Below are 72,089 nucleotides of genomic sequence, written 5' to 3'. Positions count from 1 at the left end.
TGGACAGAAGTAAATCTCCACTTCAGAATCACCCACAAGTGAAGGAAAAAATGCAGTAAAGCAAGGGGTAGGTGTTCAGGGGAGCTTTTCCCCTCAACCTCTGCAAAACACAGCCCAGGAATATCAGGATGGAGAAGGGGAGCAGCCAGGCTGCAATTTTTCCTAGCTCTTGGGCTCCACAATAAAACTGAATAACTTGAATTATTCAGCTGTGGGATCAGGAAAGGAGTTAAGGCTTCACATACCAGCCTGGTTCTTAGTACAATTCCTTCACCCCAGTTGTGTAGAAGCCAAAAGATGAATGGCTGGTGCTGAGGTTGCATATGATGGCAGAAGTTCCCAGTGTGTGCTTGAAGTCCTTCTATGGTGCCCCAGAGATCCTTCTTGGAATGAGGAGTCCTATTCTGCTCACTGTGGTCTGCTTGGTAAAACAGCTTTAATTTTTTGTGACTACAATGTGCTCAGTGAGTTTAATTACGTTTCATTTCACTGCTGCTTTCCCCAGGAGCAAGATTGTAAATCGAGCAATGAATACTAGAAATAAGATGCTTCATACTTAATGTTCCCTTCACAGCCTGCAGCCCCTTCCAGGTCTTGTGGCTGTCCAGTCTATGCCTCAGCTCCTCCCCAGGGCAGCCCTGGGCTCACCTGGCTGACCTGCCTTCCTCAGTGACACTCCAAAACCTTCAAGCTATACCGGGAAACCCAGCATCAGTCACTTTTCCAAACGCCCCATAGCACCAGGAGTACAGGAAAACTTCAGCAGCTCAACACTTCCACTTGTCTTTTTACCCTACAGGCATATCCTGCCTGCTGCCATCTCAGCAGGGTTACCCCCAGGGAGGGAGGCAATCTCTAGTTGGAGCCTTGTCAAGACCTCTGCCTGCAGTCAGGCACGGAGCTTCCCTCCATAGGCCACAGGGACACCTGGGCATGTCCTCCCATTGCAGCTGGGACAGGGAAGAGGAAATCACTCTCTGGAGAAGCTGCTCTCTCCTCAGTGGCTGTAGAAGGAGCCAAGAGCAACCAACTCACACAAAATGTTCAGTTTTTAGAGAGCCAATGTCAGACATGAAGCACTCTGGGCACGCTGGTTTGTGACCACTGCTCCTCCTGGATGGAGTGTCCACTGCTAAACTGTGCTAAAACTCAGCTGGGAGGCCGTGGAGAGCTGAGTGACGGGTTGGCTGGTGAGCAACTGGGAAATCATGGGCAGGGAAAAAAGACAGGGGGAGTGACAGGCTTGGACTGAAACAAAAAGAAAAAATTGTGATAAATGGAGAGGGGAAATATTTTTTTCTAAATCCAAAATCCACAGTTTCCTTTTGCTTTTATGTTCTTTAGCTCTGCAATTATGGCTTTTTATCATGCCTGTTTCTAAATGAAAAATCTCCTTTCAAAGTGAAAAGGCAAAAACCTCTAGTTTGCAACTATCCAGGGGAAAGGGTCTGGTGCATTAAAATCCCACTCTGTTGTTTGTCTTCCAAACTGCTTATCAAATTCTACATGATTCTGGAAATCAGTCCAACCACTCTGAAACTTCCTACTTCATTTATCTTCCCCGCCTTACCATGCTCCACATTTTTCTCACCCTTTTGTCCTGCTCTTCAGACATGCAGCTCCATTGGGCTGTGATTCACAGTCCCCAGGCATCCCCCACCAAGGGGGGCCCAACCTCAGCAATGTCTGTAGGTACTTCCTCATCCAAATGCTCTCCAATAACACACACACAATTATTTTGCAAGGTGCTGCTGGCAGCAGGAGTTGGCTTCAGTTATTAACCATTCCTTTTAAAATTAGCAGCCTCACAACCTTGAACCCTTACAGGGTTATGTACTCCTTCATGTCCTCCCAAGGCAGCATTTTTCTCCCACTGAATGGACGTGTAAAACTGCTATCATGGGTCGAAGCAACTGGCATTCATTTGAGGAAACACAAGAAACATGAATCTAAAGTATCAAAGCAGCAAATAAAACACCAAACTCACTGCATCTCAGGCAAAACTCCTGTTTCAATGTTTTTGCTCCCAGCTCTACAAGGGACAATGGGGATAAAACTGTCCTTAAAAACATGAGGTGAGAAAATGACATGTCTATCAGAGCTGTCATCTGAGTAAGTGTCCAAGCTCCTGCCTGCAACCAGAGGGGACATGAAAGGTTTGCAGGGAGTTAATGATAGCTGTGATGCTGCCTGACCCCATCACTCAGCCCCTCAGGAGAAAGGGCTCTGCACACATATGAAGGGCAGCAGCCTCATCACTCTCCTGCCCTGCTGGCCATTGGCTCCTTCTTCCTCAGCAAGAAGTACAATTTGGACACAGGAGCACAAGGAGAACGAGGCATTCAGCCAGGTCCTACAGGAATTAGGAGGAGCCCTGCAATGTGAGGGTAATTTTGCTCATCAAACAACAAACTTGTTTTCTTTCAAACCCCTTCCTGCAGAAGAGTGGGAACAACTGAAAGGCCAAAGATTTGTGCATATGAGCTGATGTTGCAAACTTCCAACTAAAGCTTAAAAGCCTTTACTTCACCACAGATGTCATTCCAGACACATAACCTGCCAGAAAACCAAAATACTAGTGAAATACTACATTTTAAAATTAAAAATATAATGTTATACTTTTGCCAGAGAGATAACCATTTTTGAGTGTTTTCCAGGAGTTACATGGCTCATGGAGCCATTGGAAACAAGCAGAAAATTATAACATAATTATGGCTAATGATTAAGGTTGGGAGAGGGGCGAGCAATTAATTTTTTATTATGTTTACCAACATCGTTGGTCACAATGTAACATTGAAATTGCTTCTTTTGTGACCCAGGGTATTGAAAAGGCATTTGTGGCAGCATGTGTGTGTAACATAAGTAATTACGTATTTGTACATGTTTTATTTGTTACAATTCTATTATTTCCTAGCATGTGACTTATACATTCCTGTAATTGTCATACTAGGCCAGTTTGAGTTTCCAATAGCACCTATATTGCAGTGTGTAAGATGTTTGCTTTGGAAGGAACTATGGGACACAAAAACATATAGATCACTTTATCATATATAGAAAGCATACAGTAAAAAGTTGGCTTTCATTACTACATTAGCACAGATCTAGATATGCACTAAGTGTTGACACTTGGTCATTCATAGGTTTATGATATTTAGAGCTGCTTTGTGTTACTGAGGATATACATTCACTTTACTGGACATATAACACCTCTCCACTGAATATTCCTACTGACAAATACTGTGAGACCCAGGATAACTGAAATCAGGCCTTTCTACTGATGAAACAGATATGGTTCTAGCCAGCTAGTTCTCCACTGTCTCTCCTCTTCATGTCTCTCCTCCATCCCACTGTTCTGCACTGTGGCAATGTTTTGATCCCTTGACTTTATGACTTTCCTAAGACAGTGAGATAAATCCACAGGGATGGCAAGGACAGAAAACCTTCTTGAAAGACTCCTGTTTTTCACTAATGAAAATGCTCCTGCACTGTGGATAGGATTTTTTTAGCACTAGCAAGTGTCTTCTCACATGCAAAGGACACGTGACACTGTTGGGTGCACAGTAGGAGTAAATGGAAACTCTGCATGGATGGAGTGCAGCCCGGTGTGGATGAAGATCATTTCTCCAATGATAGGGGCACCTTGCTGCAATGGAGAGCTAGTGAAATCATGCCTGATACACAAAACAGATAGTTGAACATTAAACAAAACACATGAACTTTGTCATCATTCCCTCTAGTGGTTAAATCCGGATGACACTGAAAAAGTTTGAGCATTAAGCTTCATCTCCTCTCTCAAGCAAGGCAGACTCATAGTCCTTTCTGCACGGTAGGTCATGGTCATGATCCCAATTCCACTGAGGGTTCAAATAGTGTCATTTACAGGATCACACTGCTCTACGAAATCTCTTGAGTACTTCTAGGACCCTGATAATATTTAGGAACTGAATGCCATACGTTGCATCACCCAGCCCTTGTGATGGCCTAGAAAGATGCTTTCTGGAATACTTTCAGAGAGCCATTGGATTTCGCAGAGGAGGCAAAAAGCCAGCAAGTGAGAGTTTATTTGGTGCTGAACACAACTCCATAGCCAGATTAGAGCAACAGTATTGCTGGACTCCAGCAACTCAAGGGAAGGCTGCTGAGACTTTGTGGTGAAGCACCACACTGGGCACCACACTTTCTGCTGCAAATGCTTTCACCAGGCTCACTACACCAAACACTCTGCTCAAAGGGCTGCAGCTGCCTCAATTTCCAAGCACATTTACATGAGGTGACAATAGCATACAGTCACCTCCACTGACAGCACCTCGAACCGGTGACTGCTGGCAGGGAGACACCACAGCTGGTGGCCTCAGTGTAAGCAAAGCAGTCAGGATGGAAAGGTGCTGAGCTCTGAATTTCTCCCTGGAGGCACAATGACTACACTTACCTGAGCAGCTGACATTACCCTTCCCATAGCTCTTTCACCCACAGCAAATAGATATAGTTGATGCTGAGTATAATTACAATTGTGTTTTTCCAAACAAGACATGTTGACAAGTTTCCATGAATCTGAAATTTTGAGAGTCGAGTATCTCTCCATCATTAGCAACGTCTGGGAAAAACAAAATTTGTAGGTACTACACACTTAGTGGAACCAGATTTTAATTACTTTCTTCTTATTAACTATTCAGCAGATTTACTTGTGAATTCTCAGGAAGAACATCTTTTGCCTGTAGGAATAATGCTAAATTTGCAGAGGATGTGCTATATTTCTCTAAGAGGCTCAGTTCATAATTTTAGGTACAAAGTAAAATTCCTTCTCCATGTGAATCCACAGCCAAGATCTTTTTGACACTCACGTTACCAATGGTGCATAGCAATAGTAAAAGGGACTTAGCCCTACTGATGGCACAGGCCACCAGCAGCGTCTCTAAAACACTTCTACAGTGATTACAAATATACTGTATTTGTCTTGTGCCTGACAGAAAATGTATGATAAAAAAACACAGCCATATTTATAAACCAAATTAATTCTATATAGACTCCAGTCAAGGAATGAGGACAATATTGCACTGAGTGGGTACCCCACAAACACAAATCAATGGTCCCTGATGGATTTGTGCCATTGGTAAGGCCAGGCTTCCTTTTCACCCAGTCAGTTGCTGTTTGGTTGATTTGGGCAGACAGTTTTTATTCCACAACAGAGCCTTTCTGGTGACAGCATACCTCCTCAGAGCACTTCAGTGTGCAGCTCTGCTTCCTTCTTGAATCACAATGTGAATTTCTTTTTGGAGAGCTTTAAAAGCGAGATAAAATGAGTTTACTGTCAGTCCCTTTGTAGCCTTGGGGAACTGCGTGGGACCATTTCTCCTGCGCAATTTCTAGCAACACCAGAGGTTGTGACCTCAGAAGAATCGTCTTCTTTCCTTACTTCTGTTGCCTTTATTGAAACAAAATTAAAAGCTTTAACCCCCTGATAATTCGGTGATTTCACACGCTTTGGCCCACTCTGATTTATACCTTTGTTAATGCAATAAGCATTTTTCCTGCTATATGACTCTATTGCCCTGATTTTCATCTCCCACTTAGCTGTCCCAGGGTAACCATCAATGACAAATGCTTTGAAAACTGGCCCCAAATTCCCCTCTGCCTCTTGCCTCAAGGGTAGAGTTGCTCTGTTTGGTAAAAGGAGAAAGACAAAAGGTGCAATTGGACTTGTAGAACTCTCCTGTGCCATTTGAACTAGTTCTGAGATGACTTTGCACACGAAGTCAGTGAATAACAGACTCTTAGTTCATTTTTTGTTCTAGTAGATAATTAACTACATTTTTTGAACATGATGTGGATCCACCTGATAAAAAATACTTTCATTTAATTTTTTAATGAGATGAAAATTATAAATAAAGAAAACATGTTGGGACTGACCCCAAACCACCTTTTGTTTAATTCTTGATGTATTTTTTAAAAAAATTATTTTAAAGTAAACTAAATTAAACATTTACATACAACATTTATAACGAGAGAACTAAAATATTTTTCTCAGAAAATGCCAAAAGGGGATGTTTTCCATTTTTTTAGAGGGGGAGGCACTTGAGCAAAACAATTTTGTAAATATGACACCAACTGATAGGTTTTGTTCACTCCAAGCCTACAGTTGCCAGTGAAAAACTGCAACTGCTTGAGAAGTTCACATAGCTCTGTTTACACATTCATTCTGGTGGCAATTTTACGCCCCCCATCTTGGGCTTCTGTTATTCAAAAGATCTTAGCCATGACAGAAGAAACAATGACCCTGAAGTTCACCACAAAGACCCACAGTCTTTACTAGTCTGAAATCTCCCCCCATTCATAATTTATCTTACCCTCAAGTCCACTAATTTGTAAACTGCAAAAACAAAGACGGTGCCCAAGAACTGTGCAAGAGATTCCAGCTCTCCAGCATGCAGGAGTTCACAGAGTCCCCTGAGATAGCCCGTGAACTCAGCAGCACAAGTTTAATGTTGCCCAATAGCTTTTACAACTTACTTTCATGATCTTTTTTCAATGACAATATAATAAATAATGTCAGTTTGGGATTTTTTTCCTTGCCTGTTTTTCTGTTGCAACAGACATAGAGAAAATCCCTGATAAGCATCTGTTGTGGAGAAAAATTAAGTACAATATGTATGCACAGGACACATATTAGTTTCCCAAATCATCTTAATGATGGGCTATAAATATTTTTTTGGCCTGCTTGCAGGCATATTACTTTCAGTCATGACCATGTGAGCTTCCATTAACAGAGATGGATTTTTAATGGACAAGTAACATAAATGTAGCCACAAAACAAGAGCTCTCTTTCCTGTGCACTAATCATAAGCTCCATCATATTTCATAAGGGTGTTGTATTACTGAAGAGTCACCTGTCTGATGGAGGTATAAAGCAGATGTCTTAATTGCACTGAGGATCTTGTGGCATTATCTTGCAAGTGCTACAAGAACATGATGTTCTACCCAAATTGTTACTCAAGATGTTAAATGTCTGTAGTCTGCCTCCTCAGAGTCTCTATTTATGGTTTGGTTAGATCCATATCCTGTATTTCCAATGACTGAGTGCCAAATAAATTTATGCAGCTGCTGTGCTTCTCACCAGGAGTGGCCACATTGCTGCACCACAGTGAATAACCTCTCACCCATCACAAAGTGGTGTTATGATGCTGATTACCTATAGGGTAATCAGATGAAATTTGACAGAGTAGGAATTATCTGCAATGGTTAGAGTTAATTATATCATTAAATATTTGACCACAGCTGAAATTAAGCAGTTGGACAACCTCTAGATAAAGGGGAACTCCAGAAGAGTGTTGTAAACATTTTGTTCCATCTACAGCATTTCATCAAATTCCCAGCTCCCAAGCAAGACTGAGTTGGCTGCACTTAATAGCACAAAATGTAGATGCTACCAATTCTTGAACGAAAGATGAACTACGGGGAGCAGCTCTGGAATTGCAAAGGGTTGAAGGTGGAAGAGGAATGAATTGTGGGGAGAGCCATAAAGTCCATACAGTAAGGCAGCACTGGAAATGAATGGATACCTTACAGCAAGAAGAGGAAGAGCAAATAAACAAAATGAGTTCTTCAGAGGAAATAAATAGGCAGAAACAAGAAATAAATTAAATATGTTAAATAATTGTTCACTTGACAAGATTTGTTTTGGATTTCAGTGTCAACAAATGTGTCTGAAGTACAGACCATACACCTTCAAGTCCCACTAACTTCAGTAGGACTATGCTTACACTTCAGTGTAGGTACCTAATTAATTAGTCTGCTGAGACAAAGGCACAGTGCACAGTCCTTGCCAATGGCAAACTTTTGCTATCTGTCACAAACCTGGTATTAGGCAAACAATTCCAGTTAAAGCAAAAATTCAATATTTGCAGAACGTTTGGATGATAAGAATCCAGGTTCACAGTTTATTAATAAACTTTGAAACTTTCGAAGACCTTTACCAAATACTAGTTAATTAAAAATCCTCTGATCGCAACATAGATAATTATGTGATGGTTTGGAGAAGGGAGAGGAAAAAGCAAGTTTGGGTTAACCAATCCCACCCAGTGACCTCAGCTGGAGGCACCTTCATCGCCTGCAGGGCCTGGATTAAGCTGACTTGAGCAAGGGTCCAAGTTCCCTTTTCCCACACTGAAGGGGAATCTGAAATATGTCAACAATATCTGAGGAAAGCAGGGGAAGAGAAATGAGAAGAACTGCCGATCTGGAGGAGCTGCCTGCAGGACTGGGGCAGAAAGGGTCAGGGGGCTGCTGATGTGCCCAGACCACTGCTGAGCCTGGGCTGCTCCATCCCTTCTCAGGCAGTTCTCTCTGCAGAAGGACACCCAAGAATGATTGCAACAAAATCCATCCAAATTCAGCTCAGCATCAGTGTGCTGGTATCAGCAAGGAAGTGCTTGTAAACAGAGCTAAGTCAAGAACAGTTTCACAGACAGACAGATTTAGCTTTGTCCATCCACAAATTTACTGAGAGAGAGTTGCAACTTCTACTAGGGCAGTCATAATTCCAGACAAATTGCCCCCCAGAAGCAGGATGTGGTAGTAACAGGCAAGGGCTGCTTCATCTGTACTCATGTGCCATATGCAGAATTTCCTCAAAAACAAATTTCAAAATTGCTGTTGCTGCTGGCAGTATGTGAAGCAGAAAAAGCCTTCAGAATTCTATTGTCCATTTTGGTGACAGACTCAAATAAAAGACTAAGTGCCCATCCTGGCTGTGAGACAGAGGTGAAGGAATGCATTTTTCAGTGCATTAGAGAAACAGGACTTTAATGTCCACATGCAGGTACAAGCTCTAGTAAGGAGCCTTGCAGGGGCATTAAACTGTAAAGAGGGGGAGAAAGGGAGCGAACAAATTGGCCGTGAGTGTTTGAATATAAAGCAGTGCCTTGGTCAGGGGGTAAATCATGTCTCCAGGATAGGGAGTCACCTTGATTTCTTGCAAGTACAGGCAGTGCCCACAGCAGCCGTGGGGGTGTGCAGACCCAGCACAGAGGTGTGAATGCCGGAGGCACGGAGAGCCAGCCCTGTCCCCAGAGCTTTGACTGGCATGGAGACAAGCACATAGAAGAAACCAGCTCCCTCACACCCTCAAAGTTCTGAATGGGTTGAAAGGGAGCAGGAAATCCTGCCTGATTCCTATGCTGGAAGGCTCTTGGGAAGGAAGAGGTGATGGGGGATGCCATGGCCACAACACAAGCAGGGGAGCACCATGGGCAGATACCAAGGACCATCCAGGAAAAAGGTGCCCACATTTGGAAACCACACAGAGGTCAAAGTGATAGAGACCCTAGAGGAATGTGAGATGTGCAGATGTGCAGTGGTTTTTTGAAAGGTGCTAACACAACTACATAGCAGGTAGTGTTTTGGTGCATAACATTTTGTAGGATTCTATGTCAACAGCATCCTTGTGCCCTGACAACTGGGACATGATATACTGATGTTCTGGGAACTAATATTGACAGCCAAGGGTATGGGAAACCCAGCCGGGCAAATATCTTGATCCTGGTGGCAAATGCTAAGTGCAGCAAAGATTTGGCCCTAGCTGGAATGACATAAAGTAAATCTGGCTCCACGTCAGTCTGGACCTGATAAATCGCTGACCTGACTATTGCTACAGATTGTGGATCTGAATTGATTTCCCAGTGAATTCTTGCCTCCTCCCCCCAAAAAAGAGACAGTATCCACACCAGGCTGAGGGGTAGGAGAGGGCTGCCAGCCCTGGCAGGAGAGGGCTCTCCTGGAAGGCCAGAGATTGCCATATTAGGATTAAAAAACACAGCTTTTATTCTTTCTTTTTCATTCTGGGAGTTTTCCCAATCACAGTAGGTGTGTAAATCCATCTCTATCCGGTCCCTGTTGCAGGAGCAACCCAGAGGACAAGCCCTGGAGGGGAGCCCAGAGAGGCCCCGAAATCACTATCCCTGGAGTTCTTCAGGACTCACCTGCTTTAGCATAGGGTTGGACTAGATGATGTCCAGAGATCTTTTCACTATTCTGGCAAATATCATATGAGCCTCCTCACTTAAGCCAAGCCCAAAGCCAACACACACTCTGGAGCACCAAAGTTTCTTCTATAACCTTGGACACTTGGGCTGAATAAAAAAGTGTTGAACTCCTGGAAGGGTGGAGGAGCCCAGCTAGAAGCCATGGCATGCTGTTGCTCAGCCTTCCCTCCCTTCCCGAGCAGCTGTTAATGACTCATTCACCTCAGAAACGCTGCCAAGAGCCATAGGAGCCATAGGGACTGGGGGAGAATTCCTTTCTCTTCTGAGTCCAATAATATTTATTGAATAACAATGCTACCAGCTCTGAATCACCGCTCCTGCCAGTAGGCAGGGGGTGTATGATTCTGGTACTAAAGGGCTTGATGATTGAACGCCTTTTGTCAAAAATCCATCCAAAGATTAAATCTAGAGCTGAGTGATGGTCTTATTTCAGATACTGAGCACATGAGGAACTTGGCTAGCTTGAGGCTTGAACAGAAGCAAAGCTGTCTGAACTCTGAAAAGAGTCCCTTTGTCAGAAGGCATTTTCCTGGGGCCTCGAACAGAAAAATGTTGTATGTGTGATGGTTTTTATGATAGACCCACACTACCAGCATAGGAAAACAATCATCTGTTTTTTTAAATGACTCCAAGATAAATCACAAGTAGTGTACTATTATTGATTTATTTATATCTCAATGGAATATTTGAGCTATATTTTATGGTTGGGTAAACACAAACTGTGCAGAATTTTGCACTGTTTGAACTTGTCAATGGCAGGCCTTTCTCGTGTTTTCATTTTAATGTAAATCAAACTGTGAAATGTATGGATGCAATTTATTTCCAGTTATGTTTATTGGACTTGGGAACGACTTATTAACCAGGGGCTTTACTCAAACTCTCGTTTGATTTCCGTGGATTTGCCTGCCCAGCCTCCGCGGAGCTTTCATGGCTTGAGCACTGCAGACCCTAAATCTGATGGAAAAGACAACAGTGGTTTTCTCACAGTGCCCTTGTGGAGTCCTGGAGTGAGGCTGTAATGGAAAGAGTACATCCTGCAGAGCAGAGCGCTCAGAAGAAAGGGCTGGTGTCTGGGTGAAATCCCTGCTTGGCTGCCAGGTCTTCCCTTCATTGCAACAGGGACAGGATTCAGTTTCTAATTTAACTCTGTGGGGAGAATCACCCTCCACAATATGCTGTAGATCCCTCTGGTGTCAAGGAAAAGACTGCAAGGATTCAAGAGAAGATAGTCTTTATGCAATTTTGAAATAAGGGAAAAAAACCCTAATAATGCTAACCAAATCCAGATCAGCAAGCACAAAAAAGGTCAAGTACCTGGTCTGTAAAAGCAGTGGAGGTGTTATCAGCCAAGGTAGCCCATGCCTGGTCATGCCACAGCTGACAAAATCCTCTTTCTGAACTGGAACAGATGGAGCAACAGAGGTGGAAAGGCAAGGACACAGGTTTTTCAGTATTCCTTTAAAACCAACTGAAAAATCCTGACCTGATGTCTTGACAGTAAATGCCCTGATGATTCCTCTCCAACTCAACACTTCCCCAAGTCCCCAGTGGACCCTGGGGAAATCCTGGTCATGGTGAAGTCAGTAAGAGTTTTACCCTCACCCTACAACAAATTACCCTTGGTGACTGAGGAAGTCTCTCATCACCATGTACCTCAGTTTCTCCAGAGAATATCATGATTTCCTGTTTGACTGAGGTGTCATGAGGACAAGTTCCTGCTGCCTGGGGACCACTAGCTGTGACGCTGATAACGGGCACAGGAAAATCTGCATGGGTCACTGGACACATTCCATTCTTATGATACGTGGATCCAAAAGAGCATTTAAATCAAAATATCACTGGTTATACTCAATCCTTAGTGAATGGCAGCCTGTAAATTTCTTAGTCTCAATTATTAAGAGAACATTGCATACTTTATAACTGCACGTTTGAATATACTCATGGGGTCAGGCTCTCCTTTTAGCCCCTGCAACATAAAGTTGGAGTCATTGCCTGACTCCGACGCAGTTACTCCAGATTTATTTCAGGGTAACTCTGAGCAGGATCCTGGGTTTTGTTTATGACTTTTCATTTGTATTTTGTGAAAACTTAATAAAAATCTTTTAAAACTAAAAAACATTGTTCCATAAACCCCACATATGGTATCTTTAAACTCAACCAACTTATGAACTTAACCCTGACTTGTCTTCCTCCTCTTGGCCTTTTCAGTAACTAGCACTCTTCAGCCATGTCTGTATTTACAGAGGTCAGACAAACCTCACACAGCCAACTCTTGCCTCTGCCTAAAACAATAACAGGAACGTATGACAAAACTGAACCACAATGTCCTAAAATGGAAATAAAAATGCTGAAAATGAGGATAGACAGCTGAGAGAATCCAACTTAATGCCTGCAAAGTGGAGCCTAACCAACGTAACGCTGGAACCTATTGAGAGGTGCTGGTACAACTAGCACCTTTTCTGAGGGGGTTTTATTAATATAGTGGAAAAATCAAATGTCCTGTCCTAGAGGTCTTTCACACAAAATTCTGGTTGTGACTAGCTCTATCCATGCTAGTGACTATTATCCAGAGAGGTTAAGGCATGGGATTTTATAATAGTCTATTCTGAAATGCTTGAAGCTGGCCATGGCTTTTTCCACAGGGATTTCCACATCGACTCACCAACACATGGCTGATGCAGGGTACATGTAATGCAAGGTATCTGGTTTAGAGTCAAATGCTTTGAAGACCTGAGAGTTCAAAAGTTCCTACATCACCTAGCAACGTTTTCCAAGATTTGTCAATCCTCCCTGTTAAAAGTCGTAGTGTTTTGGAACATCTCAGTGCAATTCCACTGATTTCCATGAAGTTCCTCCTGAGTAAAAGAACCTTTGAAGAAAGGGAGGGTAGAAAGATTGGTTTAGATTTAGCATTGGTATAAGATTCTCTGGTTTAGATTCAATATATCTGATTTGCCTCCTTGCTTTGCTCCTGAGGAAAAAAAAAGGGAAAAAAAAAGAAAAAAAAAAGGGAAAAAAAAAGTGTTTCAGGCTAAAATGTAAAAACTGCCTGAGAAAAAAATTAATTAATTGAGAAATGAGCAAACATCTCTCCAGAGGTTTTGAAAACCTTCACTTCAGCTGTAGAAGAGTTAAGAATGTAAGGATGAATTAAAGACCTGATCTACATCCCTGAAAGCCCAGTGGCAATCCATCCCAAGGAAATCAACATTAGACTTGGAAATTAAGGAGAACAAAGTAATATGAAAAAGAGTAACTAGAGATACTAGTTAAATGCAGAGATGATGTGCATTGAGGTATTACTCAGTCAGCATCAATAGAAAAGCATTGATCTAACCCACAGGGAAATCAACCACAAAAGCACTGTAAGCCACAGGAGAGCAGCACCTTGCTTGAATTCTGTGGGTGATCACAGGGATGGCCTGGGCTTCACCTTAGTGCTCCTGGGCAGGCTCCCAGAACACCACAATCCCCACCAGGGCTGGCAGCATTTCTGCTGCTGTTTTGGGGTGCTCCAAGTCATTCAGACTGGCCAGTGAAACTACTTATTTTTGACGGCTGCAGCCAAAGGTCAGACAAATAGCGGGAGTCATCTCCTCAATGTTGCAGATGGCGGTGTCTGCCTGGGAAACCAGGGTGTTGATCTCTCTGGGTAATGTAGGCAAGTGCTTTCCAAACTCTTTTACATCTCATTGTAAGCCCCTCAGGGACCAGCCTACCACTTAGATCTTCTTAAAGGAAGGTCTGACACAGTGGGACTCTCATTTACTTTAGCATCGCACAAGCACATACTAAACGACTGGAGAAATGGAGAACTGCCTCTTTTGGTAGTTAACATCTGAGAAACACCAGCCTGGGGCATGGCAGGAGGCAGCAGGTAGTAAGGTCAGCTGCCTCACTGATATTGGCCTGCACATTACTAAGCACCTTCCTTAATGATCTGAAAATAAAGACGTGAAAAGCTGGATCAGTTGTTAGGGTGGGACCATTTAAACAACACAGAACTGACTAGAGATAACAAAGATGTCTAGGTAAAATGTAATTATTTGAGAAATGACAGTTAGGCATTTCCTGAGACCTCAGAAATATTAGACTTATTCCATAGACTGGAAGAAAGCAGGCAAGCAGAGCAATGGAAAGGCAAGAGGAAAGACGATCTGTACAGCCAGAGCACATAAGCTCAGCCTAAACTTCAAGCATGCTCCTCTGGCAAAATATAGTAAATGCTATGGCTCAAGATGCAACTGGAGATGTGAGGCCAGAAAGAGATGATTTTCCCCATGTCTATAATAGTTGCATGTTGGCTCATTGCTATCAATTTGGGTATTTTTCAGAAAATGTTGCTGGATTTGGTAAGGAAACAGAAAGAAACCACTGAAATGGTTTAAGGGCTGAAAAAACTAGGTCTTTAGAGATGTCATGATAAGCAGAAGTCCACACACTGCAGTGCCCAACATTTCATCAGTAAATAGTGTCCTGTAGCAAGGCATCTAAAGAAGTTCACATACTCAGCTTCTCAAAAAGAAGATTCAATGGTGGTTTGGTTTTGGTGTCTAAGTATCCTCAGATAGAGAATATATTAGTCACTAACAGATTCTTTTAATCTAGAAAAGATAACCATAAAATATAGCTAAGAAGTCAAAGCCATAAAAATGTAGCCATACCCTTTTTTTTTTTTTTTTACTTTTTTTAGTCCATATCTGTCCTTAGACATGTTAGTCCATGTTGAAGAAAATTACTTACAAAATTGAAGGATGTCTCCATCTCTTGAAGTACTCAGATCATTGCTGAAGCCCACCCTGGAGGACACACTTTTTGCTAGCACACATTACTGAACTCCATCCAGGAGTAACTTTGCAAAATGGAGTAACCTGTGATATACAAGAAGTCAAACTCAGTGAATCCCTTGCAGGTTCAGCAGTATTGAAGTAATACCAGTGCGCTAAAGGCAACTGGTTTAGTCTTTGACAGGCAAGACCTGGCAGTCAAGCATGCCCATGCAGCCCAACTGGTGGGGCCAAGATTTCCCCAGAGGATAACCTTCCCAATAACCCAGCAACCCCAGTGCTACCATAACGCTCCTCTTCCAGGCCTTCTGGAAAGTCAGTTTTGAGCAACAGTTGACTGACTTTGAGAGACAAATAATTGCTTCTCTAGGCTATGGTCTGTGGTCTGGTTTTCCATCAATCAGTGCAGCACACAGGTGGGGCAGGGAAGCGTTCTAGCCCACAGCAGGGGGACTTGGTGAGTGCAGCCAAAACAAGCTTTTATGTCCCAGCTGACATCTGTGGGAATGGGCAGGTCTTTCACTGTGTGGAACATACACGATTTATACGAAGGGATCCCTAAACACTTTAGTATTCATTATTTTTAAAAGAGGTTGGATTCTGCAAAGGAGAGGGAATGTGTTTTCATACCTGGAGAACATTACTCCCTTGCATGACAAAAATGTTTTAATGACCTGTTTATTTTCTCCTGTCTAGTGGAACAGAAAAAAAGAAAGTGAAGCATTTATTTACCAGAAAATTCTTACTACTTTTCTAGGGAATCAGAGAAGAAAAACATTTTTACTGATGTTTCTTTTGTAAGATGCTCTGTGCATGCTATTTTTTAAGAAAATATATACATTTTTTTTTTTAATAAACAGTGGTTCATGGACATCAAATCTTCAGCTGAATATGTGATAGTTTCACGGAACTTTTGGGTGACATGGTCCAGACCTTGAGCACTCAGACCCATCGCTGATTGAATATCTCTAGCTGCAGTTTATTTTGTACATGCAAATTAGGAATACAAGGAAAACATTTAAAATTATGAGGCTGGAACACCATTTTTACAGATGGCTTTTTCTGCCAGCATGCAATTTGTTCTCCTCATATAAACATTGGGAAAATTTAAGCATCTGCTCCTAATTAGTTCTCTTGCACAAGTTACTGATGTGCATAACTCACACTAACCCATGTTCATTGCTAAGATCTCACATGATTAGTTTGTTTGCACATTGCTCCTTGGAATTAGACAAAGCTGAAGACCTGGAATCACAGCTGTTCTCTCTGCACCAGAAATCAAACCTAATTTTATTGGAATGATGAAAATTGCCAAAATCAGATGACCCCGGGAAGCAAACACAAGTTAATTGGGCCCCAGCTGACCTTAATGTCACCACATAAATTTGGGGGGAATCTGGCCAGTATTTGATTAATTTATTTATAGAATATGTTTGAATAATTTTTCTGTACTGGCCTAAATCTTCTTACCCAGAAAATTGTGTGTTTTATTCCTTAAGCCATTGTGGCTTCCTCACCAGCTCTGAGACAAAGCCATGGTACATCTTTCAGAGTATGTTCAGCCTTAACACTTCTCCGCCATTCAACACCTACAACACCTGAGCTTTAGACGCAGAGAAAATTAGGTTTTGGTTCTGGCCGTGGTATAAAACTCTACCACATTCCAGTGACACGGAGGATCAACAGAGCCATTCCATGACTCTTCCTCTACATCTGAATAGAGCACTGCAGGGTTTAAACCTTTCCAGAAACCCTCACTCAAACACATCTTTAATGTTTTTAGTGACGTCACCAAAGCTTTATGTGTTCCTTAAAAGCTCCCAGAAATATTAGCTCTGGAAAGAATTTTCCTCAAACTTTCTATTTAAACAAAAGAAATTATAAGACTGATTTGGAAAGACATAAAACATAGAGTTCCAAGCCTCCATATATTTTAGTATCTGACAGAAATATCTCTTATGCCTTGTGCCAATATGGATCCAGTTAGCAGAAGCGTAGCAAAGCTCAAAAACTCTCCTGTATATTCTTATATACATCCATATTCATCCACCTCATATAGATCAGCAAATATTCAAACTTTTCTTGTTTAAGAACTAAATCAAAATGTTTCCTATTTCTTGTATTGTATGCATGGTATCTTTTGACTTTATTGTTCATAAAGTACTAGAAAGGAGAACATTACGAGAAGCTCACTCTTTTTGTGACTATTCAGGTTTTAGCAACAATTAAAGTGGCCACTCTTGTATATATCAAGAAAAAGTGTAACTCCAAGATCTTACAGTCCAATACCATAGTAGTAAGAAACTAGATTTTGAAGTACATAGAGCTTTTAATTACACCTATCTTAGGGACTATTTCTTTACAGCAGTCAAAACACTTTCCAAACCACTTAAGTATCAATAACTCGTAATGATCAAAACTCATAATATCAAAATAACTCGTAATATCAAAAACTCGTAATGGCCCCAAGAATGGAAGAACAGATACTTACCCAATATCATGCAACATACTGTTATTGAATCCCAGTAATTCAGAACCTGCTTCAGCTCTCTGTTGACAGAAAACACTGTTCTTTTTAAAAGGATTCATACTCACTCATATGCTTAAGTTCTTTTGTTTTTTTTTTTCCAGAAAATGATGTTTTCTTATTCCTACACCAATACTTGAATGCAAATAAAACTATGCTGCAAAAATAAAAGCACCAGAATCAGTGAAATCAGTTTCCTTTAGCTTTGTGTCTCATGGATGAGTGAGTATATAAAAAATTTTATTGTGACTGAGACATCTGTAAGGGTTTTCCCCCCATATGGATTCCCTCATTTCTAATAAAGTGCACTCTTGTTCTGCTCTTTCCCCTACTGTCAGATCCTCCCAGCAAAATTTTCTTTCACCTAGCCATCTGCTTTCAGAGGCTTACTTATCTTAGACGTCTATACTCCTCTGACAAATCTGGTGGAAATCAGCCAACGAATTCAAAAGGTGTCAGGGACACACACAGTACGCACAATCCTCTTTTCTGCAAGAAATCAAGGCTCATTTCCCTAGACTCAACTGGAAAATCTAAAAAATTATACACAAATAAACTTGCCTTCTACAGTTATTAAATCACTGTAATAGCTGGCATTTCAATTTTAAAGACCCCAGAACCTTCTAAGTGTTTACCAGCATCTAGACTTGAGTCCATTAACACACCAATTTAATACTGATGTGAACTTCACTAACATCACAGCAGTCATATATGGTACATGAACACAAAATCAGTCCTATTTGCTTTAATTAATACAGACAGTAGGATAGTGACTGCAGTGTATAGAGATCTATTAAATATTTGGAATAGAAAAGAAAATGTACTATTCTTCCTCCTCAATATACCAGGGCAAAGACCACCGAGCTTGTTTTTCAAGAATCTAAATAATCTTGTGCTATTTATTTTCTCAGCAATGAGTTTCATCCCTTCTGTGTGGTCAAGTCTGCCTGGTTTCAAAAAGGAGAAACGGTTCTGAGAGAAACCTGGTTCTATGGCAGTTCTTTAAGTGTCCTTTGATTGTGAAATCCAGGGGACTGCAGTGCAAACACCCTCACAAAGGGCCAGAATTTCAAAGTTCACATTCAGCCTTGCACTATGTGGCAAGTAAAAGTGTTGGGATTCGATCTGTACTGTCTATTAGAGATTAGTGGATGCTTCTGTTACAACAGCTGAATTTAAAAACACATTAACTGAGCACAAAAAACTTTGTATTACGTATTTCCAGCTAAAAGACTTTTGCCCAAACATGCATTCTTAATGCATCTGGAGTCAGATTTCCACAGCTACTCAGTGAAATGGAGTCTCTTACCAGTTTCACAGCTAGATTGCCATCAAAAATAACAGAAGTTGTCAATTTGGCTGAGCAGATTCTCCAAAACAATGGAAATACCTTTGAATTTGAAATACTTTTGCATTTAAACTACCTTGAAATTCTAGTTTGATTCAGACTGAAATCACCTTAAAAAATATAAACATTTTGGCAAACTGGAGAACAGTTTTTGTTCAGCTCTAGTGCCCATTTCTACCATGGGCTGGCCAACCTTTTTCTTAAAAGTATCTCATCAGTGTACCCGTCTACCTCTTTCAGAGAAAATAAAATATTTGCTGCTGTAAGCTATTATTCTGCAGCCAAGAAATGCCCCCCACCTTCACACTTGGTTTTCACACAGTGCTTACTCAGGCAGAGGTCCCATTGACTTTCGGTGGGTGACTGGTACACAAGTAGGAACTTCAAGATTTGGCCGACATATGTTTTGCAAGTGAATGTTAAGGGAAAAGCAATTTGATCTCATTTCAAAGCCTGGCAGAACACAATATAGTATAATCACTAAAAAATCTAAGACAGAATTTCATCAAGCAAAAACAAACACTGTTCAGAAACTCAGCAGGAGACAGCCAGCCCTGAGCCTACAGTAATTGCAACATTGAGAATAGGAGTGAATTCCCTGAAGATGCTCCATACAGTAGCAAACCATCTGTCTAAACACTTGCAGAAAAGGTTCATGTTTGAAAACCCTGGATCTTGCCAAGGTCTTTGCCATTGGCTTTGGAAGTGTAATGACATGGGATATTTACAGATGTTCTTTCCAAATGTCCCCCACTCCCTGTAAGCAGATGGATCTTGGAGGCTGCAAAATGAACTACCAGGAAAGACAACAAAACCTTTTTCCGCCTTCTGTTGCCTTTCTCTACAGTAGGGACTGAGGCTTCAAAAATCAATTAGCATTTTTCTGCTGATGGGCAACAGTAAGGAAAATTCTTCCTTCAAAGACCAATCATTGCTGAAACTGACCCCTGTGGAGAATTTCACCAAGGCACCCTTTCACATGGCCCTGGACCACTAAACCTATCCTTCAGAACAAACATCTGTGACTCCAGAAAACATTTTCTAATGTATCTTGGGAAAGAATGACAGCTGTTGAGACCTAGAAAGCGGAGCTGTGTTTTTTTCCAGAACGAGCACAATTCGTCACTAATATACTCGAAAAATCCACTGCATGGTAGGGTCTTTAGTGAATGAGGTAAGTTTGTAAAGCAGAAAATAATTCATATTATAGTATAAAAGCAATGACATTTGAAGTTAAGGGTCAGCTGCCAATTCACTTATGAGCTCTATTTTTCAGGGCTTTAGAACTTGAATGAATACACACAACATCAAGTTGACAGTCTCAATGATTTTTTCAAACAATGGATTAACTTTCTTAAGCTGATTTCAACACTTAGTTTAAACACAGTAAGGTTTAATGGGAATTTTAAGAGTTGTGAAAAGAAAGCCCACTGAGAGGCATACAAATTGGAATCTGCTTCCCCCATACCCAGTGCAGTGTTCAGTACCAGATAGGGCTTCCTCTGCTGCTGCACCACTGGGCTTCACCCCAACAGAGAAAAAGCTAAGAGCCAGTTCATCCCTACAGAGTCCTTCAAGTGGCCTTCACAAACAGATAGATGAAGATTGACACTATGGGAATTTCATGCTGTGTAAAATCTAAACAGAATATTTCACTTGCATTCAGCTTTCTTCTCATCAGCATCTGGCAGAACTCTTTGAGTTGGGTCTTCAGACTCCACCCGCACCAGCCTTCCTCGGTGGCTGGACACATTGTCTACGCTATCCCTGTAGCTAGTTGCTAATCTTTGAGATACTCCATTCCATGTTTTGCTCCATCAACAAAACAAAGCTGTTGACAAACACAGAGGCCGTGGCTCAGCAAGAAATTCCAAACACATTTTTGCGCTTCATCCAAGGCATGCGAGGAAAGGAAGTACGGGCTCTGCCACTGGACTACCTCCCTTTGTCATCTGGCTACTGTCTGGCTAAACCTGCCCTGAAAGACTCATCTCAATCTCTGCTTGCTGTAATGTAGTTGTTTGGTTCAGGGCTGGCCATGTGGCACCTGTATGTCAGTGATTGGTGGAGACAAATGTTCCAAGCATCAACATCTGTATTTCATAACAGAACATGAGGATCTGATACACCCAGCCAGTGGGACCTCCCAGAAAACTGACAAGAACCATCTCAGCTCCCTGTGGGCTTCTAGGTAATGGCAGCACATTTTCCTCACCTTGACAACAGGGAGCTGTCATAGCTGCTTTATGGCCCTTCTCAACGCAGCATCTCACTGCCTCCCAGGTTTTATTTATTGTTTCTTCAAAATACTGCTTTGAGGCAAGGAAATCTTATGCCCCTATTCACACACCAGGACAGCAATGTTCAAGTCTGATGGAGTGAAAACACCAGGAGCCCAAAAGGTGCACCCACACATCTGTTAGTCAGCTGCCTGAGCCAGCACCAACTGTGACCTAAGAAGGAGCATCAGTCACATCAGTGCTATGTGGTGGACATAGGAAGACTGAAAGATATCTGACAAATGGTGGGAACCTTGGCCAACACACCATGGTCTCCCCTGAAGGCTGATTTGAGCTTCTTCCCAGTTGTACTCAGGAGCTCTCTTAAATCTATTTCCAGATAATTTGAGTCTGAATTTAAATGCATGTTCAAATTCGTGCTTAAAATCTAAGCCAGAGAATCATTCGATCAAGCTCCCTTGGAAGATGTGTAGCAGAGCAGGGATCTGGACCCAGGCTTCTCTCCTGTAACTGGTGTTCTCCCTATATATTTCTTTACTCTTAGAGGTCTTTTCCACCACTATTTGAGGTTTTCCAATCATGGGAAAAAAAAAAAGTGCAGGATGGAGGAGGAAAATTGAGTAGGGAAAGAAAGAAAAACAAAAATTTCAAGCCATATTATTTCTAGATAATGTTAACTGAAGAATTATAAAAGATCAAAAACTATAAAAATCTTGAAAAAAATAACACCAATACCCTAATATTTTCATTACAACCTGTGAGTTAAAAAAAAAAAAAAGTAGAAAAGAAAACTGTGACCAGCTCCCACCAAGAGCCTTTAAAAATTTCTCATGACAAGGATTACAGCACATTTATGAGGTGGCCATTCCACATGCAAGCAAGCCAATTGGATTTTTGTGTTCCTAATAACAAAAAAAGAGGTGATGCTACACTAGTGTAATATTACTGATGAGAGTGGTGAAATTAGTTTCCTTGCAGTCAGGTCCTTCTCAAATGAATTTTATAAGCTATGCTTGCCCCTTTTATACAAAACTGCATGATCTGCTTTATGTCTGCAGTGGAAAACATGGTTATAAAGAGTCTTCTTTACTCTTGTTTTTATTTAACATAATACCAGAATCAGTAGCGTGGAAACTAAGGATCCAGATTACATGCCAGGAGCCTTGGAACATAAAACCTTGCTGTGGGTCGATAATATCTGCCTGATTCTTACCAGTCTCCAAGACTCTGTCCACAACCCTTCTGCAAAATAAAACTTTATGAAATCAAAACTTGCACCCTTCTCAGAAGTCCAGTCCCTTCCTGTGGTGAACACCACTTTTGTGATAACCAAAGGAATTTTATATTTAGGGACAGCACTTGTTCTTGACCTTCAGAGAACTGTTTCCATTGACACATGCTGAAAAGAAAAGGGATAAAAATCCCCTTTGGGATTTCAGTTCAGATACTACAGTTCTAATATGAAATTTAAACTGCCCCAAGCTGCTAGTGTTATAATACCACCTGCTAAGTATAAAGCAGAAAGGGAAAAGTCCAGAAGACAGTACTTCATTACATGGAAATTCCTTGAATCCTAAAGCCATATGGAACATTAAAAGCTTTCCCCAAATCCCTCTCAGACCAGTGGAATTCAATTGTTGTACAAGACTGAAATTTAGAAGAAGAAAATTCTGATTTTCTGCATTTCTGGGAGCTGACTGAGATTCATCTGTGACTAGAAAATTAGTTGTAGTACAAGAGTCAGGAGTCAAAATCTCTTTTAATCATTTAATCAGCAGCTTTCTCAGTGAATCAGGCTCTGTGCCTCCTCCGGTTAAGAGAGAAATGCTTCCCATTGGTAAAAGATCCTTTAAAACCTTCCGCGAATCCTTCATTTTATGAGTAAAGTTTCACCAATAGGTCTGTTTTGTACATTCGTACATTAGTACATTATAGGAAGCCCTACTTGCAGTCATCTTGTGATTTTTGTCTTCTGAAGAAGAGTAGACGTAATGACCCCATCAAAAAAGTCTGTAACATACACAACACACCAGGTGTAAGGTGCAAATTCCTTCATGGACATACACAGGAGGTAGTTCATGCACAAATGAATTGGTCTAAGTTGTTAGTCAAGCCATTATGAGAAATTAACAAACCTACAAAGATGATGGCCTTGATCTTGGAACATTTGTGGCCAGAAAAAGAGCCTGTATTCGAGAAATGCACTGTCATTTTCCTACCACCTTGAGTGGTAGGAACCTCGAGTTTAAGAGGCTGTTCAACAGAGCAGGGAAAAGGATAAGACCCCAAGCTCCCAGATCAGCACCTGTTCCAGAAAAAACAGGACTCAGCTTTATGGCTCTCTTGCAAATCAAATTTGAAAAAGAATTTATTTTGTCCCATGCCATCCTCAGAAGCTGTTGGGGTTTTTACCTTACCTTTTGCAGAATACACAGGCTGTTTGTTTTCCACCCAGACAACAGAAGCCACGATTTGGTAAAATACCACAGTAATATAGTAACTTCCCTGGCAATGTGAGTGACCCATTCTTTAGCACAAAAGACGTTAAAATGGAACAACATCTTAATGAATCTTTCAGAGCACCTCTTGAGTAGTTCAGGGGAGAGCATGCTGCGATTTTTGCTTCCATTTAGCTGAAACAGCTCACTCAGAGGAATAGCATGCTGTGCTTGTTGGCCTCCTTCCACTCAAGGTTATGAATCAGAGCTGTGATAACGAACCCAGAGAAACCTTCTCTGTGCTGAGCGCAGCAGAAGGCCAACCAAGATTTAATTGTCCTTGCTGTTACTCTCCTTTGCTAGGCTCAACGTAGAGGCTTCAAGCCCTGGATGGCATAGCCATTCTCATGACACATTTCCCACTGCACAGAATCCATGTCCAGCACAAAGGCAGAATGGAGCACGGTGGAGCGTGAAGCAAGATCTCTGCTTGCCATCGCCTTGACTTTTCGATGTGCCGCAGAGAGATGTTATTCATCCGTTCTATTGCACCCGGTGGGTTTGCACACACCTACCATCGCTGTGCCATCTGGTAATGATTTTCTGCAAACAGCATCATATATTCATGATGGGAGTTTGTATGAACTACATGGCTCTTGCTGCTCCCCACACAGGAAATACCTTCTTTTTGGTGAGATCAGTGGGCCAAACCTTGATGTCAACATTCAGCTCTCTTTTGTTTTGCAGAACTTCCATGGTAAGCATCTGCCTCAGCCAAGAGAAAGTAAGATTCAAACACCAGACCCTCTCAGGTTGCATAATAAAGGACTCATATTTTATATCAAGCTTCTTTCTAGGAGTTTTTCATTCAAAATTGAAGGATGACGTGCAAATAGCTGTATGTGTGAAATGTTCCTTGTGCAAAACTGGGAATTTCAGGAGAGAAGACTGCATAAGTATGCTCCAGTTTTGTGTCCTTTCTCAATGGGGGGTACCAGGCTCAGTTTCCCATCATCTCTGGCTGGTCACTGAGAGAACAGGAAGCACCGTGGCTGTCCAAAGCTTTCATTCTGTTTTGATCACCTCTGATACAAAAGCAGCATTCACTTTGCAATAGCACAGCTGGCTATACAGCAAGTGAGGCTGAGGAGAGACAGGCACACCAAACCCACTTCCATGCCATGGGGGCAGAGGGCAATCACAAGGAGCAAAGAGCAGAATGATATATAGTCAGGCGGCTAGAGGTAATTAACCCTTGGCTAGTCCAACCAAAGAACTTGGTCTTCTGCCTCTTGAAGACTTTGAATCAACATATGATATCTCTCTTTTTTAAGAAATGAACTTTGACTCTGCCACAATGCAGACCTCACAGATGAATCACAGACAAAGAGTCCATACAGGGAACCACAAAAATCCCTATGGCCTTGAACACAATGAATCAGGCCTTGTTTAACCTACACCTGTGTTATTTCCATGGGTAAAGCCAAACCACTTCCATAGCTCCAATACATTTGAAAAGAGTTGTGCCTGCTAACATCATGGGCCTCCATCCCATGTCCACACAATATCTGCTGGGGTTTGAACTTTTTGCAAGCTTCTTAAAAACTTCAGGCACCATGAAGCTTCTCTTCTTCCAACTGAATCAGTGACTAAGGAATCCTGGTCAGAATCTCTCCACTAAACACCTTGATTGTACTGACCTATTTACACCCAAGAGTTTATTTTAACACAGGATTTTTTCCCTCCTTCTCAAATTTCCTTTTTAGCAGAATTTAAGAAAACGCAAGAAAGTCTTTGCTGATATTTGGTTACTCACCACATGCTGAGCCGAGTTTCCTGTTTAAAGAAGAGAGAGACTGTGTGTGTGTGTGTGTGTGTGTGTATGTGAGCATGTGTGTGAGCCAATAAGCTTAGAAGCACCAGTACCCAGTCATGAGATTTTTCTGAGCTATCTTGACCCAACTAGCACCAAACTCAGCTTGTGCAGTGCAAGCAGCACTGGGAGAGGTCCCAACAAATGCAAAACAATATTTTTAATTCATCTGGGGGATTTCCTGAAGCAAACCTTGGCATGGAAAGAGCAAATTGCATACAGCAAGAATGGTGATGTTTGAGAAGGATTTAGCTGGTGATAGGGGCCTTTAGCGGAGTGCAAGTTCTTCTCAAAGTTTGTCCCTGAAGCGGGGGTGCATGAGGTGCAATGAGAGAGCATGAGAGAGAGGCAATTGATAGCAGATGGGGGAATAAAGAACTGTTTTCAACAGGCCTCTGAAACAGTATGGAAAGTGGTGGGAAAGAAGGGCTACAGAGAAAGCTATCCTGCGTCTTGTAAGAGCTTCAGAAAAAGGGGCAGGGGAGAGTGGTGTGCCTTGAAAAACTAGATTTCCCAATATACAATATATACAATATATACATGACTCTGAAAAAGAGGGTCACATGGAAGGGAAGAAAAATACCCAAACTAAGAATCAACAGAGACAATCCTGAAAAAATGCTTTTTAATCTGAAGGGTCACCATCCCTCACAATGTGACTGTGGATATTGTGAAATCTGGTGATTTTTTAAAAGTCCAGATTGCGAAATCCCAGGATTTATGTGTGAGCCTCATCCAGCATTCTGTCAATGCTTCATGGAGACTTCTTGTCCCCATGCTTAGAAATGTAACTTGCAGGTTACCTAAAGGCTCAGAAATCAGCTGCAAGAAACAGAAATGTCCCCACTTATAAAATTTTTTTAAGCCAAGCTCAAGACTTTGCAAGGCTCATTTTTCAGCAGTAGTAGAAAATGGGAAGCTGAACTTTGCTCCCTTTTGACAGTCAGGGACTTACATATCACTTTGCCAGAACAAAACAAGCCTGCAAACAATATGATTAGGTAAAGCCTTTTCTATTAATGTCCTAGCAAGAAATCCTCTGCAGCAAAAACAATGTACTAATCTCTGATCTGCTTCTAACTCTATAATATCACTCCAAGCACTATATTAAGCCTTATTGTTCCCTTCAGTAAAAGGCAGTTCTTAGGCTGCGTTTTTGGGGACAGCTTCACACAATTAGAGATTGAATAGCTGTAAGCATGACTCCTACAACTGAAAGGAATGAGCATTTAGTATGGCCTTTCATAAAAGACAGAAGATATGAGGATAAAGGTCAAGTACTTTGAACCAAAGGCTGGGAAAGAAAACCAGCTTCTTGCTACTTTAGGCAATGGTACTGCCTGTCTGTTCCATTGATCTGCTAAGCTCTCTCGTGAGTGAATGCACAGGGCATGTGGTACCCTATGTACCATTTTCTTATGAGGTTCCATCTTACTTCATTTCTGTTGTACTTAAGATTACATCTGTAGTCCAGAAAGAGGGTCAGAGAACAACAGACCCTAAAGTGTCCTTCCACATTTTCGTATGTGCTTTTCTTGACAGGTAACTTGAGATTACAGTTAATTTCCTGGGTAGCAAGGGAATTTTTGTTCTATAGGAGTGACTAGAAGGGTGGCAAAAGAGCCTCGAAACTTGCTGGAATTAACTAGAATCAGGTACCATTGCAAAGTGCCTCAAGTTTTTAATTTCCATTGCAAATTGGTCCAGTGTTGCCCCTTCAGATAAAGGGATTTTCTATTTTTAATCAAAAGGGAAAATCCTGAACTAAAGCAGAGTAAAAGGTTGCCAATCCACATCTGCCTTTTTTCCCCCTTTAGATTCATCCAAATCTCCCATGGAGTAATAGAAATATCACTATATAATGAAACTTATAAAACTTTAACATAGGATTTATACTTTTTCGTGTCTATTATTTCCAAAGCTTGCCTCCATACTCTGTCAATAGGCTTCCTCAAGGGTATGGGTAAGGATCTCAGCTGTATCTGATTTGATTACATCCTAATGAAAATGGTGAGTTGATAAGTATCGGATATATCTGAACATTCTCCCAAAATTACATCTGACATTTACAAGAAATAATACTGTAAATTCAGCCTTAGGATCTAGTAGTTGCTTGTAAAGCAAAAATTGGCATTGGCAGGCTCATGTTGATCTAGAAATTTCAGGGAACATAAGAATTCCTCCAGCAGAAAAAAAATCTGTGCCTGTATTGAAAGTAAATTTTAAGCGTCCAATATCAATCAGAAATGAAACGCAATGTAATTCAATATCCCTCCTTGAGACCTGGCCAAAAAGGAGAACTTTCACAAGCTGAAGAGTAGATAGTGACCCATCCTCCCATATTGCATAATGCAACCTTGCTCACATATGGTTCTGCTCAGTGTTTATTAGACAACATAGACACTTCCACAAGCAGGAAAGAAAGTCCTAGGGACAGATTGGGGCAGTAAAAGGGAGATCTGTGACAAGCTGCATTGCCTCAAGATGAACTCTTGGAAGTACAGGGCTGAGCACCATCCATTTTCAGAGATAGCTGCTGGGCAGAGAGAATCAGGTTTTTTTCAGGGTTTCATAATGCAGTGCCATTCCATTATAACTGTTTTTCTCCCTGGGAAAGAGTTTTTTCTTGTGAAGTTTCCAGTTTGAAGTTTTTCCTCTTCTAAATTGCTCAGACCTCTATTTTTCAAAGTAGCTTTTAATTTCCAAATTTAAGGTAATTGTATGGCTAGAAACAATTTAGAAATATCCAGAACTAAAACAAAACATTTGAAAATTGTCTAAACAAAGTGCTGCACTTGACCCCTAACCTCACTGCTCTTTTCCAGACTTTCAGTTCACCAATATGGTTCAGATTTTGACTTTCTGGCCTCTGTCAGAACAAAAAAAGTTTTTCCAGCTCTTTGAAAATCCTCACAAACTAAGAAAATAACTTCCAGCCTAGATCTAGTGCCAGTCCTATGCTCTTCTATCTATATAATTCTTAGTTTTTCTCCAGTGGCACAGGATGTTAAAAAAGAAGAGTTTTGACATTCAAAAGTGTGCAAAGACTGTAGATGCAGTGGAGATAAAGGAGAGAGAAGAAGGGAGATGGTGTCAGACAGAGTGCATCTCCTGCGAACCTCAGTCTTGCCTGTTTCAGTTTTTTCTTCACCCTCAGTAAGTTTTTGCTAGAGCCAGTATAAGAAATCTCCCAAGGCACTGTTGCTCCAGCCCACACGAGGTCCTGGTAGCAATTCCCTTTTTCTTTTACATTTGACCTCACGTGGATCAGCCATGAAGTGCAGATCTCAGTTAGAGTCAGCCTCACCCACAGACTCATTACTTGCTCTGGATCAGATTCATAACTTTAATTCCAATTCTTACTCAGTCAAAACTCCCAACTGACTCCCAGAAGACTTGAGTGCAAAGTATGTCTCTGCCATCACTCATAACTCTTGCAAAACATCCATGACCTTAGAAAAATACTGGGTGCCCTTTTGGATTCAGAGAAATTCTTCTTCAGAAGAGAAGGATTCACATCACCCTTGCCTCTCCAGCTGTAGTAGAACACCACAGCCATCCTCTCCAGCTGTCCCAGGCCTGAGTGAGAGCAGGCAAGATCACACAGCCACAAAAATTTTAAGTACTTCTCAAATTAGTTGAGTGCTGTCTCTGCTCTCCTCTCACTTTGATGTACTGGTCAGTATAACAGGCTGGAGAGCCATCTTCCAGTAGAGACATACAAAGCAAGGAAATCCTGCAGAGGCTGCTATTCACACACTCTGCTCAGGGGACTACTGCCCCTTGAAAATGGTCATAGACAAAGCTGGCAGAGACAAGGATTCAACTGACCTGGCCACAGCCATTTAGAATAAAGCACATACCATAGGCTGTGTTTTCTCCCTCAGCACTCAAAAGAGGAGAGCAGAGACTTCATTTAAGAAATATCATTTTTTTATCCACATCTAGGCATGTCTGGGAGACCAATGGAGTCAGGGCTTTAGGCAACACCTTGACATCACAGTCTAGTGGGGAGGGAGATGATACCAAAAGTGTCTGTGGTGCAGAATCCCTGGGTTCCACTCCTTGTCCCTAGGCATACTAAGAGAAATCAGCCCATCAGGGGAAACAAACCCAACTCCAAACCAAGGTCACCCCTTGGCACAAAACCTACCAGATACAGAGGCAGGGATGGGCTGTCTGCATTCCACGAAGGCACATTAAGCACCCACACACACTACAAGCTGCGCAGCCGAGAGCAGAGTGGAGCCACCATGGCTTGGAGTGCTCTCAGCAGACTAGAGCTCATCTCTGAGCTGTCACAAGGAAGATCTGCCACATCTATCTCCCCACTGAGCATGATTTTTGCTTTCAAGCTTAGAGCTGAAAGCCCCAAGTGCAATGGGACAGTGTGCAGTGCAAAAAGCATGAGCTCTGGAAACCATCTTGTGTGAGCAGCTCCTCCGAGGCAGGACATACTGTTTCGGCAGCTAAATGGCGAGCAGGCTGTTCTGGCATCTCATGCACCTCATTAACCCTAGGAAGTAGCAGAAACTGGAAGTAACCTTAGCAGCCCCTGATGCCTCCATTTCTCATCTTCCCTAGTGCCTCCACTTCTCACCCCGGTATGTGTAGTGACTGGAGCTGAGTCTTGGCCAGACTGAATTTAAAGAGACTGATTTTCACCCCAGACTACAGCAGATCTCGAGGCAGTGAGTACCTGCAAGTGCTGTGAAGCACCTGTGTGAGGTTTAGAAGGAAAGAGTTCTATGAGACCTGAGTGTGGAGAAATATGTGTTTCTCACAAGTGCGGCCAACCATACCCTCCCAAAACCATACATGAGATCCCTGAAGAAGGCAGCTTAAAAATCACTGAATTCATCACCATAACAGTGATGTTTCTGGGATTATTTTTATTTGCCTTCTGGTTTGAAGGCATTTTAGATCATATTTATGTGTATTTTTTTTCTTCAACCATAAAACCTAAAAACCCTGTTGAGATTTTTATTGTTCCCATGAATCCAGGAGCTGGAAGTTCACAGAATGTTCATGGGACTTACAGTAAAACTCATGAGCTAAGAACGCATAGGCTTGCATACAAGAGGCTGTTGTGTAGTGCTAAGCAAATTTAGTCTGTATAACAATATGTAAAGGGAAGTATGTGAGGAGGATGTTGTAAGTTAGTATGACGTGTCTGTGGGAGAGATGATGGGTATATAGGGGATTGCTGCACTTTAGGGCCATAAGTACATCTCTGGCAATTGTGTTTTCTTAAGTGTGCCTGGTATTTAATTTTTTTTTCAGTGTGCAGAGGAGCATGAACATCGTTTGCTAGCGATTTGCTGGCTGCATACAGGAGGTGTTACAGAACACAGAAACATAGACAGGTATTTGAGGACTAGGCTGTGACCGAGAATAGTCACAGCTGGACTTGGCCTTTCTGTTAATCCAGAAATAGACTTTTCTCCCATGTGCTCACTGAATCCAAATCACAGAGAGGATTAAATCTAGTTGAATCACAAACTGCTGGCTAGTGGTAGATGAACTCTCAAGCTAGAAGGTAAAATATCAGAATCAGCTATTTTTGGCTATTCTGTACCTTTTCAGTCCTCAGTGCTGACACACTTGTGGATTGTTCTAGAAGGCCCACCTGCTAATAAGGACCCTCTGATGCAAATTCAAGGCACCTAGAGTTTTACGAGTCCAAGCACTCTCGATATGCAAGTCAGCCCTGTCCCCCACGCCCTCCCCATTTCAGGAGCTTGCATGTGCTGTGTACCACACAGGCATACCCCTCACAATAGCACAATTGCAGGGGCAAATCCTGTCACAGCCTCTCTGAGCTCCCAGAGCCACTGCTGCCAGAGCCAGCATTGTGCTGCTGGCAGGCAGCCACCATGTCAGGCTTCCCTGTGAGCTTCCCTGAGAGATACGACACTATTGAGGCAGTGTTGGAGTATCTGCTGCTCTGCATCCCTGCTGCCCCGCACAGCCCCACAGGCATCAGCAGCACTGTCACAAATGGAAACATTCAGCAGTCTTGATGGGTTGTAATCCTCTAAAGGCCACTCAATCTTTCAAGTGAGACTGCCCAAGTGTTCAAGCCGCAGAGCCAGGTATCTGGTTACACTTATCTCAGGGACATAACTGCCATGATATTATCAACTGTTAAATTGTCCGATCAGTTAATAGGCCTCCAACACAACTGACCTGGTGACACATCTGCTGCAGCAAATACCAGGAGTCCCTCAAGAAACCCAGCACACAGTGAATTGTCCCACTCTGGTTTTCTGGGCTGGCTCTACAGTTTAAACCACTCAGTTGTGTCAGGGCTTAGCTCTTCAGAAAACCTGTTCTCAGAAATGCCTGGCTCATCTTCCTGTTGAGACAGAATACTTGGTCTTTTATCATTTGTCTTCTCATAGTTTTCTGCCTGAGGCCCAGCAGCTCGCTTGGAAGTTAAGTCCTAATTGTTTTTCCTCTCAGGTTTCTCAGCGAGGTATCTTGGGGATTTTCACAGGAGCACATAGAAGTGACCAGTAGGAACATAAAATACTGCAGACTTTCACGTTACCCACCCAAGATTTAGTACTCTTCTAGGCTGCAATAAAAAGGACTCTGTTGCTAATTAATCACCTGATTAAGATTCTAGGCTTGCAGTTCTCATTTTTTTCTACTGAGATGTGCTTTCTTTCACTGCCTGTCAACATAGCTGAGAACTCCAACCCTTGCTCAGCGGAAGCACAATAAGGTTCTCTTTATGGGCGTGGCTGCAGTGGTCATCAGTGAAACAGTGGCTTCAGATCCTGCTGACCTAGAGGTTCACATGGAGATGGTACTTCCTCATGGTGAACTGATAGCAATAACTTAGGAATGTAACAGATACGGTATGATAAATATTAGAAGGAATTAGACTTTTTCATATGCACAACATTCCCAGAAGCTTCATCAAGACCTTACACAGAGCTTGCAGGGAAGGATGGGGAAAAATAACTATATTTTTTTCTTTAGTCCTAGTGTTCACTTCTGACCTTGCATCAGGAGCTGAAGCAGAAATGTCAGAAAGAGCTGGGGGTAGAGTTGTTCTGGTCCACTTTAGCTTAGCCCATCAGGTTCAGAGCTCAGTTTGCACTTCTTAATCACCACGGTGGTTGTGCCAAAGATAAGGTAGAAGAGCTACATGCAGAAGCAATTTTCCTGTGAGTTACTGTTTCAGTGATTCAATCATTTTACTGGTCAGTGTGGAGTGGCTCTCAAGCGATTCCCTTAAACTGATGGGCAGCTGTTTTTCAGCATGAAAAGAATTACAATTACAGCAGAATTCCAGGCATGACCCTTTCCACATGCATTTTAGCTCCTATATAAAACCTTTTGGCAGCATCAGATGGGAGGAAAAGGTTCTTTGGTCAAACAGTTTAAAACTTATTGTTTTTTTTTAAGTAAATACTTGATAACATCTATTTAACACAAGCTCTCTGTGAATACATGTATAAGGAAAAAAATCTGTGTGAGAGAGATATAAGACTATAACTAAAGCTGGTTTGCAAATTTCCGACTAAACAAAGTTTCATCAGTAAACACTGCTTCCTTGAACGTTTCATCTGAAGCATCTCACATTTGATCAAGTTTCACTGAAGTTGAGACAAAGCTAAGGTTTAACAGATTGACAATAAAATAGATTTGCATTGCTAAGCAGCTCAGATGACTTTCATTTTTCAGATTTGTTTTCAGAATTTCCAGTACACAACAGTAAAGAACAAATTGGAAACGCAAAAAAAAGTGCATCTCACAAAGCTTTCTCAAGTCAGCAATGCTGACTTTTTGGTCACATTTACTGATCTCATCTTCAGTTGTGCTTTGAGAAGTTCTCATCCTTGTTCTCAATCCCTTAGAAAGGGGAGAACAGATATTACTGAACAGACACCAATTATAATGTAATTGTAAATTATGCCAGAAAAAGTCAAAAAAGCAACTGGGGGGGGGGGGGAGAAGAGGAGGAGGAACAAAAAATTTCATGGGTAGTTTTAATCCTCACCTCTTCAGTATCTCTGTGCAGAACTAAGGCAGACTCTGGTGTATTAAACGGAAATAGCTGCAAGCTCTTTGTTTATTTGTGTTTCTTATTTTTGACCTCTGACAAAGCAGTCACCAAAGATCCCAAAGAAGACACTGTAGCCACTTTTTTTTTAGCAGTGACTGGGAATTTAAAGAGGCATGACATTTAAAACATATCCCAGGTACCAACTTTCAGAAAGCACTAAGAAGCAGTGCCCTGGAAATCAGCCTCCTTGAGGTTTTCCCATTCAGAAACTCAAACACCGAGGTATTCAAAATCACCACCACATGGACTCTTTATAGTCCTAAAAGCTCAGTCCCCAATTAGGTTGATGCATAAAAACATGGTAATTTTTTGCTATTTTTGGAAACCATTTTCTAAATACTAATTCAGTTAATTGCCTAACCAGATACTGGGAAATCACCTCCTTCTTAGTTAGCTGTCTCAAACACTGATAAAAACAACTTTGCAAGAACTTGCCTCAATCACTCTGGGAACTTTCAACACTATTTCATGGAAATCAGACCATATGCTATCATTGTCACCCTGCATCATATATGCAAGTGTATGTGTGTTCATATACACACATGGTGCTTGGAAGAGCCAAAATATGCCAGAGGCCATTCTGGCATTACAAAAAGTCTTAGAGGTTTATGGAATAACTGTGAAAAAAGATAATTTTTCCTCTCAATGTATCTCAGTATCTATATCTGCACTTCTTAAATACTATTTCAAACACTGACGATGCCTGTTTGTGTGTGCATATATTGTGCTTTGTTTTCTTTTCTATCTGGGTCATTAACTGGAAAAAGTCAGCTCATGTGCAAAACATCTGTTTTTTGGTAAAGTCCTGCTTTTCCTCAGCTTAGCAGCTGCATTGATTGAGGCATAAAGCTGTTGCCGAATTGTTCACAAGCAGTGTGACACGGGCAGAACAGCAACCTACACTCCTTTCCAACCTTGGTTGCTTTCTTTCTGGTGCCAAGTCAGAAAAATTATCATTATGAATGATTGATAGCATGCAATCAGCTGCTTTCAGGACTATTACCATCTCTAATTCAATGAGGGAGGAGGTGAATCAGTCTTGTTTATACTATTGAAATCTGGCTGGAGGGCTTTGGCTAGGCTGTGAAGGTTCAGTTCAGTTCATTTGGGGATTTATGTCAGCATTTCACACATTCTGGGAAACTTCACTCACTCTGTAGACAGTGCCTCTAGCTCTAGAAGTTAACCTGGGCCGTAGAGTATCTATAACAACCACATCATTATCCAAGGTGGTTTCCATCTAGTTTATGGTTAGTGTTTATTATTTCTAGGGCACCGTAGGTGTGCACAGCGTATTTTATGGCCATGTACAACATGGAATCTAGGGCTCAACTCCTGCAATCAGGTCCATTGCTAGGAGCTCTGGTGACCATGCTTTGTCTAGAAGGGCTCTGCTGGTGCATCAGCATCTGGGTCTCTAACTCTGGAGGCAGGATCAGGGAGAGCACTGGGCAATGCACAGATAAGTGTGTGTCAGGGTAGAAGGAGGCTGAGATGTGAAATCCTGGAGTGCAAAACATTTTGGCTACAGATAGTTTCAGGTATTAGTCTTCACTTAACTAGGTTTTAGCTACACTAGTGCCATTCGGGCTGACTAACTCACCTTGTTTATGCCTGTCTCTCACCATGAATGAAAAATGAGATGGAGGCAACAGAGATCCTAATATCAGTATCTCAGTCAAATGTCTTTGTTTGGGCTGAATGGATATGGGATGTGGTACTGAGGAGCCTGGAGAAGACCATATTCCTTTGAGAAAGATCAGTACAACTACAGATGATCCCAGTGTAAATAGAAAGATGGGGGGGAGACATAGACAGGGCACTCCCAGGAACTGTGAGTATGATAGGCAGAGATCTCAGCACACCAGTGTTTATTCTCATCAACCAATCAACTCACATCAACTAAAGCTGGCCACTGCAGTCCAGGGCATCTTGATGTATTATTGCAGAGGTTTTTTGCTCAAATGAGCCAGACTAACCAGCAGCCATATTTAGGTTGAATTTAAACCATACTGTTCCTCTCAATGCAAATATGAGCTAGATGTCCCCTGATAGCAGTGCCTTTAACCTCTCAGGAAGCATGAGGCAGCTGCCATCTGGCTGGCCATCTGTCTTTCAAAAGGCGCATGTATAGATGAGGAAGCAGGAAGACTAGGTGACGTGTGACAATGCTGAAGGCCGAAAGTATTGGTGACCTCAGTGCTTTTAAGGTCTGGGTTTGCCCCACATGTATTCTGTCACTCCCTTGCTTTTGGGGGTACCAGCCACATGCACAATTACCACTGGGCTGGAGGTTCTCCCCCTCTTCCTTTGACATTAATGAAGTTGCAAGAAGATAACAGCTGCACAAGTCACACTTGCTGCCCTGCTTTGGCAAAGTTTATCAAGCTGTCACCTTGTGAGCTCCCAGTTCAGTGCCAAGCGGAGGAAAAAGCTTTTGAGGTTTCATTTACTATTTTACCTTCTTGAATAATGTTATGTCTTCTGGCTGGGAGCTGGGATACTAGCGCAGACAGAACCAATTAACCAAGCCCTTTCACATCTGGCACCCAAGTATCTGCATGCTACCATAGCTAAATGGCATTTGACCTGGGAGCTTGATCTTCCACAGACAGCAACTTTATTAAGAACAGCTCAAGGAAATCCCCCATCCCCCTACCCTAGTCTGTAAGTTGCCCTCTGCTCAGTCACTCCTGACAAACACTGGATTGCTTACGAGACCCTGGGGCACACACACAGAGCCACTACAATGGATTTTACTGGCATACCCAGCCTTCTCTGCTGTTGCCTATTGCCATCTTTCAGCACAGTGTCATGGAATGATTGTGTAAAAGGCTTAAATATTCATTTCTCTGGAGATTCTTTTGCACTGTGACATCTCAGACTTGGACTCTACCATTTTTAATACATTCTGTGGGATTTGTAGTGTATAAACCAACACAGAGAGGTTTACGAGAACTTTTCTCCAGCAGCATGTACAGCCAAAATTTCTTGGAGCATGAGATCTTGTGTGGAGGGTGTGAGTTTTGCTTCTTGAAGTGTTTTTTGTTGTTCGTAGCCCGCTTAGCCCAGATGTACATGGCATTTTATATCTAAGTGAAAGCAGATGCCCAAAATAAAACAAGACACTTTCATGGGGGGAAGGAAAACCCAATTATGTAGTTTTGATATGATTGCTAAGTATCACATTAGCAGAAGGCTCAGGAGCTACACATCCAAGTCATGTTAAAAAAGACCTAAAGATGCATGACTGCACATATGGACTAATTACAGTCATCTTCTCAGTTGAGACACCTTTCCACATTACCTGACCATAAATGTCACAACAAAAAAGTAATCTATTAAGAGATGACCCATTCTAATTACTTATATAAGTGCACTGTTGTAACACATGGAAGTCTGTCTTGTTATTATTCTTAGTCTGTTCCGCTCAGATGACAAGTGCAAACTGGGACATATAGAAAGAAAAAAATGACACAGCCAAAGCTTCACAGACTGTTTAGGGCAGAAGATTGACATTGGAGGCTTAAAACACAGGTCTAGCCTTCTTTGCACTAGACTGGCTGCTGTCTCAAGAAACTTCATCTGCAGATAAGGACATGCACTCTCTCTCTGCATATACAGCAGATGATGAGTTTGCTGTACTACAACAGAGAACAAGAATAAAATCTGTGTAAAGTCACTTAAAGCTGGATGATAAAGGATTCAAGATCTGGTGCTAAATATCAATTACAAGGCCTGAAGTGAAACACCACCTGTATTTTAGATTTTGCTTGTTCTACTAGGCTGCTCCAATCCAACCCATCATTTCTAAGGACATCTTTGTCTACAAGTTCATGTCATTCTCTTTACAAAAAGCAAATTTATATCCTAAGAAGAGAGAAGAAGGTGTAGCACTCTTCAAGCAATACTGTTTCAGTGTTGTTTCCTGCTGTGGGTAGACTAGCTTAGAAATATGGCAGTAAGAACTATTCATTATGAACTGTCATTGCAGTTGTACTATAGATTCATGGTTTATATATCAAGTTCCTCAAAGTCTGTTAGCATTTTCAAGTGATGCCTGCCCCCTCCCACCCCACCTCAAACCAGAGCTGATTGAAACAGGGTCATTTATAACTCCAGGTCAGAACTAGAAGAAATTCTCATTTTTGACCTCAAAGCAGTTGATTTTGTGTATGCTTAGACCTCAGACCATGGATATGCAGATCAAAACCAAAGAAACAGAAACCCTTTCACTATGAACCTGCATGGCTTTCCCTGGGAACTGAAGGAAAAAAGCTGCTGTTCATTCATCTTTGAAGTAAGAACAGTGTTAGAGGAGTGGGATGATGCAGTGGTTTATTAATCACCCTGGGATCCCAGACATGTGTCTTCATTTTCCACTTCTAGAACCACATAATGTGATTTTCAACCAGTTCTTTAGATAGGAAAGAGTGTGGTGTACTCTGAATACCAAGCTAGCACTGGTGAAGGAGCATTTTAACCTTGCTTAAAATCTATAGGTGCTACAGGGGCAGTAGCACCTATAAATCATAAATCATAACAGTCAAAATGGGACAACACGGACTATGTGCAAGTGTCATAACCTGTCTTCATTCATTCTAATTTTTCAATTCAGAGTATTAAGTCTCTGAAAAACAGAAGGCGCAGAGGCAATAACTTTGCTGATAAAAAGACTAATTGACATATATCTAATGTTCAGAACAGAGAAAATCACAACAGACTTTTTTTCCCACATATTTAGATAAAAGTTTGATTCTGCCTTGTACTCTGCTTTCTGTTACTAATTGATTACAATATTTACATCATCTAGAAATTCAAAAAGTAGGTACATTTACTGAGATCACCTTTCAGGCAGATATAAAAACAACAAAACTAAACTGGCAGAGAAGCAGCAGTAACCAGAGAAATCCACCCTATGGTTACTCTAGTTTTACCTTGCATTGTCTACTCTGGTTCAGAGCAGAGCAAGAGGACAGAGAGGGGCTCAGGTATCATTGTGGCAAACATCAGTGAGGATTCAAGGATCACACGTGTCCCAGTTTTAATTTTCCAGAAGGACTTTAAAGTTCTTAGGACATTTAGGATCTAACATTTAAGACAATATGAGCCTAAGTCACTACAGAAAAACATCATTAGGAATGTTTTCTGCCTTTAGATCCAAGAGCCTCAACTTGATGAGGCAAAGATTCCCAGAACTTTTCAACAGCTCTCGGAAGCCTAGGAACAGAAGATATCTCTAACTACTGCCCCAGACAGAAAGATTTTCTTCTTTCAATACTACAGCTTCCATGTGAGAGAAAATGTTTAAAGTGAGACCCACAACTTGAGGAAACCTCAACCTTCAAGACAGCGCTCTTAGGTCAATAGTAACGTGGATGCAAGCAATGGGAACCTGACCCTGTGTCATGGGAGCATCCTGTTATCCCTGGTGATTTGAGTATAGAAATCAAGCTGCCCTGGGTATCCAACAGCTTACAGAGAGAGCCCATTTACTTTGTGGGCTGCCCAACTGGCTGTATCCTCTGAAACCTAATATCATTAGTCCTGAGAATCAGCCTCCCATTCAGACTCTGCCCTGTGGGAGAGGTCACCTCCAGATCTCATACTTCTGACAGACAAAACAAAGGGAGCTAGAAGACTCAATGGGTTTGAAGATATATATATAATAAAATTAAAAAAAAAAAAAGGAAAAGAAAAAAGAAACAAGACACAAAATTCAAATGTTGGATGTGAAAAGTAGCTAAACTCTATTTTACACGGTCCAAAATGCTGTGAAACCTCTGGCAGCTTCTTCCAAGGAAGGACATTCATTGGCGTTTCCTGCAATTTCTGCTCCTAGGAAAAAGAAAGAATCATTGGGCTTCCCTGGCTATCCAGCTGCCTTCACATTCTAAGAGAATTATACTCTAAGATCTAAACTTTCTCTTCCTGAAAACCATGTATTTATCCATGCTTTATAACTGATGCTGACTAAATGACTGGGAATGACGGAATCATTGAGTGGGCTAAATCTGTTTCTCCAGCTTGATTTAATGGGCATTATTTTAAATGTTAATGACTGCAAGGAAACAACCTGGCTTGATTAGCTGTGATTGGGCGTAGAGGTCATCTGGGTTTTCTTGCTGGTGGATACAAATTCTACATATGCTGATTATTCATGGAGAGCAATATATTCATTTGCAGGTGGTTTGCACAAGCTGATGCCAGTGAAAATTGTCCTATTAAAAGCTCCTTGAAAGCTGAAAGCACACAGCTGCTTTCAGATCATCAAACAGTATTAGCCAAGCCTTGTAAAATGACTGGTACAATCAACATCCCCATTGTCACAATTGCCTAAAAGCATCCAGCTTGGAGAGGATCCACTCATGCCAAGCATGCTCAATACTGTACAAAGAAAAAGTACAGTAGGTTCTTGACTAAGAAATCTTGTCTTTAGTGGTGCTTCCAGTCTTCTCTTGTTCTGCTGAGACTCTTAAATCTCCTTGATCAAAAGAGCTGATTGAATCTATTTCTCAATGAAAAATGTCTGGTATTGGAACATACACATTGGATGGAAATTTAATAGAGATTGCTTCTTCTCCCTCTTTTTGTATAAGAGCACACCATTCAGAATCACAGCGTTAGTATCTAAAGACTAAAACACTCAAACTCAGTGTGGTTTGTGTGGGAACACAATAATAACTGTGTGGGATATCCAATAAAAGGTTGCTTTAAAGTGCAAGCCAAAAACTGAGCTAAAAATCAGGCAAGCTGTACGGGAATGATGGCAAAAAATCCTCCTCCAAACCAATCTTTTCTCTTTGGCCACCCTGCCCCAGGGCTGGTCACTCCACAGCTCCCACAGTCCTGTAAAATCTGCCATTGGAGACAGAAGCTCAGTTCTCACTGAAGTCAGCAGGGTCTTCTACAGTCCTTCACAACCAGCACATGCCCATCACCCATCCCTCCCTCCCCTCCACTGGGTACACCATGCAGAACACCCCTTGAAGTGAACAGGAGTTTTGCCAAATTAAGATCTGTGGGTTCAAGCCCTGCACACTGTAAATAATTAGCCTTAAAAACATCCCCACAACAAAATTCACTGCCTGAGGACTTGTAAATGAGCACAGTAAAAATAATTCTCTTGCTGTCTGTAAAATGTGTTTCTTATTAGAGAATGCTCCTGACCCCAGGAGTGGCCACACTGTATTTCTCTCTCTGGTTCTCACTCTTACACACATGAGTGCATGTGCACATGCACTTTGTTGATTTCTAAAGCTGGCAGCTGTAACAGTAACAGCAGTTGTAGACATTTTGAGTATTTATTCATCCCCCATATGTTGGGAAAGTCTTTGGGGGTTCAAAATAAGATCCTTTGCCCTCATAGAAAGAAGAATAAATATGTTTAAAAGAATGTTACAAATTTGGCAAACATCACATCACAACATCAATCCAGACCCTCATCAGTGCGAAGCAAATAACAATGTGCAGATTTTATTAGAAGTACAAGAATGAAAAAACTGTTTCCCACAACTGAGGAACTTAAAGTCAAAAATAAGCAATCCTGAACTCTAGCTTTGCCTGTGGTAATGAGCTGTTCCTCCCCCAGCAGAGTGCGGATGACTGTTTGCTTCACCCTGCATTGCACTCCTTTCTCTGAGAGTTGTCAGTTAAAGAATAGATTGTGCTGAACAAAAAGAAAACATTTTCTTCAGTAGCCAATGGATCCTGATCCTCCCTCTGCCCCGGCTTTACATGTTGTCTAAAGCAAAAACAACGTTTTTATGGATGAATGCTTTTCCATGCAAGGTGCCTTCTGTTCAGTTTCCCAGCACACAATGGCTGCTCAGTTTCCACAAAGATGCAACATTACTTGATTGTAATGATTCCTGATCAGAACTAAAGACAATTTATCAGCACAATTGGACACATAACAAACATATGTAAGTGACCGTGTTCTGGGAGCAGTGAGAACCACAGCCATCAGCACCACAGCTCAAAGCATTTTTTGAGGAGAAAGAAAATTCTTTTCGGTGTCATTGGAATTGTAATCACTGAGATCAGGCATAAGAGGGAGACGTGGTCACATAACAGAGCAATTCAGAGTTTAATTCCATTCTTCCTACTCTTACTGATAGCATAGGATGAGAGTTTCCCCCAAATGAAAATATGGATAACTATTGGTTCCACAAAGGTTACTCTGATTTATGCTAAAGGAAACAAAACACTGTCTAGCCTTAGGGGTTTTAGCTTTTAAAAAGGGCTTATTAGAATGCAGCCACAGGAGATTAAAAAAGAATAGGGTCAAGTTCCCTGCTCTTGATAGTTACAAGCCAAACAAGAAGTTCTGGGATTGGTACTGAATACACAGCATGAACTTTAAGACATTTGCTTTGAAAAAGTCAGATTAGGTGATCAGTGATTCCTTCTGGCCTTAAAACATCAAACATATATGATGAAAGTAGAGAAACCAAGGGAAACATTTTATAAAAGATCCTGTGCTTGGTTCTTCTGTATTCCTTTCTATTTCCTATTGGTTCACTTTGTCACTGCTGTACTTTGATCGAAATGAAATGTTCTTCAGTTCATGAAAGAAATATCACTAAGGCATGGCTCTTGCTAATAATTCCCAGCAGAACCACTTGGTGGATAATGCTTGTTTATCAAATTTGACATTGATTTGCATTTTCAACACTCGAAGCAACCTGATCTCTGTAGAAACTGGCACCTCTATGTTGTCTTTGAAGCTGAAGGGTGTTTAGAATAATTCTTCAGACCCTGTAAACCAAGATCCTTATCCCATAAGGGGATTTCACACAGAACTTTGACTGCAAGTTTGAATCAGTTATATTAAACCTGAACATTTTTCAAGCAGTCAGACAAGTTTAAATTCCAGTGGAGCCAAAACATTTTCAGCCATATAACAACCAGGTTTTAGTGTTAATAAATGTCCTTTTCCTCCTGTCTACAGTATGTCACTGCAAAATGAAACTGCTCCTAAAGAATGTTAACAGAGACACACAATACATTTTACCTCCTTGGACTCCTACAGCTGTGCAGCAAGGGTAATTCACGGCTACATTCCAGTCCCTGGTGCTTATAAAGTAGTTTTCCTTTGTCCTCAAGACCACACTTGTCTCTGATGAGGTCAAAGACATGACTGGGATAAAGGGGCTTATGAGTGCAGATCTCATTTCCATCATAAATGGAACTGATAATTCTAGGCGGGCTTTGTCTCCTAAGGGCCAAAATCAAAGATGGAGTCTACAACATTGTAACATCTAAATCAATAGCTTCTTCCAGCTCCTTCTGTCATTCCAAGCACAGTTACTCCAACTTTGTTTAAACCTGAGCTCGCTTCCTACCATGGAAATAAATGGCTCACCTTTACAGAAGGTTGCATCCCTTCCCGTACACATGTATTAGGTCCCACATGCCAATAGATCACACCAAGCACAAAGTAAAAACAAAAATGATGTAGAAAGTGGCAAATTAGGAGACCTAATTCAGATGAATTTGCACCACAGTAGATTCTCAACTATATTGGCTGGGCATAAACAGATCTACACAAAGGAATCTAAACCAGAATGTATCACTACCCTACTGAATGTAGCCAAAATTTGTTTCCCTATTTACTGTCTGTAACCTGATGTAGTAAGGTCATATTAGCTCAAAGTGAATTAATTAATTTGTCTGAGCTTGAACCCATGGAACCTCTTGGTGAGCTGTCAAGAGTGTTGCCCCAGACATATTACCCTTTGTAACCTTGTAGGTGGAGAGTAAACAGAGAGTAAAATGTATTGTCTCACAACAGGGCTCTAAACATAGATGAAAAATACCCTTATGTCCACTAAATGCATGCAAGCAAGATTTACTGATAAGACTTTATAAGCTTCCAGGTGTAAACTCCCAGTAAAATATTCTACAATTTCTGAAACATTGATTTTAACAATTGAAATCTTCCAGGCTGTTATTTTCCCAAAATCATTCGGAAGTTTGACCAAAATGTTTAAGCAGCTTCTAGAGCACAAGGATAAAACTGTCTACGAAAGTATTTTTGTTATTAAAATAGGGGAAGAAAGGGAGATTTATTAATTATATTTTTTTATTAAATCCAAATGTAGTAAAAGTTTGCACCAAAATAACAAATGGAAATAATTAAAGCTCTTCCTTGGGCATGTGTATTACAGATCCTCATTTGTTGTCCTCTCCTCCAGTCAGGCCCTGAGACATATGGGAAAAACGAAGTTAAAACAGTTATATTAATAAAGCCATGAAGAATAATTGTTTATAAGCACACAGCCAGTATCCACCTGCCATAACCTGGAACTGCACTATGCTACCAGATAAGAATGTGACCCATGATAAAGTACAATGGAGGTCACAGACAGCTTTGGGGGAAAAGGAAATCCAGCATTTTTCCTCCTAGTTAAATCTTCAAATAAAATAACATGGTTACAAACTGGGAAGGTGGCTCTTTTCACTGGCAATTAGAGGCATGTCTAGGGTCACTGTGGAATTCAAGACCGTATGAAGGTAAGAGGTAGCATGAACAACCCCAGGACTCTGGCTGGATGCAGATTCATCCCTCGGCAGTGATTGTCCACAGAGTCTACAACCACCAGGGAAACAGAGGAAGCAATGCAAGTAGAATTATAAAGTACTTAAATATTCTAAGTAGTTAGTCTGAGAATGTGAGTTATATTGATCTTGATGTCATGAAGTTCTAATCAGCCATTTCACGTGTCACTGTGAGAGCTATGGATTCAGGCAAACACGTATTCTCAGCAATATTTTATTACACATCTCATGATTTTGCCCTGAGGGGGAAAGGAACTTGACTATAACTTCAGAACCACAGTGTACGCATCTAAAACACGAAGCTGCCCTTGTGTCATCTCCTGATCCTGTTGTATCACCTTACTACTGAGGGTAGGAAGCTCCTTTTCTGGAATCACAACAAGCACACTAAGACATAAGCAAGAGTTAAGATGAATATGTTCTGGGGCCTATTATACAGCACAGTCAAAAGTGGTTCTTAAAAGTGGTCCATGGGCCATTTTAGCCCTTGATCAAAATCTTCTAAGTAGGGAGAAATCTCAGACCCATCATTTCCTACTGAATTTATATATAACATTTCTCCAAGTGCTTTAATGATCTCCTTCCTGTTGGGACTGGAATAGGCAGAGGTTAAAATTCCAGCCCAGATTTATGACAAGTAAAATGTGAGTTTTGCGGCACAGACACAGACAGATATTCAGTTCAAGGGTTCTGCATCCTAGTTCTTTAAACTACTGCCATTTTCTTCTTGACATTCCCTTAGGTAAGAGAGCTGTAAACAAGTACAGCAAGACAGCTATTACTGTTGTTTATTTGTATCACAATTTTTTCTTTGGAAATTTGCAATTAGACAACATTTTTATAAAAGTCTCATGTTTTACTATTTTTTTCTTCAAAAGCTTGTAATTTAATGGATTTACAGTGTTTGCCAAAATTTATTGATTGAAGAAGTTCATAGAAAGTGGCAGGTATGAGGGATGCACATACTAATTCATAGTGTCTGGGGGAGGAGAGCTATTTTCTGCCAAAAACTGTTCAGCTTTCAGAAACAGATGTATTTTGGGTTTTCAGAGTTTGAAGGAGATTCCTGAAAGCAAAGTTTCCACAATGGGAAGGAGACACACTTTTTATACTAGCTGTACATGATTCATCAGTTCAGTTGTGTGTTAGATGAACCAGCAGCCTGAAGTTCACTGTGCTATTACTTAGCCAGACTAAGAGGGGAAAGCTGACCTGAACAAAACACCAATATGTATAACAATATATATGTGAAGGCAAGAATACTGTATATGAGCAGGGTATAATAGCAAAAGGAAAGGTCATTGAGAAATGATCTTCAGTTTGGAAGAACAATAAGGTGTTATCAGGCAGGTCTCACGGCAGTGGATAGTGTAGAAAGATAACTTGCATCCAGAAGCTTGTGCAGCATCCACACAAGCCAGTAAATCCTGCCAACACTTTGTATAACCGTTAGTTCAGGGGCAGTCCCAGAAGGGTCTGTAGTGGAACATATTCTAAGAGGAGATGGAGTCCAGAATCTGAATCTGAATCTCTGAGATCCTACAAACAAAATTCTATTCTCTAGGAGAAAGATAATTTCCAAGAAAACTTCATTCCAAATTTCCCCATCAAGCAATAATGGCTTCCCTGTAGGAAAATTAGAAAAAAATCGGGCACAGGCAGGGGGAAGGGTGAGAAAACAAAGACTCGCTTTGTTCCCCATCCTATGACTCTCCTTAAGCTCTTGTCAGTTGAAAACCAGATAATTTTTTTTATTATTATTATTCTAACTTTTCCAGCTGGAACAGTGCAGTGGAGCTATGTGCAAGCATTACCTTCCGAGCAGAAGTAACACTTCCACATGGAAATGAAATTATTTTTTAAAAAGTTGTTCAAGAGAAAAAAAGCCTGCAATTACACCCTATTTCATTCTGGTGAAAAACCTTCATTTTTGACAGAAAGCTTTAACTTTCATTTAAAACGTTTTTTAACCAACTCTGCTTACAGAAGATATTTTAAAGATCTGTTTCACAAATCAGCATGAGCCTTTCTAGGGCTCATCAGTGAGGCACGCATTATTTTGTCCAAAGCTATTACCCTTGTCCAAAGCTATTACCCTTATCCAGAGCTTTCTGCCTCAGCTCTCAAGCTGATCAGCCTGCAACTACCTCATTTTATACTTGAATGCCTCATTTACACCAATGAAAACATGTGAGAGCCATTTGTGTTGGCTCACATCATATTCTGCTCAGCACAAAAGAACTGAGGGCAATTTCACTGCAGGCTCGACAATGGCCACTGTGCCTTTGAGCCCTCCAGCCTGCCTTATTTACAGCCCCACACACGCTCCACCGCTGCTCCAGCCGGGAACACCAGCCTTCCCGTTGGGACTGTTTGCTCTCAATGTTTTGGTCTCTCCAGCAGGAGATCAGAGGCAGATCAAACACACAGGATCCTCCTGCTGAAGAAAGAAAAGGCAGGAATCACCTCAAAGTCACTCTTCTGTTATAATCCAGATGGGAAATAGACTCTGAGTATTTTCTCTGCAGTTATAAAAAGTTGTAAGCACAAAATATAAGGATATAAATGGAATAGTTCATGTGACAACAGACAGAATTTAAGTGACAAATTCCCAGTGCAGCAAAAATGTCAGTTTTTAACTGCCCCAGCCTAAGACCAGATGCCACCCAAAGAAATTCATGCCAGTGCTCTAGCAGCATAAGGCTGGCCCCGAAGTGTTACGTCTAAGTGTTCACATCTAGAACTCAGTAGCAGGGCTGGGAGGTCTGGCCTGGGATCCCTGAATTAATCCACCTATACCCACTGGTTAAGCAAAAATCTTAGCTTTAAAGATCTCAGTTTCTAATCATGTTGAAGAGCCATGGGCTTGAAGCAGAGGATAGGAAGAACATGAACTCAGCTGGAGCTCTCTTAAGAATAGCTACTCTCTGTACCTCTGGTTGAATGGACAGATCAGTATCTTTTTTTTTGTCTACTGAAAAACATTCATTCCTCAGCCAAGATAGGGATTGCAAACTTTGTCTAATTTGGCTCCTGCATAAGGTCATGCCACGATTCACTACCTTCCTCCCCTCTCTGCTCTGATATTTGTAAGCTCTCAGGCCTTCCTGTGCAGCAGGGCTGGAAAGGAAGGCACTACACTGCAGCCTGAAACAGCTCCACCTTTGTCCTTCTTGGTTTACCCTTTGGCACAAGAAGTCACATTACAATTGTCTCCTAGTTGGGAGAAATATGCAGGAAACACCTAAGGAAAATATCTGTTTTTCCTTTCCTTTTCCTTTTCCTTTCCTTTCCTCAAGAGGAGGAAGATTATGAAATTGCCCATTTGCAGAGAATATTTTCTAAAATGTTCCATTTATAATCTCTCTCCTTTCCTAGCTGATCTGCCAGGAAACTCTCTCAGGATAGCAAATTCCTGAACTCAAAAATCTGCAGTTGATACCTGTGTTAAGACTTATTTTTGGAGGAAACTAAATGGCAGGAACATCCTGCATGGATGCACCAGTGACCTGATTTCATTTCTTCCCTGTGGTGTAAGTCTCGTTACAAAACACAGCATTACCCTGTGGAACTCATTTCCACAGGAGCCTCAGGAGTGGGAGTCAGGAGCTGACTACACATACATACAAATGATAGGAACAACCACAGTCAGAAAAGATATGACTGACACTGCTTCAGGGAATTAGTCAAGCACCATGTAACAGAAGTTAGAATAATGCTGTATCCTCTGGTAATTTTTTCCATTATTGTACCCACCGAGAACTTTTCTGTTATTTCATGCTTTCTTTTCAGAATGTTTCAGACTGGTCACTAGCAGAAAGAGGAGATGGAGAAAATTTGACGGAACTCATAAACAATTCCTATTTCCCATTTATTTGAGTTAAAACCACCATCAGCCCTTAAAGGTGTTGGCAACTAGACTATGTTTTTGTGAGCTCAGCTCTATGACCAAAGAATCAGGGTTTAAATTGTTTCCATGCAATTTGTGCACATAGGTAAGTGTTTTCCTGAAGAAAGGCCCCTGTGCCTCAGTTTTCCACCTATTTAACAAGAGCAGTAGACTTGCCACTTCACAAAAGCTTTTGGGCAAAGAGGAACATGTTGGTTCACAAAGGGTGAGGGCACCACTCCACCTATCACTCTGGATCCCTACAAGGAAACAGAGGGGTCAGCCAAGTGACCAGTCAGATATTGAAGAAAGGTGGGTTCATGGTGGTACCACTAACAATAACTCCTCTCAGCCATCCCACTTTCCCTTCAATATCAGCCTTTCCTGGGACTTGCACTATGGCCCTCCCATGCCAAGCAAAATGAGGACTTGATTCTTGGCTGAAAACCATTTTGATATGCTGCAATAATGACAAATAAACAAAAGTTTTAAGACAGGAATCCAGATGCGCAGAACAATGCCATGATACCAGCTGATTCCAGAGCCAATGTAGAATTGGATATCATCTTTTGGGCACTGTTGATGGTGAACTTGGGGGGCAAAGACAAGCCAGATCTCTGTCTGGTGTTTGAAAGGAGTCAGGAAAAGTTGTAAGAGCGAAGGGTGTCTCTGCAGAGGGAAGACAGTGTTGACATCCAGCTGAACTGAGCATTCACTTTTATGCCAGAATCAAACCCCCAGATCTAAATACTGCCTAGTTTTGGAGGGCACCTCCCCAAGATCTGTGCCTCACAAACATATACTCTGAAGATGGTGAACCAAAACTTATGTCTGAGTTTCCCATGCTACGGGGTGGCCACATCGAAATGCCAGACTCAAATTCTAATCTTGATCCTCTTTCACAGATTAGATCCCATAGGGAAAACCAAAGGTTCAGGTTTGTTGCTTATCCCAGCATCTGTACTTTGCACAGTGGCTAGAAATCACAGCAAGCTTGGTTATCCCTTGGCACTGCAAGATTTCTGCTGGAGTTAACGCTGGAAAGTACTCAGAAATGGCCACAAACCAAAACCACAAAGGGCCTGTCACAAGTCTCACAAACCTTGGTTTTGCACTGAGCTAATAACATCAACATCACTGAAGCTATGCATGATTTGTAGTCTGTAAGTGAGAACAGAAGCTGGCCGTCTGTGCAGAGAAGCTAAATCCCTTTAATTATTAAAACATATCCTACTGCTGTTGAAAATCCCATTGCCGTTGGAAAAAATACACTAGTAATAAATGTATGCTATACATCAAAGGCCTCTTTTGTAAATATAGTATCCATTTTTTTTTCTTAAAAAAAAATGACCTAAGGACTAAATTAATGTTTAATCTTTTATCTCAGAAACATTCTGTAGTGGCATATTTATCTGCTGTTTACATTTTTCTTCCTAATACAGCAATGAATAACTCTTGTTGATAATGAGAAATGATTTAATATAAATGGTTGAAGGGTCCTCTTCTGAAGTCGGTGGGAGATTTGACTGGGCAGGAAAGGCATCATTGGAGAGGAGTGCAGTAAAACTCATTCCTGCAGTCCCAAAAATGCCTTCCACAGAGTGTCCATGCAAGTTGGCCCATCCTGGCCTTTGGAGATGAATAAAGCTTGAGCCCCCTTTCAAACTTGTACAATATTTTCTTTGTGAAATGGCAACTGTGCAGTTAACTCTGACATGTTAGGAATCCATGGCTTATTTCAAAGATCCAATGTCCCATACCAGCATAAGCACCACAGCTGAGTATTTGCTCTTAATCTGGTGAAAACGTGCCTTGGCTTAGAACTGCACAGAGGACTAGGCACGAGCAGCTGGGGTTCCTGACTCCCCTCCCAGCCAGTTGTGTGGGTAGCATTTCTGGCACACGGATCACAGACAACTCTTCTGGCCCCAGAGTCAAGCTTGGCCAGCTGGATGGGTGCAATTAGCCTGCAGAGACTGGAGAGAAGAGCTGGTGAGTGCTCAGCCTGCAGCAGTATGGCCTTTGCCATACAAACTGCACCAATAATCTGGACTCTGCAGGGAGGTCTCATGATATGAAAGGTGTCACTTTTAGCAGCTATATCTGCCTTAACTATGCCCTTTCATCCTCTGCAGGCAGCAGACAGGCAGATTTTTGTCCCCATGTCCCACTACGGATTTGTACACTTCATGCCATCACTTCCCTTGCTGAAAGCAGGGCCCATTCCTGCCCTGTGCACTGCCTGTCCTGCCCCAGGGCTGCTGGCACAGCAGGATGGAGCCACTGGCACGGCTCATAGCCCCTGATGCCTCTACGTGCTGCACCTCCCCATTCCGTCCCTGCAGCCCTGGGCACAGAGCCAAGGTCCTACTTTCCCTCCTGCAGTGCACCACGGAGACTGGCCAGGGCTGCATTTATGTAATGCTTCATAAGCAAGACTGTCTAAATAAGCAATGTCAGCACAACATCTGTTACCCAGCCCTATCCATTGTTTTCATGGACGGCTTCAATCAGAATTCCCCTCCACCCAAATTCAAATTAGTGCAAGGATATTGAGTGCACGTTTCAGGGGTGCAGAGGAGAAATATGTTCTTGGACATCCCATGGGACTTAAGCTCTGCACTCTCTTACTGGTTTCCAACCCCTTCCACTCCTTTCATCATGGTGAAGAGCACTGACACGGCCCTTTTCCAGGGTGTCCAAAGAGAAGGTGCCATCCCTCCTCCACCCTCCCAAACCACTGACAAAGACTCCAGGGCACCATCCTCTAGCCAGGGACTTCTAGAGTGCTCAGAGTTTTAGTCACACATACTCTGCTCCCTCTACACTCGCGAGACATGACCCATGCACATTTTCAGTAAGGTTTGCCAGGAAGATCTCTTGCCATCATAAAATGCTTGGCTCTGTCCTTGTCTGCTCCATCCTTTTGCCATGCTAGACTGGCAAAAAGGGAATGGTCAGAGTACTCACTCCCTGCTTGAGTGTCGCCTGATCCTCAGTCTGTCTGAGATGGATGAACTTGAAAAACTATGACCTGTGAACACATAGGCTATGAAAAAGCATGGGGAAGTGATAACTTAGTTCTCCAAATGATCAATCTCCCATCTAGCTATATCAGACACTGAAGGAACTTTAAGGTAGGGCAGGAATTCTCCTTAAGTAAGCCTCTTGAAAGCTAAGTGTCATACCTGAAGCGTGTGTTAAGGGTCTTCAGAGAGTCAGGGAGAGGCACAAGTGCTTCCTCTGCAATTGATTCCAGTAATTGATAGCTGGGCAGATCTGACAGGACCTTTTTGGAGATGCTGGTCTTTTTCTTGACTCAGAGACTCAGTGAATACTTTAGATTCAATGACAGGGCTGAAATTAAAAAAAAAAAAAAAGACATTGCAGAGTGAGTCTTGCTAAGCAAAGCTACCAGCTGCAGGCAGGAGAAGCCTGGAAAGAAAACCTGTATCAGGTTTCAAGCATCATGAATGTGTCCCCTCAAACCAAGCCCAGATATAAATGTTCCATACTTAGATCTTTCCACTTCACACTACACTCGTTATAAAAATCTGCTACTCCCTGCCTGATCAGATCTGCAGATGAGGAGACCCTCCTGTGTGCCTTTGCCAAGTGATAGTGCAGTTCCCGTCCCTGAACGTTCAAGTAATTCAGGCAAGTCTTAAATCAATCTATAATAAATCCAGTTTTGGTTGGCAGGGCTTTGCAAGTACTCTGTGAGCTTTCCTGGTACCCCTGGGGCTGAACTGAAAGAAAACCCACAATCTGAGGAGAAGAAACAAATTCAGAGATTGCTTTTGGGTAGCTGAGAGAGCAGGATCTATTTTGGGACTAACTCAATGAGAAATTTGTTTATGAGACTCTGGGGAGGAATAGAAGTTATGTGTTATAAACCAAAATAGGTCCTTTACCCTCTTCCTAAATACAGTGTACTTGAAGGCTGCTTTAGGGTGGAAATACATATAATCCTTAGAGACAAACCACGGGAACAAGAACAAAAAGAAATATAGAACTCTGCCTACCCACCCACCACTGCAGCAATATCCCTCTGTGAGATACCTGCTACCCCAGGGCAATGGTTAGGAGATTGTCCAAATGGACTTTGGTCAGGGTAAGAACCTTGGCAGTACAAATACTGCTGTAGGTTGAAATACAGACCTACAGGGTGGAGTTTCAACCAGAGGCAGTTGGTGCCTTGCTCTCCTGGCTTCCATGATTCCCAGGGTGGCTGGGGCGAGCTGCCTTCAATCCTATAAGAGACGCATGCAGGGGCAGCTGCATGGCTCTGTCTTCAGATGATCGGGCTGTTAGCCATTCTGGCAGGCAAATTGTACAATGATTTATGATGCCAAATATTCACCAGAGAAAATACAGTGAGTTTTTCATGAGAGAACCAGTGGCTGAAATTTTCACTGAGGTTTTCATAACATCTGGGGTTTCAGCTTTGTTATTGGTTTTGTATCTTCCTGAAGCCTTACAAAGCAACAAACTGGCAATCTAAAGTATACATCCATATCATGTCTATACACATTTACATATTCTGCTTCATATTATTGAGATTAAAGAGACTCTGATGCTAAGCTCTATATCACATTTCCTCTCTTATTCTAGACCAGATCATATCTTCAAAGCAGCTTCACAGCTGCTGGAAAAATTAGGTTAAATAGGTTGGATCCCCCAAAAATATTTCTCTAAAAAATTTTCTAATGGCAATTTTTTAAATTAAATATCTCATTTCAAAAATGCTGAAATATTTCATGTTGACTGTTTTAATTATATTTAGGTCAGAGTTTGTTTTCAAAATGGAAATATTAATTTAAAAGGATCTACACTTGAAATTTAAAAAAAGGTGAAAATGTTTTAATATGGGCAAACTAACTCAAGAGCAACTCTGTTGCAGCCAGATCTGAAATTTGATGGAATTAAAAGATAACTTTTTTTCCCACAGTGTATCTGTTTACTACACTCAATAATTGCATCAAAATAATGGCATCAAAAAAACCACTTGCTGATCCATCCCTAAGCGATATTCATCCGTCAGCTATCAGTGAGATTCGTTCTCTAAAAAAGTCACAGATGCTTCACAGAGTGAGGTCACAGCAACCCCTTGTGAAGATCTGAGGATGTCTTAGCTCAGTGCTCTCACAATATACCATACACAATCCTCTGTCTTTTCCACCCCTCCTTTCCCCAAGAATAGCACAGCTATGGGATGGAAATACATCTGAATACTGCAGATATGCAAAATACTGTGAAGACCATGATGGAATATGGGAATGGTCCCTTGCCATAATAAAGTTTCCTTTCCATTGCTCCAGTTGTATCAATGACTATGGCTCAGGAACAGCAGGAGCTGGACACCCTCCAAATCTGCTGAACAGAGCACCAAGATGCTGATTACAATGGAGAAGGCTCCTCACGGCCTCTGCTTCAGCAGGACAAAGGCATCTGTGTGAAGGATCACACAGAAGGGTCTTACAGTCCCAGAACTGGAAGAGTTTGCACTCTGAGGTCCCTCTTCAGGCCCATCAATTACCTTTCATTAAAGGGGTGATGATTCTCCACAAAATCTGATCTGCCTCCTAGGAAAAGCAGAGCTGCATCAGTTCTCTTCAGAATACATTTCTACTCTGCTGTTTCATTCAGCCCGACAGAACCAAACATGTAAAATTGTGCTAATGAGTTAGCTAGCCCAGGAGCAGCAACCTGAAGACTATTCCTGCCTAGGCACTGGCATGAAATCTGTGTATTAAGACGAAGGCAATCTTTGGGTGCAAGTTGTCAGCCAGCTTGAGTCTCAGATTCCCATTGGATTTGTAGGGAAGGGGGCTGGAAAGGAACATCTTTCCTGCCCAGTAAAGGGGGTGCAATGTGAATTTGGCTTTCTGTGCAGCGGTAACCAAGGCACAGTTTTGCTGACTCTTTTCGAAGCAGAACCACACTTAAACAGCAGATATGTATCTGGGAGCAGGAAACTAATTGAAAGCAGCCCTGATATCCTAATTATGGGCTGCTGCCTCTTCCAGCTGGAATAGCCACAGAAGGCCCTGCAGGAAGACCAGCCACCCCACACACAGGGAGCTTGTCAGTAAGAGCCAGCCGGTCCTGAGGCCTGCCATTCCTGCTGTCATTCCATGGCTGTATTACAGAAGGAAGTCTCTGTCTGCTCCTCTGTGTGCACTCTGTGCTGGGCTTCTGGCAAGTTACCAGTTGAAGTCATGGTGGGAAAGCCTGAAATTCTTCCTTTCCCTCTACATTTCCCTTTCAGTTTCTCATGCTCTCCAGACAGTCACTCCTACAGCTTTCCTTCTCTCTTGCCCCGACCCGATCAACACCCCAGCGAGGTGGTGACGGCGTTCTGCCAGATATGCTGAACCTGAAAGCATCCCCATCTTGCCCAACAATCACCCAGGGAGGGAAGCAGCATTTATCACCACTCCATCAGCCGCTGCCAGACACTCTTTCCATTAAGATGTCAAAACAGGTTTCTCTCTAGAAATCCAACAGCCCTGCAGACTTACCCTTGCCGGCAGCAGCCCCAGTTGGACATCTGTTCCCTTTCAACCTCACACGTGCACTTAAAATGCCGGTACTGTCCACTTCTTTGGGGGATTAGGCTCCTATTAAAGCTGCCTTCCACATGATTCATTGTTATCTCCTGGTGTTGATCTGATTTATGGATTGGCCTGTGCTAATTAAGGTCATAAAATTGGGAGTGGGAAAAGGCTTCCAGCACTGTGAAGCCGTTTAATGTTGGGTCATTTTCCAGCGCCTATGTTATTTTGCAGGAGATGGGAGATACCACAGCTGATATGCTGTGGTCAGAAATGAGATTTCACTGGGATGAGACCTTGCTGCCCTCTCAGTCTTGGGAGAGGAGACAAGTCACTGGGAAGGTGAAACCATTTTTGCTCAGCACTGATTCACAGATGAACTCATAGTCCAAACTCTTATTACTCAGATTAGGCTTGTGTCTACAGCCCCATCTGAGACTGGAGTTCCATTCTGCTAGGCACCACATATTCACCTTGCAAAGATGTTTCCTGCCCCATGAAATCTTGCTGAGAACTCAGCCCATGGGCACACTGCACTCTTTACTGTAACTGCAGCAAAACAAAGACAGACCTGAGCCCCTCTGTTCAGCTCAGGAACCACCAGCCACATAACTCTGGCCAAACGCCTCTCTCTGCAGGTTGCCACTGTGCTTCCAGGTCACACAGAGCTCCAAGCTACCATGGCAGGTCTGTTACTCCATCCTGAGCTGCACTGGTTCAAGCTACCTCAAGCACCTAAACTAGTGTATGGATCACAAGGTGTGCTGTCACCAAAGCATCACCCAGATGTGCAGCAACTGGTCACTGCACCCAGGGTCACACTACAAGTTCACAGAAAAGCCAGAACCCCAAGGGGTGCAGCCACGACAGTCCTTCAGCCACTTGGCCACTTCCCACAGGACCTGTGTGTTAGTCCAGCTGCAGGGATACTGTCCTATATAACATCTTTTCACACTTAACTTTGGGAGTTTGGTTTGGGATTAGGTTTTTGGTTTGGTGGGTTTTGGTGAAAAAAATCTACAAAGTCCAGATGCTTTTGTTAATATAAAAATTACTGAAGAGATTCGCCTCTGGTACAGTAGCACAGACCTGGCCAGACATTTGGCCTCATGTGCTATGAAATAGGCAGATAAATACACATAAAACCAGCACTACCCATTTAACTTTGTGAGCTGCTACACTTTGTTTTGCTAATTTGCTACAGTTTGTGATTTTTCTTAGTTTCACAACATTCACTTTCCCAAATCTTCATTTGCAAAGCCTAGTCATGACAACATTCACTTATTCTAACACACCTGCTCCCATTGGTAGCAGCAAGTTTACCCTTGGCATATGAACCTAACTTGCCCAGAAAGGGTGTGGTTTTCTGTTTCACCTTCCTCTTCCAGCCAATTTTGTTACAAGATTCCTGCAAACTGGCTCAGTAATTCATTTGTTGTGGTCATTTTAGCAAGCAGGGACTGTATAAGCATATGCTCATTACACTTCTATTTTAACATCAGCATTGGTCCCTGTAAATCTGCTATGGCTTCGCCATCAACTACAGCAAAACTGGTTGCTTGATGCAAACATGATGCAATCTTAAATATTTCCAATGCTAGACCAAAATATTATGTGTTCTATAAATAAAAATTAGAAACAGGGCAAAATATTGAAATATCTGAAATACCAATTTAAATAAAAAAATAAAAAGCAACATAAAAATAAAAATAATTCTCCAATTAGGAGTTCGTAGACTTTACCAGAGGAATATCCAAGTAGAAAAGCAGAAAAAAATAAACATGCTAAGTTCTTCATAACATAAAGTCTTTATTTAAGGAGTTAATATCTTGTTTTTTAAAAAAAGGTACAATTTATAGCCTGGTTGAAGGAATTTCTGGGTGAGCTTCTGTGACCTTTGTTGTGCATGAGGTCAGATCAATTATCATAATGGTCCCTTCTGGCCATGAGCTATGAATCTGTTAATTTTAGCTCAATATCCTCTTTCTCTGGGGGCTAAGCTAACTGAAATGATATCACATTTTCCACTTAGGACTAAAGACACACACAGTCCCTACAGTTGAGTTGGCATGTACCGCTGTACCATCACACATTAACTTCTCTGTGTGTCTGAACCTTCATTCTGCTACTTAATAAGTCACATTGTTCTCCTTGGGTCATGAATTATTACTGATATCCCTGATGATCAAAATCAGAGTGAGATAGCCTTTCTGTTCCACTCTCCAAAAACTGGGACATTTTAAAACAATTCAAATATTCATCTTCCTTCTGACGCAAATGTTTAAGTTCCTGTTTGGGAGTTCCTGTTATATTCTATTTATGTTTTACCACAGTTTATTTATGTATTTTAAGGGGACCTGAAATTCTCTCAGTTACCCCCTTCCCATAGGTGGGGCTTTACAAAAGAATAAACAGATCCTGTGATACTAAGCAGTGATGCAAAGAGCACTGCAGTTGTAGATTATTAGAAGACAGACTGAACAACTTTGCAGTTAAGCACGCCAGTGTGTTTTATGGCAGTGAGGTTTCTTGGTGGCCAAGCAAAAGCCACAAATTTCATTTCCAGATCCAGTTGTTCATATGATACAATGTTTAAAAAAGGTTCTTTTTCAGCACAGATAATCCACCCTCAGTTAACTGTGAGCTGACTATTCCACTCTGGGCTGCTTAAGATGAAATGAAAACATTTTGTCCTGGCTAGATGAGCAGAAGAATTTTACTGCAGGTCAGTTCAGTGCTCCTTTGCCTGTGTCCCTGGTGCCTCCCAGCCACTGCAGAAATTGGGGTGCAACACACTTAAATGCTTTGCAGACTGCACCCCTCATCTGCTTTAAAATTTTTGGTTTCACATTTTTTTCTAATGGTTTGTGTGGGAAACAAATGAGTTATCTGGTCCCTTTTCCCCAGCTTGGAATGAAAACTAATAGTGATATATGCAGATTTCCCTTGAGAGAAAACATCCAATTTTTACACAGTGTCTACAAAAGATGTTGAACTTGAACAGAGAAAAGCTTTGGTGAAAGAAGAGAGGAGGTTTTTAGCCCAGGAAAACTTATATAATAATTAATCCTGATCAGTTCTCCAATCCAGTTCTCCACAAGGACATCCAAAGGGCTGCACTGATGCAAAGGAAAGGGAGAAGGCAGAGATGTTGGGCACAGAAAACAGTGGCGTGCAGCCAGGGCAACTTAATCCAGTTCTCAGGAAACTACAGCATCAGAGAGGAAAGGTCAAAATGGGGTTTACAGCAGAAATGCAGACACAATATGATGATGGGGAGACAATCTGCTCTCCATAATATTCCTGTTATCCTAAGCAAACAGTAGAAGAGAATGAAAAGTACCACGGGGCTGTTCTGTTGTGTTTGTGTAAGAATGTCATTTTAATTCAAGTTTGTCAATGCCTCTAAGTTAATACTTCTTTAGAGCTACATTCTCATGTGAAATCTATATCCTAGCCATTGGAATCAAGACTGCCCCAGGTCAGACACCTGTAAAACTGAACTGCAACAGGAAAGAATGGCACTTTGTATTAATAGGCAAAAGACAATTCAGAGTCATAGTTTTCCTGTTGGACCAGAAGGCAGAAAGAAAGACTCATGGTGCAATTACAAATGCCCATATTATTAAGCAATTTCTCTTGAACCTTCTCCCTTCACTCATCTCTATACCCACTCTCAGAGAGGCTACTCAAGGAGCTGCATTCCAAGGTGAATGGACATACAACAGACCCAAGCCAAATATGTCTACAAACAAACACTTTTGTAGATTTAATCAGTTTTTAAAGGCTTAGACTCCAGATTCTTTGCCTTTCCCAGACTTTGGTCTCCAAGATTTGTTTAGTGAGATAACTATGACTTAGTCACTGAACTCAACAGTCAGTCAGAGGATTGGGAGAAGCAGAAAGCCTGGTCACTCGCAGTTTATGCTAATATAAAAACTGTAGATGTCCTCAACTGTAAGAAAAACTTGCTTTTGTCTCCAATAAAACACAGCTACTGCCTTGACCTAAGGGTTCATCATGCAAAATGTGTGCTGTGAGTTACTAACCACCTTCATCCCAAACAACCCTCAGAGGATGCTCTTACATGTGCCCACAGCCCCCAGATGCTTTGCCAGCAGAAGTAAAGAATGCAGATTCTGCTCACCCTAGTGAGCAGTCTGCATATCCCCCACCATCCCTGATGCCTGTGGTGAGAGCTGGCAGACCTCACTCAGAAGTAGCAGATGTGTTGGAGTGACTGATTGGGTTACACTTCCTCACCTTTCCCCTCACGCGTTCTCTCAGAGGTTGCTGCCACTGCAGCATGGGTGGCTTCACTGCTTGTGAAACTGTGAACTACAATAGTTTACTGCCTGATGTCTTAAAGGCTTCACCAGATGTGCTGGCAACCACTTCCAAGAGATGGATGACACGAACAGCTGAGGACAGCAATTTCACCACCCATTCTAGCTGCATCCATGGGTGCCTGTGACTCAACACCCTCAAGTTCTTCAGCTTTGCTCAGAGGCTGTGGTCTCTCAGCAGACACATCACCAGTGCTTGAGTTGGAAAAAGATCAAGCACTAGCAGACCAGGCCTTGAATGTGCCTCCAGGAGCTGCAGCTAATGGCTCAGAGAAGTGCCAGGGACACCCACCCACTCTGTCTTCCAGAAAACAGGTAATACTATGCAGAAGGCAGATGCAGGGAAGAGAGATGTTGCTGCTCTGTGCATCTCTGCTGCTGCTGCAGCCTGGGAGGTGTCTTCTCCGGCAACCAAGTGCTAGGAATCTCCAAGAAATTCTGCTATGATTTACAAGAGAGCTATTAATTGTCTGGAAATGCTAAAGAATTATAGATCCTAAGGCATAAAATATCTATCAACCTTAACTCAAACGAAATTGCTGTATATTATTACATAAACTGAAGGCCTATTATTTTCTCCATGCTAAGTGCTTTTTAACTGAAATCCCTGATTGTTTTTTCCAGATCCCTCTCCAGCCCATCACCCAAAGATTAGTGATGCATGTAGCAAAGTGTTGTTAACGTGTAAGATGTGTGGTAAGGATTGCCCACGATTATTTCACCAATTCCCTCTGTGGTCTGGTCTTTTTATTGAAGCAAAAGGGTCTTGCCAGACTTAATTGAAGTTAAATAAGATGAAATTTTTCCAGGGGCCTCCCTCCACAAATTGCAAATCATACATGACACTCAATTTTGCAGCCCATAATCACATTAGCAAGCCCACTGAAGTGAACAGATCTCCTTGGGTGAGTAAGAGTTACTTGCACAGAAACGAATTTCAGATTTGGTTATAGCCTAAGTTGGACTCACTCCAAACTGAAAGTTTCATATGCCCTAGTCTTGTTCATGATTTTGGGGCAAAGTTCATCTTTTTAAGAAGTGATGCCAACTTCACATCAGATGAATGTGGCTTTTCTGTCTAGAGAGGGGAGCGTTTCTAACAACTTAATTCCACTGATGCTTTATGACTATAATCCCAAACACTGTTTTTGCAGCTGGCTGTTCAGAACCGAAATAAAACCAAGGACAAGTCTTTCAAGCTACACTGAATGGCAGACCCGCACACTTCTGTGAGACACCAAAAGAGACATATGTGCTGAACAGGACAGGATAGAACCAGTCTGGCATCAAACACTATTTAATGTAGCTCAAGCTTATAGAATTGACTGTGCTGGGATGTTCAAGCTGAACAGGAAGTTGAATGCCTTTTTGCCAATGTAACTTTTAGAGTGGTGTGTCCTAGGGCTACAGGTGAAAAGCTTCAAGCAAAAGCTATGTCTTCTGTAGGCAGCGTACAGCCTGTGACACACTGGGCTCACACAGAGGGGTCATTCACACCACCAGAAGACACACCACATGATTTCAGTTGCTAATGGATACACTCAACTGGGGTTTGCTGATCCACTGAGTTCCTCTCGGGCTCTGGCACGCTGCCCAGCAGCCCCAGCAGTCCTCCTGTGCCACACCATAGCAAAGTCACACAAGCGGTGGGACCATTGGGAGCTATCATCTAACTCCCTTGGAGTCCTTTTGTCCACAGACAATGCTGAAATAACTTTGGCCATTGTGGCCAATCTCAGTGACTGTATAGCTCTCCAGAAACAAAACCACAAGGTTTCAGACTGACTTGAGCTACTTTGCACAATGAATGTCTGTACCACACATACCTCCAACAGGTCAGAGCTAAAGGGCCTCTGGAGACACATAAAACTCTTTCCTTCTCACACAGACATTTGACTTTTGGTCTTAATTCATGTTTTCCCTGGATCATTCTGAATCTGGAATCAGGCCCCCAGACCGTGGTCTCTCTTTCAACATGAATTACACATTATGCTACAACTTTGACATTCTCTGTGGCTTTGCCATGATGACATCTTATGTGAGGTGCCCAGGCTTTCAAAAGAAAAGGGCTTTCTCCACCAAAGAGGTGGCCAGAATGACTAGATGGAGCTTCCAGAAAATCTACCAGCAATGTCCTTCCCACACCCCAAATACCCTCCATAATACTGCAAGCAATAAGTAAAAGTTTGCTTCCTATGAAAGATCTTTCAGAGTCCTTTGGGACTACAGTACAGATCAGGACAATATAAGTCTTTGGGATCACGAGGGCAGGAAACAATGAAACAATGTTAATTTTTTTATTATTTTTAATAAAATGTATTCCATATTGTATTTCAATACTTCTATGAGACTTGTCTTCAGTCACTCATGGCCCTTAGAACACCCTCTTCATCTTCCCTCGGGGCAACTGACATTTTTAACATCAGTAAATTTGAATGTGATTTATACAGTTTCTTAAATATAGCCCTTACCTCGTTATAAAATGCTGCCCCAATTCTTTTATATACAATAACCATTGTGTTTATGATGACTTAAGTCATGTGTATTATTTTTTAAAAGAATTATATTTACATGGAATGTTTAAGAAAAGAATTTTCCAGATTCCGGAAGTAGAACCTCCTTCAGAACAGGAAGGAAATCATTAATTTTTACCTTAAAACCCAGCAAGTGTAATGGTTTATTACCCAGCGGGAAAAGTGTGAGAGAGTTTCTTTTCAACTTGATGAGGTGGATGTTTACATTAAGAGATTGTTCTGAAACTTTGGTGCCACCAGCAAGTGAATAACAATAGTCAGATCATACCTCAACTCATTTTAGAGATGAAGTCAGTAATATTTTGGGATGGTGGGACACATGAGGCACAGTGAAAGATAGATGACTTGCTCAAAGCCACCTCAGAGGTCAGTAGCAGAGCTGACCTCTTTGAGCATGGAACTCAGGGCTCCAGTCCCTCCCTTTTACTGATCTGACCATGATTCCTTCCTTCCTTACTCATAAAGCCTCAGTCATGAAGTCTTTTTCTGCAGTGATTAGTTCTTCCTTAGCAGACAGGACCCTATAAGGTACTCTGTCATACTGTGAGGTTCCAGTACACATTGTCAGTAACTCAGAATTTTACAGTATTTGGAAAGTCCTATTTAAAAATTAAGAGAGGAGAAAAAAAAGAAATCTAGAGCCTCAGTGCAGCAAGGCACTCTGTGTTCACATCTATTCCTGTCTTCCAAGTGATCCCATTTCTGGAAATGCCCAATATGGATATGCAGGGATCTGAGGAGGGTGTTATAACAGTGAGTATGTTTTCCCAAATAATTTCTGAATCACTGTTCTTGAAAAGCTGAAGTACCCCAACTGTATCACAAATCAAGATCAAAACCCCATTCTTCTTCAGACCTGCTTAACATCTGGGGACTTGTACCACCTCAAACACCTTCTTTGGCCAATAAGGTCCTAAGCATTTGTGCTATCAGTGATCTTTTGACACGTGTGAGTAGCATGACACCAACACTTATATCCTGGCCACATAACGATCAGGGAAGTGCTGTCTAGTCCCTTCTACATTCCTGCTGGTGATTCAGTTCCCTTTGTACCCTGCTTTGCTGCACAACCTTGACAGTAAATAGGTTGCCCCACTGTGTCCCAGTGGTGGGGCTGCCTTTCAACAGTGGTGAAAGTAATTCCTAAGCATAATAGTTTTCTGTTATTTTCAGGCTTCAAAGCACTTTGAGATGCCTCAGAAGCTGGGGAGATATTACTACTTCTATAGAATTTTACTCCTCCTGCAGGCTTGCATGTACCCCTAGGGCCCAAAGGCAAACGTGGGGGAACTTAAGTCCTAGAGCTGAACTCCAGCTGCATTCATCACCTCATCTGTTATTATATGGACTTTCGCCAATGGGCATTGTCAACAGGAAAACAATAAAGAAAAGAAAAAAGAAAACCCTGACAACTTTCCAGCTAGTATTTTAAGGCTGTGAGTTACACGTCACTTCCAAGAAAGGAGAAGTAGAAATATTTTGAGCATGTGTTCTGACATGGGGAAGGTATGCCAGTATGGTGTACTGGTCTTCCAGGATGAACATTGCATTAATCAGTCAAGAGAGCTGGGAGAGGGGGAGCTGCAGCCCCTTGAGCCATATCTTCTCCTTTGACGAATCTACCCCTTCATGAGAATACAAGAGAAAGTTAACTAGTAGGGAAGAAGATTTGATGTTGGGCTCTCCATCTCATCCCCATGTCAATGCCTTTAAGGAATCTTCAGCTAATGTGTCAGTGAAAGCAAGCTCCAGGCTGGCAGTCACCCAAACCCGTGGGACATTTGTGTACCTCCACTAAGACCCATTCACCCTCAATTGGGGAAATGGTCTGCATGGCCCCTGATCCCTAATCTCAACTATCAGACATCACTTTTAGAGAAGTCTCTCCTTATTTTAAGAGCAAAATTAAACACTTTCTTGAATTGTGTTCCCTAAAACAGAACCTTCCCTTTATTTACTCACAGTTTGTCAATTCATCACAGGGACCAGGCTGTGTTAAATCTGGTGGTTGGCAATGTGTGTATGTAGTCACAGACAAGTGCCTCTGCCCTGAACTGATGAGATCAGAACAGGAGGACAGCAAAACTGTGTCCCCCGGACCCTCTGTACTCCAAAGGGCAACAGATGATTCACCTACTGTATAAGACCTTGGGATTTGTACTTCTGGAACAATACATTTATTTTCCTGGGTTTTGTGAAAGAAGATGTAGCTACTGGGTGTGTAGCCAAATCAGGTATTGGGAGTCCATACACTTCTTACAGTTCTTCTGTGGGATAGCAGTTGTCAGAACTGGAACCAGCATGTCACAGGCCAGCAGACGTGGGGGTTAGCTAACTTGCATCTTATGCATTTCCAATATCTGTCATTTAGTGTGCAAAAGATTCACCTTCCATAAGAACAGACAGAATTTGCATATTTGCCACTATTTATTGTTGGGCTTCAAGAGGCATAGCACCTCCAGAATTTGCTGCTCAAAGGACTGGAGCTGCAGATCCTCCTGCAGTAACTCAGAGCAACTTCAACCATTTCAGCTTGAAGCTCTGCAAAACATTAGTGACAGACATACCAATGTATGACTGGACACTGATTCAGAGTTTTTGTCTGATCTCACTGTCAGTTCTTGGAAAAAAGGAGGGAACGGGGGAAGGGAAGACTGGATTGAATTTGAAGTCATTGTTACCCTTCTACTTGAAGAATGAGTCCAGGGAGAAAAAGCAAGTAAGGTTGAATGTACATTAAAGCAGTGAGAAAGAATAGCCACCAGGCACATCTGAAGTCACAGCAATACTTTTGCCTTCTTTTTCCAACCTCCAAATTCAAGAATTCTTTTCTAAGCAAAATTAAGTATCTAGACAGAGAAGAATCTGTATTTATGATCCTTGATTCTGAAGCAGAGTGAAGCAAGCTGCCAGATGCAGGGTGGAGGTGGCTGAAAATCAGCTGCTCCAGGTCTTAGAGATGTCATCACTCCTATGCCACAGATCATGTGTGCTCTGTTAGAGCTGCACGAGTGTTATTGCAAAAGTGGTCACCTCTGGGCTCCCCATGACTTGCAGAGCACCCTGAAGAGTAGCAAGTGAGATGTTTGGGATCTCTGAACCGATTTACTTCACTGCTTCTGCACATGGGAGAGAGGGTACTTGCTACATGGAGATGGCTCAAAATGAGAAATTCTTCTAAAAGCTGCTCCTCGTACCCTATTGCTAAAACAAGAAGCCTCTTCCCATACCACTGTCCAGATTCGACTTGTTGTGAAACCAGGAGGAAGAACGTCTTCGCTTTCACTGACAGGTCCTTGAGAAATCAGCGAGAACTGTATTTTCCTGAATACCTGCGTTCTTCACAGCTGTGGAAGGGACATCTCCATCTAGTGGTCAGGCCAGGGAAGAGAGGATGACAGGCCATGCTCCAGCTTGTCCAGGGCTGAGCAAGCCTGCTCTGCTTCAGGGGCTTTGGCTTCTCCAGTTGCACATTGATACAGCAACATTTCTCAAACTTCCAGGGGGTCCTGTTAATGTCAGAGAAAGGCCTGGAGATTCTTGGCTGGACACTCTGCTGAGAGCTATAGCCCAGATTCCACCCACTCAGCTCAGCCAGAGCAGGAGGGGATCAAATTGTCATCTCAACATCTGGTTTGAATCCAGAAGAGAGATGCTGTAGTGTCGCACACACGCACACACATACATACGCACTCAAGGGCTTACAAGTATCAGGCTGTGGTGACATCCAAGTGGTTTCAGAAGGTGGAGGTGTGAGTGAGGGAAAAATCTGGCTGTCCATCAACTCCCAACTACTATTTATTTGGCTTTCCTTAACAGCGAGTATAGCAAGTAACAGCAATCAATGCCAACATCAATGCTTTTATCTCCTCAGCATCCCTAAGAGGCAGTGTAGTGCTGTCAGTCTCACTTTACAGTTGGGGAACCAACGGCCAGGAGTAGCCAAAGTGAGGCAACCCAAGTCCTGTGCAGGCTAGAGGCAGAACGAGGGGGTGAATGTGGGTCCTCATCACTCAGCTTAGCCTGTTTGCTGGCTCCACTCATACTGACTCACTCTGGAGCCTGGCAGAGGGTTCAGAGCAAAGGTACAGCCCAGTATAAATACTGTAATACAGCTTAATTCCCCAAGCTTTGTGTAAAGAGGTATCTCAGCCAGGGGACACACTCAGATGCCTCAACAGGAGAGCTTTGTGTTGTCACCAAGTACAATGATGAATTACCTGCTAGAAGACAGATTTCATCCTGTGCAGCAGCTGGGGAATGAGCCATAAAGAGAGCTCAAAAGAGTATGGAGGGGAGTGGGGCTGGGTCCTCCTGCTAGCAGGCACAGTGCATCACCTGCCACAGGGTCCTGGCCCCAAACAGAGCATTTTGAGGGGTAGCCAAAAGAGAAGAGTGGAAATGAATGCAAAGGTACAAAAAATGGCAGGACTTCGTGCAATGTAAGCAAACACATTTGGAATGGAAAAAGCAGCTCTTATCAAATGGAACTCCAAATTTCCCTCTAGACACAGGGTATTAAAAATAATCCCAGCTGAACTTTACCCACCTCTCTCACAGCATCTCCCAGCTTCTTCAAAAATAAACAGCTCTGTCTGGGTGGAGCTGCAGCCACATATGATTTTGGGCTCCCAACCTGAGTGCAGAGATGGTGAATAGAGCTTCCCTGGCCCACCTGTCCAGGGGGGTCTGCCATGTGCAATTTGTGACTGCAATGCCAACTACCCAGTGGATGAGCCACAGTGAAATGAAGCACAAGGAGAAGGGCTCTGAGTCCACAACCCTGCTCCCACACCGTTGCCACAAGTTGCCCCTTGCAGACCCACAGGCCCTCAAGCTCAGAGACCCCTCCTGCCCTGCAGCCACTGTCCTGCCCTGCCCCAGCACAGCCTGTGCTCCCACCCAGCCATTGGTTGACCTGAGCCCAATTCTGGTGAGCCCTTTTCCAATAGTACTGCCAACAGCAGCCTCCCAGCACCCACATGGGGCAACACCTTGTCAGGTGCCCCAAGAAGAGAAGGTGTTTGACCTTCCCCCCACCATGCCAGGATATAAACCCCAGGTTACAAGCTGCCAGGAAGCACACACATTACATTTTAAGAAGATTTAGCATTAGTTATGTGAATTCCAGTGCCCATGGGACTCTTCTGGTCCTCAGGCTCTCCAAACCTGGGACAAAAGCTTCACAGGAGGGCATGGGTGCCTTGTGGAGTCAGAGACAGCATAGGCTGCAGGCCACTAGAAGTCCCAATACTTCTCCAATGACCATGTTTAACCACAAACAGTTGTCATAGACTTTGTACCTCTCCTCTGGTGCTGGGCCAGCAGCAAGTGGCAGCATGGGAGTTGGGGAACACAAACCTGAGGCTTTATTGGTGCCAGGGAATAGGACACAGTTTTGGGTGTGAAACAGTGACTGGCTCTTGGGTTGTAAGTGATTTATGCTGCAGCTTCTACATTTTTAAGTTATCTGAGGTTGGTCAGGCACACAAAATCTCCTGCTTCAGGCTCCACTGATCTTCAGACACCAGAAAGCTTTTCATTTTTTAACAAATTCTCTCCCAGGGAATGCAAGATCTAACAGGTACCTGGCAATGACAAATGAGCCCATCCCAGGCTGAAATGCTGCTCTTCGTCAGTTGTCTTTGTCTCCCTCCTAGTCTAAAGACCAGGATCCCTTCTACCCTTGAACCCTGCCAAATCCAAACACTGTACAGAAATCCCCAGGGGAGGTAGAAACTACTCTCCCCAGCAGACTCTAAGTCTCTAGCAAGTTCCGAATTTTTGAAGGTGTTAACCTTATTTGAAAGGGGAAGCAAGTAACAAGGCTAGTCCATGGCAAAAATAATCAGGCTGGGTGGGAATTACAGCTGCTTTTGACAGGGCCACACAATCCGCTCTGCAACAAACCCTTTGTTAATCTCCCACCTATTTCCTGCTGCAGCATTAATTGTCGGGCGTTGCTCAGAGGGAGGCAGCAGTCAGCAGGAGGCTTTCCCTTCCGACCAGTGAGAGCCACCACACACCATGCCGCTCTGGAAAGCTCCTTTCTGAGGGACTTGGCCGAAGCACAGTTTCCAATTCTGGCTGCTCTATTTCAGGCAGAGCACGTACACCCACCCTGGGCTTTTTGCCTTGTAGGCTTGCCTTTTTATTTTCCTCAGATTCTGTTGAGGCAAATTCTCATTGACCTCCATTCTCTGGTACATCATCCTCATAGAACAACTGATTTACTCAGCTGTGACAATGCAGAGCAGCCTGTGCCCTGCTCAGACACAATATCCAAGAAAGCCTCTTACAGAGATGCAGCCCCAGGCTCCCACCAGCCCCACCTGCCATGGGTTCACAGTGGGAGGCTCTCAGCAGAGAAGCCCCCCAGAAGAAGCTGCAGCCACTGTCCTTCCCAAGCTGCCCATGTGCTGGGGGAAGAGGAACATGACTGGGTACCTTCCAGCTCCCAGCAGAAGTTTCCCAGGATGCACATAGTGAGAACTCTTCTGGGGTAACAAGACTCACCCAGCACAGTCATGCATAGAAGTACCCGCCTGGCACAGTTCCTCCTTGGTAATTTTAGAAATGTCTTTCTGGCATGAGTGAGAAGCTTTTCATTCAGGACAGACAGGGCATGGGAACAAAGAAGGCATGCACAAGAGAGAGCCCTCAGGCAGTGCTTGAAAAGGGGGTTGGAAAGTGTGACGGAGATTGAAAATCTAATGTTGGAGACTTCATGAAGCAACAGAAAACCACCACTAACAATCAGGTCCTCTGAGTCCAAGGACTCACACACGCTCCTGAGCTTGTCACTCCTGCCAGCTGCATTCTGGTGTGACAAATTCAAATTTTTAACATACCAGTGTGCTTTCCCCACCTTTCCTATATGGATTGCTCATTGTTCTCTCATTCCTCACAGCAGGTGATGGCTCCTTGCAATGTAGATGTTAAAGAGTCACAAGTTTCCTGAAAACTGTATCATGGTCTGTGAAACTAAACAACACGTGCTGTACAATAAGTCATAAAGCATGTGTGAAAAATAGTTGACACAGAAGCTGTCATGGAAACCAGTGCTACCAGAGAGCACACAGCCACAGAGCTCCCATTAAAGGCTGCAAAGTTGAACAAAAACGCTAATCACTAAGGCAGAATATATTTAATTTACTGTCATGCCCAATTCAGTTTTTACAGCAAGTGAGCTGAAAACTACAACCATTTCCACTAACAGTGCTGGATGGTAGTTAGTGGTAATTACATTACCAGAAATCTTCTCACGGAGAAATTCTTTTTGTTTTGTGTACCCTAGAAACTGTTTTTGCTGACTAGGGACCATTCTTCTCCCAGGAAGTAAGTCTGTTTAAAACAGACTATGCACATTTCTCAGGTTTGGGTTATATTCTCCTACCTGATTGTCTTCCAGCCGCCCTCAGCAACAATACCCTGCAAGCAAGAAAAAGCACAGTCTGGAAAACGAAACATGGTGAAACCAGATTAAGCTGTTCAGGCAAGATAAAGAGAGACAGATTGAAAACTACACAATACCCTGCAAGTATTACAGGCGTATCCCACACAGTGATCCAACCTGTGGTCCTTAGATACCAGCTAGAAGGAAGCAAGTGACCTAAAAGTAATCGCATATAGATACCTTTTGACATCTCAGAGGCAGAGCAGGGGTGAAGGAACCTTGCCCTCTGTTGTGGAAAAAAAGCTGTACAGCCTTTCCTCATTCACCAGCTCGGCACACTCCTCAGGTGGCCTCACTGGCTGGGCTTCAGACATGGGTGTTGCATGTTCTGCTGTGATGGGGACACACCAGAATTCATCCCTGACAGCAACATTTACATCCTAGAGCAATGCTAAGCTGTCTGGTGTGGTCTGGATGGAGGCACAGCATTCTAATTTTTCCCTCCACCACTTTGTTCAAAATATTTTTATGTATCCAAGGGCCAGAGCCGTGCATTTAAGTGTATTTTTTGTGCTCTCTCTCAGGGCCTGGTCTTTATCTCAGTGACTTCAGAAAGCTTCAGGATTGCACTGGTTCAGGCTATGAAGAAAGCCAGCTTTTTCTGCTGACTCTACAAACATATAACAAGGCTTTTACTGACCTATAAAGGAAGCGTCTAGGCCAGGGTTGTCAAAAATAGGGCACCAGCAAACTTATTTCACCTTATTTTTAATCCACCCAAATACCATAGGTTGGAAAGTTCACCTAGTGCTCAAATGTTTATAGGGATCTTATTTTGCTCAAGAGGCTATAGAAAGAGAAATGGTGAAGGAGAAAATAAAATCCTTATGAAGAAAAATTAGGACTGGTTAAAAACTCCTGATGAAGAAAAATTAGGGCTGGCTGAAAAATTTGTCAGAATTATTTTTCTGGACATAAGTCAGATCCTTGAGTAAGTGAAATTTTTTGAGCATATGAAATATGTGTACTTTCTGTAGAAAATAGAATGTTTGTCATAACCTTTTGACTGAAAAGTTTGTGATTCTGCCAGACACTCCTGGTTAACTCTTTTTGGCTTATAAATGAAAAGTTGCCTTGTTTCACATGGAGATGCAAGAGGAAGAAGAAGGGTCCAGCTACGGTTCTACAAGAAGAGATTTTAAAATAAACTAGAGAATAACCCACCGCAAATGAGAAATGAAGAATGGTCCTGAAAAGGGGATGAAACAAGAAAGTGGAAAATTAAAGTAAGGGTTACGATTTAATAAGGTACATAAGAATATAAGAGTTTGTAGTATAAGAGTTAGTGCTCTTCTAAAGTAAGAGTCAGAATAAGGTTTTTGGCCAAGACTAGGGCCTTTCTACACATTCATTGCCCTCTTTAATGGCAAGATCACAATCCATTTTTCCTACAGTCCTTTTCACTGCATATACCTTGTTATTATGCTCCAACAATAACATATAATAATAGCATATCAAACTCCAATATGCACATTTTTTATGATACATAAAAGGCGAAAGCTTAGCTAACACAGATGGCTAGATGACAGTCATGATGGGAAAAGGACAATATTTTCCACCAAACAAAGCGCCTTCGGTACATAAATATTGAAGTGTGACAGAAGATCAAGCTGCAGCTCATCAGATTGGGTGTAGCTTTCCTTTAGACTCCCTGGAATCCAAAGTTCTGCTGCTGACCCCACGCCAATCTAGGTTTGGTTCTTCAAATGAAGGATGTGAGTGCTGTGGCTCCAAAGGCGGCATTGTCTCTTCACTTGCTCTTTCCCCGCATGGCAAGATGGGAAGGCGACTATACTTCTGACATTTCCCATCTAAAGTCAAAATGCTTCTACTGATGTTGCCAAGACATACACAGAGGAAATCACATTAGCTCCACTATGTCAATACAGTGGGGCAAATTTACACCAATGGAACTTGTGACCCAAAATGACTCAGACCTCAGCATTTTTTTCTATGAGATGCCAGTTTTATCTCCCAAGCTTGACAAAAGCAGCTTAAAGGCTTTCCCATCACACTCACAGTGAGAGCTGATAAGGCCCAAAATCCAGAAATTGCTTACTTTACAACTCTGAGTCCCTTTCAAGCTGACCTTCTGCCCTGAAAGCCTAAAACTCCTCACCAACAACTATATTTAGGCAACTAAAGGACTGGAACATCTGGGAATAATAACAGCAGTCTCACTTGGAAATGGCATTTATATACCATTGTCTAGAAAGCATCACCATGCTGCAAAAGCTTTGTAAAATCCACTTTGTAGATTTCAGACTGAAAAATTACCTGCAGGATGATCTGTGCATCACCAGAGGTGATTAGTGGCAATCATATGTAGAAACAGTACAGTTATTAAAAAAAATCTTAAAACAATGTGACCTGGTAAAATAAAACATAATAAAAAAAAATACCCTTTAGAAAGTGTCTAACATTTTCTTCAACCAGAATGTTTTTCATGATCTCTTGAAGGCGTATTTCAACATTACCCTTCCAGCACAGAAAATGCAAAGTCATCAACATTGACCAAAGTCTGAGAAAGAGGAAATCAAACTGACGGGTATTTTCACCTCCCAAGCTGAGCAGCATGTGAAAAAACAAACAAGCAGCCTTCAGGATCTCACAGTGCTTCCTTTTGATTGCTTCCTTTTAAAGGGAGCTGCAAAGCTAAATGGAGCTCTGGGTCAATATTAGCAGCATTAGTTGTTTGTCCAGCCTGCTCTTCATCACAGCTTGCCTAGGGTTATTCGTATTCAACACATAAGTAAGCAAAATAACTAATCTCAGCTGAAAGTTCTTCATTAATATCCAGAATTCTGTTGGTCCACCCTCTGATTCCTTGAGAATCCCTAAATACTTTAGTAGTGTTGCAAAATAACTAAAAAGCCTACATCATACAGCCAGAGGGGCAGAAGCAAATGTGAAATCTAACTTGACGTAACACAGGACTGTAAGCTGGATGCAGACACTAACTGCTGGACCTCTTGATGTCCCCAGTAAAGATCTTTGCTAAACTGTCCAGTACCAGGAATAGGTGATAGTTTGTTGGAGCCAGTGGCTAAGCTTGCAGTGAAGTGCAAAGATAGCAGGTTACAGTTATACACGCAGGGGCTAAAATAGCTGTATCTGGCTAGACAGCCAGGACAACCCAGGCAGCGACGGACTGAGCCTAGCAAACATCTGCATGATGTGGCCAAGATTTGAGGTACAGACAGTGAAGAACTCATTTGCGTCTGGACATATCAATACATTGAGTATTTAAAAGCATTAGATAGATCACACTGATACATGAGGCAAATAACTCACTGCCTGTGGATGAGATACTCAAATTTACATCTCTGGCTCTGCCTGCTTGCAGTAATAGCAGCTCCACGTGATAATTAAATGCCTGTTACACTAGTACTAATTCCTGGACTAGTAGTAACA

General features: G+C 42.2%; 1 long non-coding RNA gene across 1 annotated transcript; it reads right to left on the bottom strand.

The window, feature by feature from the left end:
- Positions 1–43,462: 43,462 nt before the first annotated feature.
- On the bottom strand, positions 43,463–68,644 carry LOC120323067. Its single transcript, XR_005563160.1, has 3 exons — positions 68,616–68,644; positions 50,971–51,139; positions 43,463–43,536 (listed from the first exon to the last, which is right to left on the bottom strand). It is a non-coding gene; the product is annotated as an uncharacterized LOC120323067 (long non-coding RNA).
- Positions 68,645–72,089: the final 3,445 nt, after the last annotated feature.

The sequence above is a fragment of the Pipra filicauda genome, unplaced genomic scaffold (genome assembly GCF_003945595.2).
Source record: "Pipra filicauda isolate LSUMZ 115617 unplaced genomic scaffold, ASM394559v2 scaffold190_size1978887_pilon, whole genome shotgun sequence".
Classification (NCBI taxonomy): domain Eukaryota; kingdom Metazoa; phylum Chordata; class Aves; order Passeriformes; family Pipridae; genus Pipra; species Pipra filicauda.
This window is presented reverse-complemented; position numbering and strand designations above follow the sequence as displayed.